The sequence below is a fragment of the Zophobas morio genome, unplaced genomic scaffold (assembly GCF_036711695.1).
Source record: "Zophobas morio isolate AGI-343-1 ecotype UQ-CSIRO unplaced genomic scaffold, CSIRO_AGI_Zmor_V1 ptg000026l, whole genome shotgun sequence".
Taxonomy (NCBI): domain Eukaryota; kingdom Metazoa; phylum Arthropoda; class Insecta; order Coleoptera; family Tenebrionidae; genus Zophobas; species Zophobas morio.
The window spans coordinates 11,333,094-11,403,201 of NW_026972131.1; the positions used below are offsets into that span (position 1 = coordinate 11,333,094).

Sequence of the window (70,108 nt, forward strand, 5' to 3'; positions counted from 1 at the left end):
CTTGATTTACATTTCTAGATTGTCAATTCCCTGATTTACGATTTGTCGATTTTCCAAATTTTCGATTTTTTGATTTTCAGATATTTCGGTTATATATTCAAAGTTTTTCTTAAATTTTTCGATTTTTCAACTTTTTGATTTCATGCTTTCCGGATTTTCGATTTTCCGATTGTTCCAATTTTAGATTTTTCAAATTTTTTCATCAATTGTGCGATTTTTTGGTTTTTCAAATTCTCAGTTTTCGATCTTTAAAATTTTTGATTTTTCGATTGTTCATATTTTTGAATTTTGGATTTTTAGAATTTTCGAGGTCTCGATTTCTCGATTTTCCTTTTCTCAATTCTCGATTTTCGATTTCTTGATTTTCGGGTTGTAGATTTTCGATGTCAATTTCCGAATGTTCGATCTTTCGAATTTTCGATTTCTCGACTTTAATTTTTCGATTTTCAGTTTCTCGATTTTTCATGTTTTTGAATTTTAGATTTTTCGCATTTTCGAATTCTCGATTTCTCGATTTCCGATTTCCCGGTTTCTCGATTTTCCATTTCTCGATTTCGATTTCTTTATTTCCGATTTCTCGATTTTCGATTTCTTGATTTTTGATTTTTCGATTTTTCAAGTTATCGAATTTTTGATTTTTCGATTTTCCTGCTTTCGATTTTTAAAATTTTTGGATTACATATTCAGATTTTTTCTTAATTTTTCGTTTTTTCGACTTCTCAATTGATGATTTTTCAATTTTTTTCTTTAATTTTTCGATTTTTAAACCTTTGGATTTCACACCCTCGATTTTCGATATTCCGATTTTTCGATTTTTTCGTCGATTGTGTGATTTTTCGATTTTTCAATTTTCGATTTTTCGAATTTTTGACTTTTCGATTTTTCGAATTTTTGACTTTTCGATTGTCCATATTTTTGAATATTTATTTTTCGAATTCTCGATTTTTCGATTTTCCATTTCCCGATTCTCGATTTCTCTGTTTCGATTTTTGATTTGTTGATTTTCAATTTGTCAGTTTCCGATATTTCGAATTTTCGATTTCTCGACTTTCAATTTCTCCATTTTAAATTTTTCGATTTTTCATGTTTTCGAATTTTAGACGTTTCCAATTGTTGAGTTCTCGATTTCCCGAATTTCGATTTCTCGATTTTCGTTTTCTCCATTTTCGATTTCTTGATTTTCGGGTTGTAGATTTTCGATGTGAATTTCCGATTGTTCGATCTTTCGAATTTTCGATTTCTCGACTTTAATTTTTCGATTTTCAGTTTCTCGATTTTTCATGTTTTTGAATTTTAGATTTTTCGCATTTTCGAATTCTCGATTTCTCGATTTCCGATTTTCCTGATTTTCGATTTTTAAAATTTTTGGATTACATATTCGGATTTTTTCTTAATTTTTCGTTTTTTCGACTTCTCAATTGATGATTTTTCGATTTTTTTCTTTAATTTTTCGATTTTTAAACCTTTTGATTTCACACTCTCGATTTTCGATATTCCGATTTTTCAAATTTTCGATTTTTCGATTTTTTTCGTCGATTGTGTGATTTTTCGATTTTTCAATTTTCGATTTTTCGAATTTTTGACTTTTCGATTGTCCATATTTTTGAATATTTATTTTTCGAATTTCCGATTTTTCGATTTTCCATTTCCCGATTCTCGATTTCTCTGTTTCGATTTTTGATTTGTTGATTTTCGATTTGTCAGTTTCCGATATTTCGAATTTTCGATTTCTCGACTTTCAATTTCTCCATTTTAAATTTTTCGATTTTTCATGTTTTCGAATTTTAGACGTTTCCAATTGTCGAGTTCTCGATTTTGCGAATTTCGGTTTCTCGATTTTCGTTTTGTCCATTTTCGATTTTTTTTTTCTTAAATTTTTTGGTTTTTCGAGATCTCAATTATCGATTTTTCGAATTTTTGACCTTCCAATTTTTCGAATTTTTGATTTTTCGATTTTCCGGTTTTTCGAATTTTTAATTTTTCGATTTCGCGAACATCAATTTTTCGGATTTTTTTCTAAAATTTTCGATTAAGCGATTTTTCGATTTTCCAATACATATTTCGAATTTTCGATTTTTCAGTTTTTCGATTTTTTGATTTTTAGATTTTTCGATTACATATTCGATTTTTTTCTTAAATGTTTTAATTTTTCGACTTCTCAATTGTTGATTTTTCGCTTTATCAAGTTTTTTCTTCAATTTTTCGCTTTTTTAACTTGTCGATTTCAGGCTCTCTCGATTTTCGATTTTACGATTTTTCCATTTTTTTTGTGGAACGTGTGATTTTTCGGTTTTTCGATTCCTCAATTCACGACTTTTCGAATTTTTCATTTTTCGATTATTCATGCTTTTGAGTTTTAGATTTTTCGAATTTTCAAGTTCTCGATTTTCCATTTCGAATTTTTGATTTCTCGGCTTTCAATTTCTCGATTTTCAATTTTTCGAATTTTGGAGTTCTTGATTTGATTTCGATTTCTCAATTTTCGATTTGCCGATTTTTGATTTCTTGATTTTCGATTTTTCGACTTTTCAAGTTATCGAATTTTTGATTTGTTATATTTATTTTGAATCACATATTCGATTTCTTTTTAAGTTTTTCATTTTTTTGACTTCTCAATTGTTGAAAAATCATTTTTCGAATTTTCAATTTTTGCTTCAGTTTTTCGACTTTTCAAATTTTCGATTTCACGTTGTCTCCATTTCGAATTTTCTATTTTTCCAGTTTTCAATTTTTCAATTTTTTTGTCGCTGATGCGATTTTTCGGTTTTTCGATTTCTTAATTTTCGAGTTCTTGATTTCCCTACTTTCCATTTCTCGATTTCTCAATTTCTCGACTTTCGATTTTCGATTTCTTAATTTTGCGAATTTTCGAGTTCTTGATTTCTTGATTTCGATTTCTCAATTTTCGATTTCCCGATTTTTGATTTCTTGATTTTCGATTTTTCGACTTTTCAAGTTATCGAATTTTTGATTTATTATATTTATTTTGATTTACATATTCCATTTCTTTTTAAGTTTTTCAATTTTTTGACTTCTCAATTGTTGAAAAATCATTTTTCGAATTTTCAATTTTTTGCTTTAATTTTTCGATTTTTCAAATTTTCGATTTCTTGACTTTGATTTCTCAATTTTCGACTTTTCTATTTTTCGGTTTTTCAGTTTCACATTTTTGTAATCTCCCCATTTTTCAATTATCTGTTTTTTCGATAATTCAATTTTTCGGTTTCCATTTTCTAAATTTCTCAATTTTTTGTTAACGATCCTTCGCTTTTTCGATTATTTCAGTTTTTCGATTTTTCGATTTGTCAATTTTTGATTTTCTGATTATACGAATTTAATTTCGATTTAAAACTTTTAAAAGTCAAACTTTTCCACGTTAAATTATCATCGTACTCGTGTGATCACACACCTCGATCAAGGTCTCGTTGTGATCAAACTTCACACCCCTTTTATCTCACTTCCAGTTCGTACACCGTTCACTTGAATGCCTCCGAACACAGGAATTTTTCGCAGGATATAGGAATTATTCCCTGTAAAAGAATTTTAGCCAACCACAAAAAATAAACCGAATTTTTTTTTAGGGAAAGTACCACCTCCAAGATTTCCCTCTCAACATCAACAAAATCCTCATAAAAGAAGTCGTTCCATACGGCACTCTCCGCTTCATCGCTCACAACATCAACACAAAAACAAAAAAAGTCGTCATGTGTTACGAAGCCGCCGTCGAAGTATCCTAACCAATTTTGTGACGAACATCCCATTACGACACAATAAAAATCGGAAACACTAGCATCCACCTGTTTTTTTTCATCTTCCACCCACCAAGTGTCCAATTTTGCAGCAAGTGCTAGTAAATTGTAAAAATGGCTCATAAAAAATTGTTATTATATCGACTAGTGTTCCTCCGGAGCGCTCCACTTGCGCGGTTTTATTGATTGCCTCCCATGCTCCAGGCAAATGCAGAATCCACAAGATCTCTCGCTCCCGTCCAGCTTCCCAAACTCACTATGGTGACGATAAACAAACCCGAACCCAGCGGAATCATACCAGAAATCATCCTCCAGTGATGTAGTGCTAAAAGCGAATAATGTGGTGCTTACCGGTAGCTTTTTTCTTATCGTTTTTGGTGAATTTTAGTCGCACGAACCCCGACGCGAAAAGACTCTACGACGACCTCCTGAGCAACTACAACCGACTTATTAGACCCGTCAGCAATAACACCGATACGGTTTTAGTAAAACTAGGGCTGCGACTGTCCCAGCTCATCGAACTGGTGAGACCCAACCTTTAACCTTTCCCTCACTAGGCGATTTTGATTGCAGAACTTGAAGGATCAGATTTTGACCACGAACGTGTGGTTGGAACATGTGAGTTATTCAGGGTGTCATTTTTGCGCTGTTTTATTATACGGTGTTGCAGGAATGGCAGGACCATAAATTCGTGTGGGATCCGGACGAGTACGGCGGGGTTACGGAATTGTACGTCCCTTCGGAGCATATATGGCTGCCGGATATCGTGCTGTATAACAAGTAACGGGTTTTTTGAGAGGTGTGCTTGTATTGATTGGGGTTTTTAAGTGCCGATGGGGAGTACGTGGTGACGACTATGACGAAGGCCGTGCTTCGGCACACCGGGAAGGTGCTGTGGACGCCGCCGGCGATTTTTAAGTCGTCGTGCGAAATCGACGTCCGCTACTTCCCCTTCGATCAACAAACGTGCTTTATGAAGTTCGGCTCCTGGACGTACGACGGAAATCAGGTTCGCCTCTAGTTTGCTTAAAATCGCTTAAAAAAACCTGCCGCATATTTACACTACATGCCACCACTCATTTATTTAGTTCAGATTCAGTAATTAAATAATCTGGTTTTGGCACCTCTAAAATCGCCAAAAATAACGTTTTTGTAGAGAAAAGGTCGCTTTATAAACTTGTCGCTGATAAATACGCAACGAAGGTATGCGTCGTTTATATCATCCGTTGACGTTGCCGCTGAAAGTTCGGTTTTCAACCAATCAAATTGCAGTAGTGTGCAGCGCTGCCAATAAAAATCCGGCGAATCACGACTGAGGTAGGTCGGTGGGTGAGGCTTACTTTGCCTTTTTTTCCTAATATGTTTAGTCATCTTTTTATAACAAGAAACTTAAAACATGTTAAAAATGATAAATTTGTATAGGAACATAAAAAAATTAAGTATTTAATTTAAATTTTCCATTTCAAACATGTTTTAAGTTTCATGTTGTGGAAAGAAGTCTACACATCCTAAAATAAAAGGGAAAAATATAAGCCCGCCCACCCACCCTATCTTAATTGTGATGATCCTTTTTAATTCGTCGTGAATCAAGGAGGCGAATATTAACTGCAAAATATTTATTTCTTCACAAGAATGTATATTTATGTATATTAAGCAAACAAGGCAAAATATAAACCCCGCCCACCCACCCCATCGCGATTGTAATGATTTTTTTTATTCTTAGACACTTAAATCACGTTCAAAATGGTAAATTTTTGTACGGAAATACGGATTTTGCATTTAGGCCTACGTTACTATTCTGACCAGGGCAGGTATGGGTGGGGCTTAATCTTTGGTTCTAATATTTTCTTAATATATGTCATAGTATTCTTTGAATAACGCGATAGTCAAAAACATGTCTTATATGGTAATCTCTTGTAGAGAAATACTAAGGATTTTGCAATGAAATTCCGCTCCTTTGGCTTTCGATGTTTAAAAAAGATCATCACAATTGGGGTAAGGTGGGTGGGCGGGGCTTATATTTTGCCTTTTTTCTTAATTCACGTAATCGTCTTTTCAGAACAAGAAACTTAAAACATATTTAAACTGGTAATTAGACAAATATGGATCTTGTAATTAAGCCCCGCCCCTCGATCTGACAACTAATGAAAAATTCATCACAATTGAGAATTGAGGTCGGGGCGGGTATGGGTAGGGTCTAATCTTTGCCTTGTTTTTTCTTAATATACGTACTATTCTTTGAACAACGCGATACTCAAAAACATGTTTTTCATTTCTCCTATTTTGGATTTTTTCTTAAAATGCAGAGCCATTTTTTCACAACAAGAAACTTAGAACATGGTTAAAATGGTACATTTTTGCAAGGAAATATGGATTTTGCAATTATGGGGCGAAGTCTAATTGGAACACCGATATTTCCTTATACAAATTTTCCATTTTAAACATCTTTAAGTTTCATGTTGTGAAAAAAAGTCTACACAAATTAAAATACAAAAGTAAAATGTATGCCCGCCCACCCGCCCTATCTCAATTGTAATGATTTTTTTATTCGCCGTGAACCAAGGGGGCGGAGCTTAACTGCCAAATACTTGTTTCTTTACAAAAATTCCATTTTTCAAATTTTCGATTTCAGGGTTTTTATATTTCTCAATTTTCGATTTTTGAGATTTCAATATTTCGGTTTCTCGATTGTTGGTTTTTGAGATTCATCGAATTTTTTCTTCAATTTTTCGAATTTTGAATTTTTGATTTCTCGGTTTTTTGAATTTTCGAATTTTCGATTTCTCGATTTCTCGATTTTTCGATTTTTCAAAGTTTTCTTTAATTGGTATAATATTTCAAATTTTCGATTTCTCGGTTTCTGGATTTCTCGATTTTCTGATTTTCCGATTTTTTGATTTTTTGAATCTCCGATTTTTTAAGTTTTTTCGTGAATTTTTTTCTCATATGATTTCTTGGCCTTTCGATTTCTCAGTTATTGAATTTTCGGATTTTTGACTTTTAGGTACTTCGATTTTCCGATTTTCCCGATTTCGATTTTTGGATCTTCGAGTTTTGAAATTTTTAGTTTCATTTTTCCATTTTTCGAATTTTGTATTTCTCGATTTCTGGATTCCCCAATTTTCGATTTTTGAATTTTCGAAATTTCAGTTTATCGATTTTTCCACGTTTCGATTTGTTGATTTTTCGTTTTTTCAAAGTTTTCTTTAATAATTGATCCATAATTTAAAATTTTCGGTTTTTCGGTTTCTAAATTACTCAATTTTTGGTTTTTGAATTCTCAATATTTCGGTTTTTCGATTGTTGATTTTTGAGATTTATAGAATTTTTTCTTCAATTTTTCGAATTTTGAATTTTTGATTTCAGGATTTCTCGTTTTCTCGACTTTGAATATTTTGATTTTTTTTCTTTTTTAATTTTTAGACTTATCGATTTCTCGATTTTACGATTTTCTGATTTTTTGATTTTTCGAATCTCTAAGTTTTTTCATGAATTTTTTGATGTTTAATTTGTAGGTTTTTCGATTTCTCAGTTATTATCCGAAAAATCATTTTTCCATTTTTCGAATTCTGGATTCTCCAATTTTCGATTGTTGAACTTTCGAAATTTCGGTTTTTCGATTTTTGTATTTCTCAGTTGTTGATCGTTCGAATTTTCGATTTCTCAATTTCTCGATCTCGAATTTTCAAAGTTTTCTTTAATTGGTCTAATATTTCAAATTTTCGATTTCTCGGTTTCTGGATTTCTCAATTTTCGATTTTTGGATTCACAATGTTTCGGTTTCTCGATTGTTGAGATTTTTCGAATTTTTTCTTCAATTTTCCGAATTTTGAACTTGCGATTTCTCGTTTTCCCAACTTTCAATGTTTCGAATTTTTTCATTTTTGATTTTTAGATTGATCGATTTCCGGATTTTATAATTTTCTGATTTTTCGGTTCTCCGATTTTTGAAATTTTTTAATTAATTTTTGATTTGCCGATTTTTCTCAATTATTATCGATTTTTCAATTTTCAATATTTTGGTTTTTGGATTGTTGATTTTTCAATTTTCGAATCTTTGCTTCAATTTTTAGAATTTGGAATTTTTGATTTCACGGTTTTTTGAATTTTGGATTTCTCGATTTCTCTATTTTTCGATTTTTCAAAGTTTTCTTTAATTGGTCTAATATTTCAAATATTCGATTTCTCGGTTTCTAGATTTCTCAATTTTCGACTTTTGGATTTACAATGTTTCGGTTTCTCGATTGTTGATTTTTGAGATTTTTCGAATTTTGAACTTGCGATTTCTCTTTTTCCCAACTTTCGAAGTTTCGAATTTTTTCATTTTTGATTTTTAGATTGATGGATTTCCGGATTTTATAATTTTCTGATTTTTCGGTTCTCCGATTTTTAAAGTTTTTTCATTAATTTTTTGATTTGTCGATTTCCCGGTTTTTCGATTTCTCAATTAATGTCGATTTTTGAATTCTTAATATTTTGGTTTTTGGATTGTAGATCTTTGAATTTTCGAATTTTTGCTTCAATTTATCGAATTTTGAATTTTCGATTTCTCGATTTTTCGATTTTTCAAAGTTTTCTTTAATTGGTCTAATATTTCAAATTTTGGATTTCTCGGTTTCTGGATTTCTCAATTTTCGATTTTGAATTCACACTGTTTCGGTTTCTCGATTCTTGATTTTGAGATATTTCAAATTTTTTCTTCAATTTTTCGAATTTTGAACTCACGATTTCTCGTTTTCTCAACTTTCAATGTGTCGAATTTTTTAATTTTTGATTTTTAGATTGATCGATTTCCGGATTTTATAATTTTCTGATTTTTCGGTCCTCCGATTTTTGAATTTTTTTCATTAATTTTTTGATTTGTCGATTTCCCGGTTTTTCGATTTCTCAATTATTGTCGATTTTCCAATTTTCAATATTTTAGTTTTTGGATTGTTGAGTTTTGAATTTTCGAATTTTTGCTTCAATTTTTCGAATTTTGAATTTTGATTTCTCGGTTTTTTGAATTTTCGAATTTTCGATTTTTCGATTTCTCGATTTTTCGATTTTTCAAAGTTTTCTTTAATTGGTCTAATATTTCAAATTTTCAATTTCTCGGTTTCTGGATTTCTCAATTTTTGATTTTTGAATTCTCAATATTTCGGTTTCCCGATTGTTGATTTTTGAGATTTTTCGAATTTTTTCTTCAATTTTTCGAATTTTGAACTTGCGATTTCTCGTTTTCCCAACTTTCAATGTTTCGAATTTTTTCATTTCTGATTTTAAGATTGATCGATTTCCCGATTTTATAATTGTCTGATTTTTAAAGTTTTTTCATTAAATTTTTGATTTGTCGATTTCCCGGTTTTTCGATTTCTCACGATTTTTGAATTCTCAATATTTTGGTTTTTGGATTGTTGATTTTTGAATTTTCGAATTTTTGGTTCAATTTTTCGAATTCTGAATTTTTGATTTCTCGGTTTTTTGAATTTTCGATTTTTCGACTCTTCAATTCTCAATATTTTGGTTTTTCGATTGTTGATTTTTGAATTTTTGAATTTTTTTCTTCAATTTTTTCGAATTTTGAATTTTTTGCTCCATGGTTTCTCGTTTTCTCGATTTTTTCTTTTTTGATTTTTAGGTTGATCGATGTCTCGATTTTACGATTTTACGATTTTTTAAGTTCTTTCATTAATAGCTTGATTTTTCGATTTCTCGGTTTTCCGATTTCTCAGTTATCGGTTTTTCGTATTTTTGACTATTCGGTTCTTCGAATTTTCGATGTTTCAATTTCCAATTTTTCGAATTTTCCATCTTTTGATTTCTCGAATGCCGATTTTTTCGATTTTTTTCTTTTAATTTTTAGATTCATCGATTTCTCGATTTTACGATTTTCTGATTTTTTGATTTTTCGAATCTCCGATTTTTTTGTTTTTTCATGAATTTTTTTATTTCTCGGTCTTTCGATTTTTCAGTTATTAATTTTCCGGGTTTTTTAATTTTAGGTATTTCGATTTTTCGATTTTCCAGATTTCGATTTTTCGAATTTTTGACTTTTCGGTTATTCGAATTTTTAATTTCTCGATTTTTTCAATTTTTCAGTCGTTCTAATATTTCAAATTTTCAATTTCTCGGTTTCTGAATTTCCCAATTTTCGATTTTTGAACCGAAATATTGTTTCTCAATTGTTGATTTTTGAGATTTTTAAAAATTTTTCAATTGTTCTAATGTTTCAAATTTTTTATTTCTCGATATCTCGATTTCTCAATCTTCGATTTTTGAAATCTTAATATTTCAGTTTCTCGATTTTTGATTTTTGAGATTTTTAAAAATGTTTCTTCAATTTTTCGAATTTCGAACTCACAATTTCTCGTTTTCCCAACTTTCAATGATTCGAATTTTTTCATTTTTGATTTTTAGATTGATCGATTTTATAATTTTCTGATTTTTTGGTTCTCTGAATTTTAAAGTTTTTTCATTAATTTTTTGATTTGTCGATTTTTCGGTTTTTCGATTCCTCAGTTATTTTTCGATTTTTTTCTTAAATTTTTCTGAATTTTGAATTTTTGATTTCAGTTTCTCGTTTTCTCGTATATTTTCTTTTTTGATATTTAGCTTGATGTGTCGATTTTACGATTTTCCGATTTTTCAGTTTTTTCATAAATTGTTTGCTTTTTCGATTTCTCTCTCAGTTATCGATTTTTCGTATTTTTGACTTCTAGGTTCTTCGAATTTTCGATATTTCAATTTCCCATTTTCCAAATTTTCCATTTTTTGATTTCTCAAATGTCTATTTTCTGTATTTTTGTCTTCAGTTTTTCGATTAATCGATATTTTGGTTTTTCCACATTTAGAATTTTTCGATTTTTTGATGTTGCGATTGTTCGATTTCCTATTTCTCGATTATTCGAATTTTCCTTAAATATTCGGATTTTTCAAATTTTCAAATTTTTTCTTTAGTTTTTGATTTTTCGACTTCTCGATTGTTGAACATATTTCACATGATAATTATTCGTAGAAAAATAAGGATTTTACAATTAAGCTCCGCCCCTCAACTTACGACGAATTAAAAAAAAAATCATCAGAATTGAGATAGGGTGGGTGGGCGGGGCTTATATGTTCCCTTTTTTTTCTTAATATACATGGCCATCTTTTCACAAGAAAGTTAGAACATTGTCAAAATGATATATTTTTGAACGGAAATGTGGTTTTTGCAACTATTTTCCATTTTAAACATGTTTTTAGTTTCAAGTTGTGAAAAGAAGGCCAAAAGCCGAGAAGTCGAAAATTCGAAAAATCCAAAATTTAGAAAATCGAAAAATTGAAAAATCGACAAGCCAAAAAACGGAAAAAAAATTGAAAAACGGAGAAATCAATATTAAAAAAATTAGAAAAGTGTAGAATCGAAATCTGAAAACTTGAGAAATTGTATGATTCCAAAACTGAAATGACGAAAAATCGGAAAATCGAAAAATTAGAAAATTAAAAAGTCGAAAAGCCGAAAATGCGAAAAAGCCAAAATTTAAAAAATTGGAAAATTGAAGAATTGAAAAACTGAAAACTCGAGAAATTGAAAAATTCCCAAACTGAAAAATCGAAAAATTAGAACATCCAAAAATTGAAAATTCCCAATAACGTACTGAAATGTTGAAAAATCGGAAAGTCGAAAATTTTTTAAAATCCAAACACCGAAATGCTAAGAAATGGAATAAAAAAAATCGTAAAATTGAAAAATTGAAAAATCAATAAACTGAAAGATAAAAAATTTGAAAATATCGAAAACTTGAAAAATTTAAATATCGAAGATCTGAAAAACTGAAAAATCGGAAAGTGCGAAAAATCGAAAAGTGTAAAATTTAAAAAATAGAAACATTAAAATATCGAAAAATCGAAAAATCTGGAAATCGAATCATCAAAAAATCTAAAAATTGAAAGATATAAGACTTAAAAATCGAAAAATTGCTATATCAAAAAGCCGAGCAGTTGAAAAATCGAAAAATCCAAAATTTAAATAATAATCGGAAAATTGAAGAATTGTGATAAATTTTTTTTATTCGCCGTGAACTAAGGGGGCGGAGCTTAACTGCAAAATACTTATTTCTTCACAAAACATGGTTTTAATTTCTTGTAAAGAAATAAGGAATTTTCAGTTAAGCTTCGCTTTCTTGGCTCACGACGAATAAAAAAAATCATCACAATTGAGATCGGGTGGGTGGGCGGGGTTTATATTTTGCTTTTTTTTTTCTTAATATGTGTAGACTTATTTCGACAACAAGAACACATATTTACACAACATTCCACCACTACTCAAATATATTTAGTAGAACTGATCGTAATTTAATAATCTGACGTTCGGCAGATCGATCTAAAACACATCAATCAGAAGGCTGGCGAAGACAAAGTAGAAGTAGGAATCGATTTACGTGAATATTATCCCAGCGTGGAATGGGACATTCTGGGTGTGCCAGCAGAACGTCACGAAAAGTACTACCCCTGCTGTGCAGAACCCTACCCCGGTAAGAATTTCAGCCCCAAAACCCACAACTAACATTAGCTTTTAGATATCTTCTTCAATATCACACTCCGCCGCAAAACCCTTTTCTACACCGTCAACCTAATCGTCCCTTGCGTCGGAATCTCCTATCTTTCAGTCCTCGTTTTCTACCTCCCGGCCGACTCCGGGGAGAAAATCGCCCTCTGTATTAATATCCTCCTCTCCCAAACCATGTTCTTCCTCCTCATTTCCGAAATCATCCCATCCACCTCCCTCGCCTTACCCCTCCTTGGCAAATACATCCTCTTCACCATGGTCCTCGTCGCCCTCTCCGTCGTCATCACCATCATCATCCTCAACGTGCACTACCGCAAACCCAGCACCCACAAAATGGCGCCTTGGGTTCGCAGCTTCTTCATCAAGAGCGTCCCGAAGCTGCTCTTGATGCGGGTCCCCAAAGACCTGTTGACCGAACTCGCCGCCAATAAAATCTCCTGTCGGATGGCTTTGAAAAAGCAGCGCGAACTCGAGTCGATGCCATCCACAGGATCGTCTTCCTCTAGCTCTTCGAGTTCGTCTAGGAACAGAGCTAGCGGCTGCAACGGGCTGCACTCCAGCTCCACGACGAATCGACTGCGCGGCTTCACGGGGACGCTGGGGAGCAGATTGGGGTACAACGGGCTGCCGTCGGTGTTTTCCGGGCTGGATGAGAGCGACTCCGGGACCCGGAAGAAGTATCCCTTCGAGCTGGAGAAGGCCATTCACAACGTGATGTTCATCCAGCACCATATACAAAGACAAGATCAGTTCAATGCGGTGAGTGCGAGATTGCGGTATCGATTTTAAATTGTTTGTGTGGTTGCAGGAGGATCAGGATTGGGGGTTTGTAGCAATGGTTCTAGACCGGCTGTTTCTTTGGATTTTTATTATAGCGTCGATTGCTGGGACGTTTGCGATTTTGTGCGAAGCTCCGGCTCTGTACGACGACACTAAACCGATCGATACGGAACTGTCTTCAGTAGCCCAACAGCAATTTCTACCTGAGTTAGATTTCTAACTAAGATTCAATCGTTTGGTCAATATCGCGTATCACGTTAGTATGTAATTATTAAATAATAAAATATTAACTAAAAGTGGTTGGGTTTGTTGGGGAAGGGCGAGGATGCACCTGAAGCGATGACTAAGCAGTTGTCTGCATCCACTGAATGTCATTCGTGCGAACGCGTTTAATAGACCGTTACGATCATGAATTTGCAACCTCTTTTTATCAATTATTGATGGATCGATTAATCATGGGACGTGAATGGGTCAACCCTTCTCTCGAAACTGGGTTATTCCCTGAAGACCGAAAGGGACAAAAACGCTTCTATATATATAACTAGAGAGCGGATTTATAAGCACAAAAAAATTAAGAATAAGCGCTTAAATAAGCACAACATTTTCAATAAAAAAGTTTTATTTTAAGCAAAAAAGCATTAAAAACATAATCATATTACAAATCAGAGAACATTTCTTAGAACTTTGGATAAAATATTATTACAATAATCTTAGACTTTATATTTTACACACGTATTTCAGTTTTCTTTAAAACAATTTATGATTGCAATATGTTCCAAGTTGTCCACTGTAAAATTTTTTCGCCGATCATTTAAAACGTGTTTAAAATTGGAGAATGTGCGTTCAACATCCACACTCGTTGTTGGCGCAAATTTGAATTTTGCAACTAATGTTGAATCTAACTCAAAATTTTCCACCTTCTGGCCTTGTAAAACACGAGCAACGTCGGAAAGAACACCGAAACCTGCATTCTTATTTAACACTTCGTCAAGTTTTTGGGATACTCTTGTACAATCGCACGCAAATGTTTTGAACCTATGGGCGGATCATTTTTGCCGGTCGTCACCGAAGGAGGCGGTCCAAATCGTCCAAGGGCAGAATTTGTAGGTAGGCTCAAACTACAACGAAATTTACGTGTTGACCAAATTCTTACCCTGAATTTGTTTTAATTTTATAAATACCCTATCTAAAATGTTCAGAATATGATGAGTCTATACTTGTGATTTACCATTCCATTAATATTTTTTGGATTTGTTTATACATACAGGGTGACTCAAAAAAAATGACTGAGTCAATTTATTTTATTGAAGAAATCAAGAATTGCAAAACTGAATACTTTGAAATCTTGTCAATTAGTTAGAAAAAAAAAAACCTGTCCTGCTCTAATAACATCGAGAATATGCTCAAAATCACACTAATATTAGGTCTAATTGTGCCGACCATAGTTATAAAATTCACATTAAAGTAAGTCACGGACATTTTTTGAAGTGTACTACATTTCAAAAAGCAAAAAAATGTTCAGTTTATAAACTTCTTAATTTTGTTTTAAAGTTTATCAATCATATTTGACGCTTTATTTTATCCGTTCCATTTGTTATCCTTTACTGCGGTCTCTCTTGGGTCGAGGTGTAACACCGGACCGAACGTTCTTCGACCGATAGGATAATTTATCACTTCCGACATCTTTTCGGTGACAAATTTAATCTTTGCATACTTCAGCGTAGGGAACTCGTTGTGACCACTGAAATATACAAAGAGTAAATTTTGAAATGGAACGAAAGTCGAAGAATACTTTCAAAACCACGATCAAAATGTATTTGTTTATCTTCGCCAAAAAATGCATGACGTCATCGTAAAATTTGATATGATGAGTCTATACCTGTGATTTATCATTGCAGTAATATTTTTTAGATTTACTTATACAGCCTATCTCAAAAAAAGGTCACTTCGATTTTCGATTTTTCGTTTTTTCGACCAACAGTTTCATAGAATTAGATTTTTCAGTTTCCATTTTTCTATCAACTTTTCGATTTTATTACTTTCTAATTTTCTGATTTTTCAAATTTACGGTATTTTGATTTTTCGAGTTTTCAGTTTTTTCGTTTTTCGATTTTTTAATTTTTCGTTTTTTTGATTTTTCGATGTTTCGATTTTTTAAGTTGCCATTCTTTCAATTTTCGATTTTTCGTCTTTCCATTTTTAGATTTTTTGATTTTTCTGTTCGTCAGTTTTTAGATTTTGCGATTTTTTTGCATTTTTCGATTATATTTTACTTTCCGATTTTTTTGATTTTTGAATTCTCGATTTTACGTTTTTAATTCTTCGATTTCCGATTTTTCAATTTTCCGGTTTTTTAATTCTTCTATTCTCGATTTTTCGATTTTCCATTAATCATAAAATTTTTCGATTTTTCGGTTGTTTTATTTTTCGACCTTCGATTTTTCAACTTTCGATTATTCGATTTTCCATTTTCTGATTTTACGATTTTTCGATTTTGGTTTTTCCGCTTTTGTGGTTTTTCGATTTTTCTGTTTGTTTCAGTTTTTACGGTTCTGCAATTTGCAGCTTTTAGATTTCAATTTTGTTACTTTCCGATTTTCCACTTTTCGATTTTTTGATTTTTTTTCGATCGTCGTTTTTTCGATTTTTTGATTTTTCAATTTTTAGGCCTTGCAATTTTTTTACTTTTCGCTTTTTCGAGTATTTGTTTCATCGAATTTTCGATTTTCGATTTTTCGGTTTTTCCATTTTCCGATTTTCGATTTTTCGACTTTCCATGTTTAGATATTTTTCGATCTTTTTTTATTTTTCGATTGTTCTGTTCGTCAGTTTTGAGACTGCAATTTTTACTTTTTCACTTTTCTATTATTTTAGTTTCGGATTATTCGATTTTTGAATTTACGTTTTTTTTTCATTTGTCGATTTCCGATTTCCGATTTTTTAATTTTTCGATTTTTCGGTTTTTTAATTTGTCGATTATCGATATTCCGATTTCCGATTTTTCGATTTTCCAATCTTCGATTTTTCAAATTCCAGTTTTCGATTTTCCACCTTTTGATTTTACGATTTTTCGATTTTTTTGTTTGTCAGTTTTTAGGCTTTGCAATTTGTTTACTTTTCGATTTTTCGATTATTTTACTTTCCAGTTTTTTGATTTTTGAATTGTCGACTTTTAGAGTTTTCAATATTATGAATTTTCGAATTTTCGGTTTTCCTATTTTTCGATTTTTGATTTTTCCTTCTTTCGGTTTTTTTTATTTTTCAATTCTCGGTTTTTCAATCTTGCAAATTTTCGATTTTTCAGATTTGTGAATTTCCAGTTTTTCGATCGACCTACGTATTAGATTCATTGAATTTTCGATTTTCGGTTTTTCCATTTTTAGATTTTTGATTTTCCAGTTTTGTATTTTCAGATTTTCTGTTTTTCGCATATCTGATTTATCAAATTTTCGATTTTTCGGCTTTTCGATTTTTCGATATTTGATTTTCGAATTTTCGATTGTTCAGTTTTCCATTTTTCAGCTTTTAGACTTCAATTTTTTTACTTTTCGATTTTCCAAATTTTCGAGTTTCAATTTTCAGATTTTTGATTTTTCGATTTTCTTTTTAAATCTTTGAATTTTTCGGTTCTGATTTTTCCAATTTTTGATTTTTAATTTTTCCATTCTTCGGTTTTTAGACTTCAATTTTCTTTCTTTTAAATTTTTCGATATTCTATTTTCCGCTTTTCAGAATTTTCGATTTTCAGTTTTCAAACTTTCGATGATTAGAATTTTGGATTTTTCAGTTTTATGATTTTTCGATTTTTAGAAAATTTGAGTAGTCGAATTTTCGATTTTTCAATTCACCGATTTTTCTATGTTCAATTTTTCAATTTAAATTTTGCGATTTTCAATTTGTCCATTGTCGATTTTTAGAATTTTCGGTTTTTCAATTTTTTCATTCTCAACTGTTAGATTTCAATTTTGTTATCCGATTTTTTGGTTTTCGATTTTCCAATTTTCAGAATTTCCAAGTTTCTTTATTCAGATTTTCGATTTTCCACTTTTTCGATTTTAGATTTTTCGAATTTTTGTTTTTCCAATTTTTTGCTTTTTCGATTTTTCTGTTCGTTTCAGTTTTTAGGCTTTGCAATTTTTTTAACTTTATATATTTTGATTATTTTAATTTCCGATTTTTTTATTTTTGTTTTTGATTTTTTAATTTTCAATATTACAAATTTTTGACTTTTCGATTTTCCCGTTTTTCAATTTTCGATTTTTCGATTTTTGAGGTTTGTGAATTTCCACTTTTCGATCGACCTAGGTATTTGATTCATTGAATTTTCGATTTTTTGATTAGCCATTTTTAGATTTTCGATTTTTACGATTTGTATTTTTCGATTTTCTGTTTTTTGCATTAGTGAATTTCAGTTTTTCCGATTTTTGATTTTGCGCATATTTGATTAATCAAATTTTCGAAAAAGTTATCATGCTTACAAAAACTTCAAAACATCTACAATATTTCAAAGTATTCAGTTTTGCTATTCTTGATTTCTTCAATAAAATAAATTGACTCAGTCATTAACTTTTTTGAGACACCCTGTATAACCAAATCTAAAAAATATTAATGCAGTGATAAATCACAAGTATAAAACTCATCATATTTTATACATTTAAGATAGGATTTATTCTGCAAAATTTTGAGGTGACGTCAAAAATTTTTTAGAGGGGATAAGCAAATATATTTTAATTAAAAATGTATCATGTTTATCATATTTTAAAACATCTGCAAGATTTCAAAGTATTCGATTTTGCAAATTCAAAATTAAATTGCAAAATATTGTTTTATAATTTTGATTTTTTTTCCAAAAATCTGGACGTTTCGGATAAAAACTCAACGCGGAGTCATAAACTACATGTGTAGGACTATGTTACTGTATACAATTTAAAACCCATTTACTATGCATAAATTTGAAGTGACGTCATCACATTATTGGTGGGGATGATTAGACAAATTTAATAATTTTGCGACATTTATGAAAAACATATCAGTTAACAAAAATGGCACGTCAAAATGCCGAAAAAGAACATCTGGTTAAAAGCTTTAATTCATTATCAACGGAAGTAAGGATTTAAAGTCATAAAATCTATGGAGTATTTTTCCAATCCTATAATAAAATTTTATTACCCAAACTACCGGAACCTATTCACAGAAAGGGTCTTGAGTAAGTGTACTTCAATGGTCAAGTCCAGGTAAAATGCATACGATACGATACGGCTAACTAACAAGTATTTGTCATCCCGACAAGCCCGGCATTTGAACAAAATATGCATTAAAACTCATATTCGTCGAAAAAACCATTAAATAAGCATATAAGTTTTAATATGCATAAAATTGAAAAAAAAGCAAATAAGCATAAAAAAATGTGTCAAATGACTCCAAATTGTATCATAGTTACAGATATAAAAAACTTTTGAAGTGCTTACATTTTTTACAAAAAGCATTAAACCTAGAAATCCGCTCTCTATATATAACGGTCGATAGTGACAGTAGTCGTTCGCAAACACCGAAAACAATGCAAGCCTCAAGATAAATCCCTGCACAACTCCACTTGAATTAAAATTCTGAACCCGTCCGAGACACTTATTATTTTTTTAGGCCCGTCATTACACTTTAGCGGTGCAACTAACGAGATTGCTTTTATCACGTTACTAAGTGCTACGTCATGGTTCATTATTATTCGGCACCTACTTTGTACCCATAAATGTAGTCATTCACGGGATAATGATGATATACCGGTCGTAAAATTCTTCAAGATTTTTTCGATTCTAATTAGGTGCGAGCTTGTCACTTTCAGACTTAAAGAAAGTGTTAGAGTGGCAATTTGTGAGTGCATGTGCATAATGTTGCAGTGTCATTTTCGCATAATTAAAATGCGAGTCGAGGGATGGGGATGCTTTCGATTCAAAATCGAAGGGTTAAAAGTTCGGTATGGCCAAAAATTAATATTAATTGTGTGCATTCAAATGCAGTGACAGGTTCGATATTGCATTGATGGCTAGGTTAACCCTTCGAAAATTTAGTTTATTCCAGTCAGCACTTCTTTTCAGTTCTTTATAAATTTAAAAAATGATAGTCACTGGGTGGCAATTACAGATGGAATAATGGGGGTAAGAAGATGTTACGGGATTTGGTGATTGTGAGAAGTTTTAAATAGTTACAATCAAAAACTCAACACGGATTCATAAATCACACATGCAGGAATATGTTATTTTATAAAATTTAAAGTACATTTGTTCGGCAGAATTCTAAGATTGCAATATTTCAGTAAATTCGCTTTTGCAATTTTCAAGTTAAATAGTAAAATTTGAATTTTTCCAAAAAATCTTGATGTCTAGGGTGAAAAGTCGACACGGATTCATGAATCACACATACATGAGTATGTAATTCTATAAAATTAAATATACCGGGTGTCTGGAAAATGGCGAATTAATTCTTCAGTACGTTATGTACGAGCGTTTCGGGACTAATAATAGTTTCTTGATAAGACTGATTTTGGCAAAATCTTTAGAAGTCCACAACTTTTTAATGTTAAAAAAAAATCATAAAAAAAACTTCACAATAAAAATTGATTTTTTTTTACTTTATAAAAAAGCAATACAAGGCTTCAACTTTAAAACTTATTTTTTGTTTTCTTCCACTCAACACATATAGTTATTCAAAAACATGTTCAATATAGTAGCTTCTTGTAGAGAAATAAGCATTTTGAAATAAACTCCGCCCTTCGGCTCACAACGAATAAAAACATTAGTACAATTTAAATGAGGGCGGGTGGGCGGAGTTTGTATTTTGTCCTTTTTTTCCTTAATGAATGTACGTACTTTTCTTATCACGACAAGAAATTGAAAACATGTTCAAAAGGGTAAATTTGTAGAGAAGTGTATGGGATACAATTTACTATTTTAGACATGTTTTAAGTTTCTTGTTTTGAAAAGACGACTACGTATATGAAGAAAAAAAACAAAACATAAGCCCCGCCCACCCACCCTGTCTCAATTGTGACGAATTTTTTTTTAATTGTCGAGAGCCAAAGGAGCGGAATTTAATTGCAAAATCTTTATTTCAAAACTTGGAAATTTGAGAAATTTAAAAGTCGAAAAATTTTCAAAATCGAAACACCGAGATGTCAAGAAATCGAAAAATTGAAAAATTCATAAATCGAAAGTCCAAAATTTAAAAAATCAGAAAATTGAAGAATCGAGAAACTGAAAAATCGAAATATCTATTGAGAAATCGAACAATTGAAAAATTGGAATAGCAAAAATTTTTAAAACTCGGAAAATCGAAATCTGAAAAGTCGAAAATTGAGAGATCGAGCATTTGAAACAGTAAAACAATATATATTAAGAAGAAGAAAAAAGGCAAAACATAAGCCCCACCCACCCGCCCTATCTCAGTTGTGACGCTTTTTCTTTGTTCGTCGTTAGTCAAGAGGGGGCGGAGCTTAATTGCAAAATCCGTACTTTTCTGCAAGAATTACCATGTGAAACGTGTTCTTCAGTGATGGGTTGCTCAGAGAAAGCTATGTATTAAGTAAAAAAAAAAAAAATAAGCCCCACCCATTCGTCTGGATTTCAATCGTGATAAATTTTCCATTCGTTGTCAGACTGAGGGGCGGAGCGTAATTACAAAATCCGTAGTTCCTGTTTCAAACACGTTTGAAGTTTCTTGTTGCGAAAAGAAGACTACGAAATATTAAGAAAAAAGGAAAAATATAAGTCGCGCCCACCCACCCTATCTCCATTGTGATGATTTTTTTATTCTTAATTTTTATTTGATTACAGGATACTCAAAAACATGTTTTTAATTTTTTGTAAAGAAATAAGTATTTTGCAGTTAGCTCCGCCGCTTTGGTTCACGGCCAATAAACAAAATTGAAAAATTAAAATATCTAAAAATTGAAAAAATGAAAAATTGAAAATTCAAGAAGTCGAAAAAATGAAAGATCGTTGGACTGAAACATCAACAAACTGCAAAATCCAAAATTTAAAAAATTCGAAAAATTGAGAAATGAAACATCAATAAATCGAAAAATTGAAAATAAAAATAATAAAAAATCGAGAGACTAAACAATCGAAACGTCAAAAAAATGGAAATATCAAATAATCGCAATATCGAACAATTGAAAAATTGGAAAATCGAGAAATTGTAAAAACTGAAAAATCGAAAAATCAAAAATTTTAAAAATAGTAAAAAGACAAAATATAAGCCCCGCCCACCCACCCTTTCTCAGTTGTGATGAATTTTTTTTTTAATCGTCGAGAGCCAGAGGAGCGGAATTTAATTGCAAAATCTTTATTTCTATACAAGAAATAAAAAATATGTTTTTGAGTATCGTGTTCAAAGAATATTATGTATGTAAGAAAAAACAAGCCAAAAATTAAAAATTAAAAATCATCACAATCGAGATAGGGTGGGTGGGTGGGGTTTATATTTGCCTTTTTTTTCTTAACGTATGTAGTATTGTTTGATTACAGGATACTCAAAAACATGTTTTTAATTTTTTGTAAAAAAATAAATATTTTGCAGTTAGCTCCGCCCCCTTGGTTCACGGCCAATAAACAAAATTGAAAAACTAAAATATCTAAAAATTGAAAAACTAAAGACTCGAAACATGAAAAACTCCATAAATTGAAAAAATGAAAAATCGAAAAATTGAAAATTTGAGAAGTCGAAAAAATGAAAGATCGTTGGACTGAAACATCAACAAACTGGAAAATCTAAAATTTAAAAAATTTGAGAAATTGAGAAATAGAAACATCAATAAATCAAAAAATTGGGTTATGTACTTGTAGAAAAATTGAAAATCGAAAAAATAAAGAATCGAGAGATTAAACAATTGAAACGTCAAAAAAATGGAAAGATCGAGTAATCGACATATCAAAAAATTTAGAAATTGAAAAATTTTCAAAACTGAGATGTCGAAAAAATGAGAAATCGAAAACTTGGAAATTTGAGAAATTAAAAAGTCGAAAAATTGAAAGATCGTTGAATTGAAACATCAACAAACTAGAAAATCTTTAATTTAAAAAATTCCAAAAATTGAGAAATAGAAAGATCAATAAATGGAAAAATTGAAAATCGAAAAAGTAAAGAATCGAGAGATTAAACAATCGAAACGTCAAAAAGATGAAAAGATCGAGTAATTGAAATAGCAAAAATTCAGAAATTGAAAAATTTTCAAAATTGAGATGTCGAAAAAATGAGAAATCCAAAACTTGGAAATATGAGCAATTTGAAAGTCGAAAAATTTTGAAAATCGAAAAACCGTGATGTCAAGAAATCGAAAAATTAAAAAATTTATAAATAGAAAGTCCAAAATTTAAGAAATCAGAAAATTGAAAAATCGAAATATATAGTGAGAAATCGAACAATTGAAAAATTGGAAAATCGAGAAATTGTAAAAACCGAAAAATCGAAAAATCAAAAATTTTAAAAATTGGAAAATCGAAACCTGAAAAGTCGAAAAATTGAAGAATTGAAATATTGAAAAATTCCAAAACTGAGATACTAAAAAATTGAAGAATGGAAAAATAAAAAAAAGTCAAAACTGAAATATTAAAAATTGATAAATCGAGAAGTCGAAAAATTGAAAGATCGTTGAATTGAAACATCAACAAACTGGAAAATCTTTAATTTAAAAAATTTGAGAAATTGAGAAATAGAAACATCAATAAATCGAAAAATTGAAAATCGATAAAATTGAGAATCGAGAGATTAAACAATCGAAACGTCAAAAAAATGAAAAAATTTCAAAATTGAGATGTCAAAAAAATGAGAAATCCAAAACTTGGAAATTTGAGAAATTTACATATCGAAAAATTTTGAAAATCGAAAAACCGAGATGTCAAGAAATCGAAAAATTAAAAAATTTATAAATCGAAAGTCCAATATTGAAAAAATCAGAAAATTGAAAAATCGAGAAACTGAAAAATGAAATAAATAGTGAGAAATCGAACAATTGAAAAATTGGAAAATCGAGAAATTGTAAAAACTGAAAAATCGAAAAATCAAAAATTTTAAAAATCGGAAAATCGAAATCTGAAAAGTCGAAAAATTGAAGAATTGAGATATTGAAAAATTCCAAAACTGAGATATCAAAAAATTGAAGAATGGAAAAATAAAAAAAGTCAAAACTGAAACATGAAAAATTGAGAATTCGAGAAGTCGAAAAATTGAAAGATCGTTGAATTGAAACATCAACAAACTGGAAAATCTTTAATTTAAAAAATTCGAAAAATTGAGAAATAGAAACATCAATAAATCGAAAAAATAAAAAATCGAGAGACTAAACAATCGAAACGTCAAAAAATGGAAATATCAAATAATCGAAATTTCAAAAAATTGTAAAATAGAAAAATTTTCAAAATTGAGATATCGAAAAAATGAGAAATACAAAACTTGGAAATTTGAGAAATTTACAAGTCGAAAAATTTTGAAAATCGAAAAACCGAGATGTCAAGAAATCGAAAAATTCAAAAATTCATAAATGGAAAGTCCAAAATGTAAAAAATCAGAAAATTGAAAAATCGAGAAACTGAAAAAACGAAATATATAGTGAGAAATCGAACAATTGAAAAATTGGAAAATCGAGAAATTGTAAAAACTGAAAAATCGAAAAATCAAAAATTTAAAAGATCCGAACATCGAAATCTGAAAAGTCGAAAAATTGAAGAATTGAAGTATTGAAAAATTCCAAAACTGAGATATCAAAAAATTGAAGAATGGAAAAATAAAAAAAGTCAAAACTGAAACATGAAAAATTGAGAAATCGAGAAGTCAAAAATTGAAAGATCTTTGAATTGAAACATCAACAAACTGGAAAATCTTTAATTTAAAAAATTCGAAAAATCGAGAAATAGAAACATCAATAAATCGAAAAATTGAAAATCGAAAAAGTAAAGAATCGAGAGATTAAATAACCGAAACGTCAAAAAAATGGAATGATCGACTAATCTATTCTATTGATGAATTTAGGCTTAAAATACGTAATGAAACTTTTAGTTAACATAAATATTTTATTTATTACTTTATAATGTTATTTTGTTTATTACACTAATTGTATGTAAAATTATTCTGGACGTTTGTAAACTTTTTTAAGTATTAACAATAAAGCTTCTATCTATCTATCTATCTATCTAATCGAAATATCAAAAAAATCGGAAATTGAAATATTTTCAAAACTGAAATGTCGAAAAAATGAGAAATCCAAAACTTGGAAATTAGAAAATCGAAAAATTTTGAAAATCGAAAAACCAAGATGTCAAGAAATCGAAAAATTAAAAAATTCATAAATCGAATGTCCAAAATTTAAAAAATCAGAAAATTGAAAAATCGAGAAACTGAAAAATCGAAATATATAGTTAGAAATCGAACAATTGAAAAATTGGAAATTCGAGAAATTGTAAAAACTGAAAAATCGAAAAATCAAAAATTTTAAAAATCGGAAAATCGAAATCTGAAAAGTCCAAAAATCGAAGAATTGAAGTATTGAAAAATTCCAAAACTGAGATCAAAAAATTGAAGAATGGAAAAATAAAAAAGTCAAAACTAAAACATGAAAAATTGAGAAATCGAAAAGTCGAAAAATTGAAAGATCGTTGAATTGAAACATCAACAAACTGGAAAATCTTTAATTTAAAAAATTCGAAAAACTGAGAAATAGAAACATCAATAAATCCAAAAAGTAAAGAATCGAGAGATTAAACAATCGAAACGTCAAAAAAATGGAAAGATCGACTAATCGAAATATCAAAAAATTCAGAAATTGAAAATTTGTCAAAATTGAAATGTCGAAAAAATGAGAAATCCAAAACTTGGAAAATTGAGAAATTTGAAAGTCGAAAAATTTTGAAAATCGAAAAACCGTGATGTCAAGAAATCGAAAAATTAAAAAATTTATAAATCGAAACTCCAAATTTAAAAATCGGAAAATCGAAATCTGAAAAGTCGAAAATTGAAAGATCGAGCAATTGAAACAGTAAAACAATATATATTAAAAATAAGAAAAAATGTAAAAAATAAACTCCACCCATCCGTCGTGATAAATTTTCCATTTGTTATCCTTTGCTATTGTACTACATTCCGTGTCGTTATTACCAATTAAATTTTATAGAGTAGAATGAAATTTCCAAAACTATACCATTTTACTTTCTACTGATTTCAGTATAGAAATTTCATCTAAAACGTCCGATAATCGAATTCTTAAACCCTAGTCATTCAGATGAGAATTGGATTTGAAATAATCAACAATGTTTTTGGAATCACCAAAAATTAAATTTGGTAAAGATGAATTAAATCGGCAAAATTGTAAAATCATGTCATTATACTTAAAACGTTTAAAATAGTAAATTTTTGTCGGGAAACATCGATTTTTCAGATAAGTTCTGCCCCTCGGTCGGATAGTGAATGAAAAATTCGTCACAATTGAGACAGGGGTGGGTGGGTGGGGCTTATTTTTTTTTTTTTGGCTCAACATATATAGTATTTAAAAACATGTTCAATATAGTAATTTCTTGTAGAGAAATAAGCATTTTACAATAAACTCCGCCCTTTGGCTCACAACGAATAAAAACATTAGCACAATTTAAATGAGGGCGGGTGGGCGGGGTTTGTATTTTGTCCTTTTTTTCCTTAATATATGTACGTACTTTTCTTTTCACGACAAGAACTGAAAACATGTTCAAAAGGATAAATTTGTAGAGAAGTGTATGGGATAAAATTTACCATTTTAGACATGTTTTCAGTTTCTTGTTTTGAAAAGACGACTACGTATATTAAGAAAAAAGGCAAAACATAAGCCCCGCCCACCTGTCTGAATTGTGATGAATTTTTTTTTTAATCGTCGATAGCCAAAGAAGCGGAATTTAATTGCAAAATCTTTATTTCTCTACAAAACATAAAAAATATGTTTTTGAGTATCGTGTTCAAAGAATACTATGAAAAAAACAAGTCAAGAATTAAGAATAAAAAAATCGTCACAATTGAGATGGGGTGGGTGGGCGGGGTTTATATTTGCCGTTTTGAAAGTATTTTGCATTTAGCTCCGCCCCCTTGGTTCACGGCGAATAAACAAACTTGAAAAATTAAAATATCGAAACATGAAAAAATCCATAAATTGAAAAAATGAAAAGTCGAAAAATTGAAGAATTGAAATATGGAAAAATTCCAAAACTGAGATATCAAAAAATTGAAGAATGGAAAAATAAAAAAAAAGTCAAAACCGAAACATGAAAAAATTGAGAAATCCAAAAATTGAAAATTCGATAAGTCGAAAAATTGAAAGATCAACAAACTGGAAAATCTATAATATAAAAAAATCGAAAAACTGAGAAATAGAAACATCAATAAATCGAAAAATTGAATATCGAAAAACCGAGATGTCAAGAAATCGAAAAATTCATAAATGGAAAGTCCAAAATTTAAAAAATCAGAAAATTGAAAAATCGAGAAACTGAAAAATCGAAATATATGGTGAGAAATCGAACAATTGAAAAATTGTAAAATCGAGAAATTGTAAAAACTGATAATCGAAAAATCAAAAATTTTAAAAATCGGAAAATCGAAATCTGAAAAGTCGAACAATTGAAGAATTGAGATATTGAAAAATTCCAAAACTGAGATATCAAAAAATTGAAGAATGGAAAAATAAAAAAAAGTCAAAACTGAAACATGAAAAATTGAGAAATCGAGAAGTCGAAAAATTGAAAGATCGTTGAATTGAAACATCAACAAACTGGAAAATCTTTAATTTAAAAAATTCGAAAAAGTGAGAAATAGAAACATCAATAAAACGAAAAATTGAAAATCGAAAAAGTGAAGAATCGAGAGATGAAACAATCGAGACGTCAAAAAAATATTCAAAATTGAGGTGCCGAAAAAATGAAAAATCCAAAACTTGGAAATTTGAGAAATTTGAAAGTCGAAAATTTTTGAAAATCGAAAAACCGTGATGTCAAGAAATCGAAAAATTAAAAAAATTATAAATCGAAAGTCCAAAATTTAAAAAATTGGAAAATCGAAATCTGAAAAGTCGAACAGTGAAACATCGAGCAATAGAAACAGTAAAACAATATATATTAAGACGAAGAAAAAATGCAAAATATAAGCCCCACCCATCCGTCGTGATAAATTTTCCATTCGTTGCCAGACTGAGGGGGGGAGCGTAATTACAAAATCCATATTTCCTGTTTCAAACGCGTTTTAAGTTAAGTTTATTGCTGCGAAAAGAAGACTACGAATATTAAGAAAAAAAGCAAATAAAACCCCCGTGATCATTTTCTTTATTCATCGTGGAGCTTAAAATCCTTATTTCTCTACAAGAAATTACCATGTAAAAAAACTAATAAATTTTAATAAATCCGTGGATAAAAGATTATCTTGAACTTATTTTAACCGACGAAAATTCGTTTTTGTGACAAGGAAAATTTGGAAAAACATCTGACTATTAATTACAATAGAAAAAACTGTATAAAACTGTGCATTAGCCAAATTTTGATCATCTACACGACATTCGTAAATAAAACACATTTTCGTTTGTCAATTTTAATAACTGTTTTCATGTTTTTCCCCAAGTGTATAATGTGTTGCATAAGCATGCTTAAAAAATAAATCAATAATTCTAATAACCATTAACTCTCTATTATCATTATCACAAAATCCCTACTTCCTAGTCTCTTTCGTCGCATCAACTAACTTCTATTTCTACCACAAACATTAGTACCTTCATTATTTTCTCTACTTTCACATTATTCTAGCCAAAATGAATAAAACGAACAAAATAAAGTCGCACGTATATTCACAATATTGCGTTAAATAACAAAATGCATCAAATAAAAAACCAATCTACCAATCCATTTAATAAATAATTTAACAATAAAAACACGCAACTCAGGCAATTTTTGACAACCACTTCTTCAGCTGATCCACATCCACAGACCCGTTCTTATTAAACGCGAAACTTTCGGCAAACTCGACCTTGCAATTGAGGCTAGAAAACGAGAAATCAGAGTCAGAGGTCCCCAAACTTGCGGATTTCCTAGCTTTGGGGTCAACTGAATCCAGCTGACTTGATTTGGTAATTCGAAGAGTATTCCTATAAAACATTTTTTAAAAGTGTGTACAAAGTACATCACTGAACTTACAATTCCTTCTCAAGGATTGACCTAACAGCGTTGCTACCTTTAGACAAAGTCTGGTCTTGCTTATTGCACAAAACTAGGATATTCGGGGAGTTTCTGGTGACTGTGGGGTCCACTAAAATGTTGTAGAGAAACTCAGCGGCGTCTCGGACGTCTTGTTGGATGGTGGCGGAGTCAATGACGAAAATAATCGCCCTTGATAAGTCTTTGTATTGTTCGACGAATTTGTCGCGGAGGCGCTCGTGGCCGGGGATATCCACCACTTTGAGGGACGACTACAAAATTCAACATTAAAAAAAATTGGAAAACACTGCAGAAAAACCCACCTTGTTGATAACATAAGTGCCTATGTTTTCCTTTATCGATGTTTGGGTTTGAATGAACTTATTGTGTAGCAGTTGGGCATAAATTAAAGTTTTACCGCTGTCACACAACCCCGTTAGGAGGATACAGTTCCTGGAGGCCTTTCTTCGTCGGTATAAAATAAATATCACTGGAAAAGCGACTTTTCAATTTCAAACATATGGAAAGTGCGACGGTTTTACCTATAGTTAACACTACCACGACTATTGCGACCAGAACACCCACGAAATTGTCGCTTTCCATTTTAAGGGGGCTTTTTTCGTCCATTATTCACGGTTTAATTTATCAATAAATTAATTTGTTACACATGTAGAACAAAATAGGTTAGAACAAAGTGACAGATCATAATTCAGACGTGTTTTTTGATTGTTGGTGAATAATAACCGAAAGTTACTAAAAATCTAGGGTTTTTCATTCCAAATGTTCTGGTGTCGAACAAAATTTAAATCAAACAAAAGTGTACAAAAATCGTTAAATATCGTCGTTGATCGATGAAAACATCACAAAAACATGTTCAAGTTCGGTTTTTCAAACGAAAATGTTGAAAATGAGACAAGTGGTGAGCACCCGCTTGGTGTAACATAACCTCACTTTCGTTTTCAGATGAATCGCAATCGGAGTGCGTAAACTGGCTTGAGAGCAGAGAAATTAAACCGGAAGACGTAATTTTGCGAAACCATGACCACCCGAACGTGATACATTGCGATAACTATGATATCAAGTATATTTCTGATAAGGATATTGTTGACACTTTGAGACATGATGGCCCCAAAAATGACAATTCTGTGTTAAACGCCGAACAAAACCATTCCGATTTAATCCCGGCGGTGTATGAGGGTAATTCTGTGTTTGTATGAAGGCGCGTTATCCACAGTTTTTTGCAGGAGGGCTGAAAATTTGGGAGTGCACTTTTGATCTGTTGGAATTTATTAAAAATTTAGACCTGAATGAAAAACGAGTGCTTGATTTGGGGTGTGGCGGTGGGGTTGTTGGAATATATGCAAGTTTGAAGGGGGCAACGACGGTTTTCCAAGACTATGTAAATAAATCATCATTTGGTTCCATAAAACAACTGAACTTTTTTAGAACAAAGAAGTGATTAAATCTGCCACTATTCCTAATGTTTTTTTGAACAATATAGCGTCAAACAAGTGCAGATTTTACTATGGCGACTGGAACTCATTTTTAGATTTACAAAAACAAACTGAAAACAAGTTTGATTTTATTTTCACCTCAGAGACTATATACAACGTAAATAATTATAAAAAAATATTGACTATATTTCGTGACTTACTACATAAAAATGGAGAAATGTATCCTTTTCCTATACTAATTGAGACCTAATTGATGAATTTTTCTTATGACATACAGTTTTCTAGCCGCTAAATCTCACTACTTTGGAGTAGGGGGAGGTATTGTCCAGTTTGAAGACGCGCTAAAAAAGGAAGACGTTTTTAATCACACAACCCATTGGGTATGTTCAGATGGACTTAAACGAGCTATAATTAAAATTAGTCTAAAGTAGCGCTCTAAGGAGCTAGTCTTTCATATATCCACCCATTTTCCCCTTGGTGGGTTAGAATTCCATCAGGTTCACTTGAATCGCGTGGTTTTCTGAATTTAATCCTGTCGTGAATTCTGTCAGTTTGGCCATGCCAGAATTCTATGCTGGTGGGTTTGACAATATAGCCACCCCTATAATTACACGTTATACAACATAGAAAAAAAAGAAAAAATTTTTGGTACCATTGTGGCGGTCTTGGAACACCGCCTTCGCTATAAACCCCTTTTAATTCCTCTTCTTTTCGCGCCAAAACCTCGCGGCTTGTGATTGGTTTACTTTGGTTGCTACACAAAGCCCCAATTTGACTTTGGTATGGTCGGGTTTGAAAATAGTCGTCGGCGTCGCAAAACGGGAGTTTTTCGGCAATTCCTTCAATACGGACCTGGAATTTGTGCTTTATGGAGATTATTAGTGGTTGTAGTACTCACAGATTTTTTATAGGGCGCCCAGTAAAATGTAAGTGCGCAGCGAGGATTTTCTTCCTGAAAGTTAAACAATGAAATTTTCTTAAAAAAAAAAAAATAATTAATTAATTTATTACCAGTTCTTGCCCTTTTCTGCTTGTGTAGTGCGTGAAAAATTTGAACCCTTCTTTGCTGTACCCTTTACACAGAACATATCTGGCAGATGGGAAACCATCTCTGGAATAATTTATTAATCTTGTAAGAATTACGTGTTTTAAAAAAATTATATATACTTTGTCGCTGTTGCTAAACACATGGCGTTTGGTTCCTCAATAGCGGGATGTCCCCTTACCCCATTGAACCATTTTTCAAATAAATGAAACGGTTCTTTAACCTCGATGTCCTCCTCCAAGAACAAATTCGTTCTATCGTTATATTTGGTTCTGATATCTGAAAAAATCAGCGTCACACTTTCACTTTTTTTTTAATAATTTCTACTCACCACTAACATTCATTGTGGAACGATTTTCGGAGTGTTTTGTGAAAATTTCCTCTGGAAAATAACGCTCGACTACATTATTTTTGTCTTACAAATAAGATAATTGATAAGATTTTTTGAGCACATGATTATGAATGCGCAAATAATGGAAATAACCTTGTTTCTATGATAGAGTGGAAATACATTGTATTGGAATGGTTTGAGTACAAAACTGAGCGTAAATTACGTAACGTCGACCTTGTAATCAATACAGCGATTCTCAAAATTTGAAGCGGCAGCGCAGCGGTATGACGTAGGGGTGGTAGGGGACGCTGGGGCAAAGCGAGCCAGCGGCTACGAGTTTATTTATAAAATAATCGAGCGTCTGCGTTTGTTAAATATTGTGTTTTATTAGCGTGTACGCACAAATATTATAAATGACTTAGTACTTAAGGCATTGTTCGGGGATTATAGAAGTATAAGTAGGGCTTATTGTAATGGTTGTTTAACGATTTACTTGAAGTATTTACCAATTTACTAAGAAATGATTTTTTAAGGTCTCCGTTTTAAATGTTAAATTGGGTTTTTAAAATTGATAAATGTCAACTTAACAAAATAAATTATGTATATTTACCTGGTGGGTTAATGTCACTTGTTGGTGGTTTTGGTTTGAGAAAATAAACAGCACTTCTGCGTTGGACACTATTTCAAAAGTGACTAAACTGACGCACTGTGGGTTTGTTCTATTTATAGACTTTTGTAATGGTAGAGGTAAGTGGGGTAAAGTACTTAAATACACAAGTCCTTTAGTTAATCCCACCAAATACAATGCCAGAAATTTAACATTTAAGACATGTTTTAAGTTTCTTGTTGCCCAAATAAGTCTACAGATATTAAGAAAAAAGGAAGCAAAATGTAGCCCCGCCCACCCGTCCTATCTCAATTCTGATGATATTTTTTTATAGAAATCGTGAAGCCAAGTATTCAAAATTCGAAAAAATTGAAGAATATTGAGAATGAAAAAGTCGACAATTATTGAGAAATCAAAAAATTAATAAAAAAACTTTAAAAATCGGACAACCAAAAAATCGAAAATCAGAAAATTATGAAATCGATCAATCTAAAAATTAAAAATGAAAAAATTCGAGATATTAAAAGTTGAGAAAACCAGAAATTGGTGTCAAACCAATTTTTACCACTTTTTTAGAAAATTTAAATCACCTTTTCGTCTTTATTGAAGCATATATCATGACGGCGACTTCAGATTCGTGACTAGCGGAAGATTATCTACAATTCGACACCAATTTTCGGTCGATTGAACCAATTTTAACCACTTTTTTGGAAAATTTTTGGAAATTTTGTATTCACTTTTCGGGTTTATTGGAGCAGATATCGTGACGGCGATTTCAGAATCATGACCAGCGGAAGATTATCTACAATTTGACACCAATTTTTAGTCGATTGAATCAATTTTAACCACTTTTTTGGAAAATTTTTGGAAATTTTGAATTCAGTTTTCGGCTTTATTAGACCAGATATCGAGACGGCGATTTCAGAATCGTAACCAGCGGAAGATTATCTACAATTTGACAATAATTTTCGGTCGATTGAACCGATTTTAACCACTTTTTTGGAAAATTTTTGAAAATTTTGAATTCACTTTTCGGCTTTAGTGGACCAGCTATCTTGACGGGGATGTCAGATTCGTAACTAGCGGAAAATTATCAACAATTTGACACCAATTTTCGGTCGATTGAACCAGTTTTAACAATTTTTTTGGAAAATTTTTGGAAATTTTGAATTCACTTTTCGACTTTACTGGACCAGATATCGTGACGGCGATTTCAGAATCGTAACCAGCGGAAGATTATCTTCAATTTGACACCAATTTTCGGTCGATTGAACTAATTTTAACCACTTTTTTGGAACATTTTTGGAAATTTTGAATTCACTTTTCGGCGTTATTGGACCAGATATCGTGGCGGCGATTTCACAGTCGTAATCAGCGGAAAACTATCAACAATTTGAGACCAATTTTCGGTCGATTGAACCAATTTTAACCACTTTTTTGGAAATTTTTTTGAAATTTTGAATTCACTTTTCGGCTTTATTCGACCAGATATCGTGACGGCGATGTCAGAACCGTAACCAGCGGAAGATTATCCACAATTTGACACCAATTTTCGGTCGATTTTCCAATTTTACCCACTTTTTTGGAAAATTTTTGGAAATTTTGAATTCACTTTTCGGCTTTATTGGACCAGATATCGTGATGGCGATTTCAGAATCGTAACCACCGGAAGATTATCTGTAATTTGACACTAATTTTGGGTCGATTGAACCAATTTTAACCACTTTTTTGGAAATTTTTTTGAAATTTTGAATTCACTTTTCGTGTTTATTGGACCAGATATCGTGACGGCGATTTCAGAACCGTAACCAGTGGAAGATTATCCACAATTTGACACCAATTTTCGGTCGATTGAACCAATTTTAACCACTTTTTTGGAAAATTTTTGGAAAATTTGAGTTCACTTTTCTTCTTTATTGGAGCAGATATCGTGACGGCGATTGCAGAATCGTAACCAGGGGAAGATTATCTACAATTTGACAATAATTTTCGGTCGATTGAACCGATTTTAACCACTTTTTTGGAAAATTTTTGGAAATTTTGAATTCACTTTTCGGCTTTATTGGACGAGATATGGTGACGGCGATTTCAGATTCGTAACCAGCGGAAGATTATCAACAACTTAACACCAATTTTTGGTCGATTGAACCAATTTTAACCAGTTTTTTGGAAAATTTTTGGAAATTTTGAATTCACTTTTCGGCTTTAGTGGACCAGATATTGTAACAGCGATTTCGGAATCGTAACCAGCGGAAGATTATCTACAATTTGAGACCAATTTTCGGTCGATTGAACCAATTTTAACCACTTTTTTGGAAAATTTTTGGAAATTTTGAATTCACTTTTCGGGTTTATTGGAACAGATATCGTGACGGCGATTTCAGAATCGTAACCAGCGGAAGATTATCTACAATTAGACACCAATTTTCGGTCGATTGAACTAATTTTAACCACTTTTTTGGAACATTTTTGGAAATTTGGAATTCACTTTTCGGGTTTATTGGAACAGATATCGTGACGGCGATTTCAGAATCGTAACCAGCGGAAGATTATCTACAATTTGACGCCAATTTTCGGTCGATTGAACCAATTTTAACCACTTTTTTGGAAAATTTTTGGAAACTTTGAATTCACTTTTCGGGTGTATTGGACCAGATACGCGACGGCGATTTCAGATTCGTAACCAGCGGAAGATTATCTACAATTTGACACCAATTTTCGGTCGATTGAACAAATTTTAACCACTTTTTTGGAAAATTTTTGGAAATTTTGAATTTACTGAGCGTTTTTATGGGACTTTATATCATGATGGCGATTTCAGAATCGTAACCTGCGGAAAATTATCTACAATTTAACACCAATTTTCGGTCGATTGAACCAATTTTAACCAGTTTTTTGGAAAATTTTTGGAAATTTTGAATTCACTTTTCGGCTTTACTGGACCAGAAATCGTGACGGCGATTTCAGAATCGTAACCAGCGGAAGATTATCTACAATTTGACACCAATTTTCGGTCGATTGAAACAATTTTAACCACTTTTTTGGAAATTTTGAATTCACTTTTCGGGTTTATTGGAGCAGATATCCTGACGGCGATTTCAGGATCGTAACCAGCGGAAGATTATCTACAACTTGACACCAATTTTCGGTCGATTGAACTAATTTTAACCACTTTTTTGGAAATTTTTTGGAAATTTTGAATTCACTTTTCGACTTTATTGGACCAGATATCATGACGGCGATTTCAGAATCGTAACTAGCGGAAGATTATCTACAATTAGACACCAATTTTCGGTCGATTGAACCAATTTTAACCACTTTTTTGGAACATTTTTGGAAATTTGGAATTCACTTTTCGACTTTATTGGACCAGATATCATGACGGCGATTTCAGGATCGTAACCAGCGGAAGATTATCTACAACTTGACACCAATTTTCGGTCGATTGAACCAATTTTAACCACTTTTTTGGAAATTTTTTGGAAATTTTGAATTCACTTTTCGACTTTATTGGACCAGATATCATGACGGCGATTTCAGAATCGTAACTAGCGGAAGATTATCTACTTTATTGAAAACTCAAAAATCGAAAATTGAGAACTACAGAAACCGAGAAATCGAAAATTTGAAAAATAGAATTTCTTGTAAACAAATGAGTATTTTGCAGTTAAGCTCTGCAGTGAACCATGTTTTCAGTTTCTTGTTGTGAAAAGATAGCTACGAATATTAAGAAAATTAAGGCAAAATGTAAGCCCCACCCACCCGCCCTGTTTCAATTCTGATAATTTTTTATTCATCGTAAGCCAAGGGGCATAGTTTAATTGTAAAATCCTTTTTTTTTTCTCTACGAGAAATGACCATGTGAAATATGTTCCTAAGTAATGGTGTTGGCAGCACTGTACACTACCGCAATTTGATTGGTTGAAAACCCAACGTCAACGGCAAGGTAACGCCAAAAGTTAATACAACGGCAACGTCAACGTCAGCGACAAGTTTATAAATCGCCCTTTATGTACCGTAATTTGCGACACGCCCCAATCCAGAAGGCGCCGTTTTCCACCCTCCGCCCCTCTTTTGACTGATGTTTTTGACATTTTAATGCCACCTTTAGACAGCATTTATTTTGCTGTGCGTCTAGTTATTTTATTTTTATCAAAGTATCTTCTAAATAATGATGTTAGCCATTGGTCTTAGTAGTAAAAGTACCGACAAAGTGAAAACCAAACCCCCTCTGACCGATTTTCCGGAACGAACTAACGGCCACAAGATAACGCGAAAATTCGTCAACTCAGCTATCTACATCGAAAAACCTTTATCCACCACCGTTTCAAGCGAAAGTTGCTCCATCCGCCCAAAACCCTCCAACGACCACGTCCTGGAAACCAAAATCAAACGATGCAGCTGTTCGGTGGAGCAGAGAAATTGCCCGTGTCACAGTAACACTAATATAGTTTCTGCGCCAAAAGAGGAACGAGGGATGTCTATGTCCAGTAGCGCTTTGAAGAGCGTGGAAAACAAACCCAAAATTGCGCAATATTCGAGCAGCGGGATTTTCGAAGACCCGAAGAAACAAGTGTTTAAAAAATGGATCGCGAAGAAAGAGGACGAGAAACGGAGAAAAGAAATCGAGGCGAAAATGCAAGTGGAGGCGAAAATGAAAGAGCGAGAGGCGATGCTAGAACTGGAAAGGAACAACTTCAAGAAGTGGCTGATGAACAAGAAGAAGATTGAGCTGGAAGCGAAGAAGAAGAAGGAGAAGGAGATGGAGAAGCGGCAACTCAAGGAGCTCGAGAAGGAGAAGAAGCAGCTCGAGAATCAGCTGAAGTTTCAGTTGTGGTTGAAGAAGAAGGAAGAAGCGCAGCTAGGTAATAGCATTGTTTAAGTATATTATAGTTGGACAACCTATATGGACAATCACTTTCCCATGTAGAAAAGAATGAATATATATTTTACATCTCACTCGCTTCACTATGAAGTGGCGGTACCTTACGAAAGGGGGTAAAAATAGTCCGTAAGCACGTGATGTCGATAAGGTAGTAAACGGACGTATTAATCACTACGTTGTACGGGGACATTGATTAAATACATATACATATGTATTTAATCAATGACGGGGAGCAGTCACAAAATAAGCAAACGTACGTGTTGAAGACTTTACATATATATAATATATCTATGGGTTATCATCAAACTATGAACACCAAATTCATTCAATATGAACATCTTCTTACGTATTTTTTTTATTAACAGTAGTCAAATCATTAAATACATATTATTTTTGAAACTAAAATGCATTTTATCCTAAGATTGTATCACAAAATATTCATCACCATTTAAATATATACGATTTAGACATCAAGAAATAAATTTAAAATTGCAAAAATTATACTAAAACAGCCTTAAATGTGTCTTGTATGTACGTGCTTATCAGTATGTAGGCATTTTAACGCACAGCAATAATCGTTCTTGATGAGTAATGACTGATGACTACTGTAACACAGTAAATCCCCGAAATCGAAAATTTAAAACACTGAAAAATTCAAATATGGGAAAATTGTAAAATCGAGAAATCGAAACACAAAAAAATAAAAAAAATCTAAAATTTAAAAATCGAGAAATTGAACAATCGGTTAATTCAAAAATCGAAACATCGAAAAATTGGAAAATCGAAAAATAAAAAAAAATTGGACAATCGAAAATTTAAAAATTCCGAAAATTGAAAAATTGAAATATAGAAGAACTGAAAACTCAAAAAATCGAAAAAAGTTAATAATTTAAAAATTGAAAAGTTAAAATTGAGAAATCGAAAAACTGAAAAATCACAAAATTGAACGAAATATCAAAAAATTAGGAAATTAAAAAATTGAGAAACAGAAAAGTCAAAAAAGCATAGTCTAAAAATCGCAAACTTAAAAAATCGAAAAATTGAAAAATCAAAAACCTGAATAATCGAAAAATTGAAGAACTGAAGAACTGAAAAATCGAAACTTGAGGAAGTGGAGAAATGGGAATATAAAAAAATAGATTAATTGAGAAATCCGAAAACTAAAAATTCAGAAACGTCAAAATTTGAAAAATAAAAAAATATTGAAGAACAGAAAAATCGAAAAATCTAAAATTTAAATCATTGAAAAGTTAAAATATAACTGAAAAATGGAGAAATCCAAACATCAAAAAATAAAAAAAAATCTAAAATTTAATAATCGAAAAACTGAAAAATCGACGAATCGAGAAGTCGAGAATTAAAAAAATTGGACAATTGAAAAATCGGATAAATCAAAAATCGAAACATCGAAAAATCGAGAAACCGAAAAGCAAAAAATCGAAAAACCAACAAATCGAAAAATCGAAACATTGTAAAATTCAAAAATTGAGACATCGAGAAATCGAAAAAATCAAAAGACAAAAAAATCGAGTAGTCGAAAAATCGAGAAGTCGAAAAATCCAAAAAATTGAGAAACCGAAATAGGCCAAAATCGAAAAATCGAAAACTTAAATACGGAAAAATTGATAAAGCGAGAGATTGAATAATCAAAACATCGAAATTTAAAAATTAAAATATGGAAAAGTTGAAAAATTGAGAAATTGAAATAAAAAACAAAAAACCGAAAATCCAAAAACAAAAAATAGAAAAATCTAGAAGTCGAAAAATGAAAGAATCGAAGTATTGAAAAATATCAAAACTGAAAGAAATATCCAAAAATTGAGAAATCGACAAACCAATAAAGCGAAGTCGAAAAATCGAAGAATTGAAGAACTGAAAAATCGAAACTTTGAGAAGTGGGAAAATCAAAAATAGATTAATTGAGAAATCAGAAAACTGAAAATTTAACGCAAAAATTTGAAAAATTCAAAAATTTAAATACTGAAGAACTGAAAAGTCAAAGAATCGAGAAATCGAAAAAACTAAAATTTAAAACAATGAATAATTAAAATATCGCAAAATTGAAGAATCGAGAGATCCAATTCAATTTGAAAAATTGAAAAATCGGGGCATTGAAAAATTGGAAAATCCAGAAATTGAAAAGCTCAAAAGAAAAAAATCGAAAAACCGAGAAATCCAAAAATCGAAACATCGAAAAATTCAAAAACTGAGACTTCGAGAAATCGAAAAATCGGAGGATCGAGAAATTGAGGAGTCGGAAGTCGAAAAGGAAAGTTAAAAATTGAAAAATTGAGAAATTGAACAATCAAAACAACGAAACATCTGAATTCGATAAATTGAGAAATTAAAAAATTGAATAATCGAAAAATTTTAAAAAAGAAAAACCGGAAAATCAAAAATAAAAATTCAAAAAATCGAAAAATTGAAAAATTGAAATATAGAAGAACTGAAAACTCGAGATATCGAAAAACCTAGAATTTAAAAAAATTAAATATTAAAACATCGAAAAGTTTAAAAATTGAGAAATCGAAGCATTAAACAGTCCCAGAATTGAAAAATCTAAAGTTTACAATAAATTGAAAATCCAAAAAGGAAAAAAGCGAGAAATCAAAAAAAATCCATCAATTCAAAAATCGAAAAGTCGAAAAATTGAAATATCGAAAAATCTCATAACTGAAAGAAATATTCAAAAAATTGAGAAATTAAAAAATTGGAAAATTGAGAAATCGAAAATCTAAAAAAGCAAAATTGAAAAATCGTAATCTTAAAAAATCGAAAAATTGAAGAATTGAAGATGTGAAAAATCGAAACTTTAGGAAATCCAGAAATGGACAAATAAAAAAAATACTTTAGAAATCGGCAAATTGAAAATTTAGAAACGTGAAAATTTGAAAAATTGAAAAATTGAAATATTTAAAAACTGAAAAATCGAAATATTTAAAAACCGTAAAATGAAGAGGACAAAAATTGAAAAATCGTATCATTGAAACATCGAAAGATTGAGAAATCGAAAAATAAAAAAATCGAGAAATAGAAAATTTAAAGAATGGAGGAATCGGAAAAGCCCAAAATTGAAATATTGAAAAATTTATGAGACACATAAAGTTGAAAAATCGAGAAATCGACAAGCCGAACAATCCCAATAGCGTATTTAGGTATAAATCGCAAGATCAGGACTATTCTACATTTTAAAATTTAAATAAGATTATAAATTGGAAAATGTTGTTTTTTTTTCCAAAGATCTTGACGTCCAAGGTGAAAACTCGACACGGATGCATAAACCGTAAACGGGGCGAAACTACAATTTTACTATTGTAAAATTTGGAGATTGCGTCATTTCATTGTTCGTGACAAATTTTGGAGAGTGTAATTTGATAATACAATTTGAAATGTAAATTTTGTCATTCGGGAACATTTTGTATTAAATCGTTAAGATGTTCAAGAACTTTGTTCACTTATTCGTTGTAAAGTCCAATGGTCGAAATGGGTTAGTTCTTCGTAGTGGATGTGTATCAGATCAACTCTAACGAATATCGGTTTATAGATAAATCGCTTAAAGCCGATATTGGCCTGAGTGTGCTTTGGTCTGTAGATCAAACAAGTTCTCAGGCGACGAAAAATTGCATGTGGAGGGAGACTTCGGATTACAAATCGTGCCAAGAAAGACATATTTGGGAGAGATGGATTTTCAGGTGCTTGACTGGCGGTAATTTTAAATTGTTTGCTGTCGTTCGCGAAGTGAAGAACACAATTTCATTAAAATGATAACTATAAAATTATCATAATCACTATTGGTGTTAATTAACACAAACTGGCGCGCAAGTTATCAGTTGATTTCGTTAATAAATTCATAGAAAACTATAAGGCATTTTTTCATGCTTTAGTAAATTAAAAAGTAAAAAATACAGTAACAAAAATTTTAAAATGCGGTTTACGAAAAATTAGTTGACCTGTGCAAAGAAGAAAATTTTGGAAACGCTGACAAATATGACATCTTAAAAAAAATAACACTTGAAGAAGTGCTTTCGGCGTAATATTTTTCATGCTCGCGTGAACAAAATACTCTATGTCAGTGTGCAGTGCGCAAAGAGTTAACTGTGCAGATATAGCCGAAAATCCGAAAACCAAATCGCTGTGAAATCGGCTGAAGAACGTTGGGTCAGTGCAATGATGTCGGTGTTATATCCCGAGAGGGGCCCAATACACCCAATAAAATGGAACAGACAAAATAAAGCTTCAAACATGATTATTTTTATACTAAAATTCTGAAGTTCATAAACTGCACATTTTATTTATTTATTTATTTATTTTATCTTGTTTTCGAACTATAATAAACATTTCAAACAATGTCTGTAACTTATTTTAATGTAAATTATATTCATGTGGTTAACAAAATCAGATGTAATATTAGTGTGATTTTGACCTTATTCTAGATTTTATTACAGCAGAACGGCGTATCCTTTTTAAATTTTAGAAGTTACGGAAACTAGTTCAAGAAACATTTAGTTATCTCGTATTTTTGGAACAAAATCTACCAAAATGTCCGATAACAGCAATTGTTTTTCATAGAAACAAACAGTCTTCAAAGCAGCCTTTAACAACTCGATATTACAAACATGCCTCTTAAGTTCTTAATGCGTTTTTTTCTCTCTTGTAATTATTTGCCGAAAGTTTATGTCATTCTGTTATTTACTTTGAACATATATTTTCATTTAGTGTTAATATTTTTGTAACACCACGAATCTGAATTTTACTTAAAATCTTGTTTTACTTTAATCTTGTAAAACTAAACAATTATACCAGTTTAAAAACCCTTGGAAAGTTTCTGTCAGTCTTCAGATATAGTCAAATAAAAATATGCGTCAAATTCATTTAAATTCAATTCTTTCTTATCACGTTACAACGCGTTGCTTCATATTTTTTATGTCAAGTATATTTTCATATTTTGTACATATATGTTTATACACATTACTCTTTACGGAACAATGTTAATTATGGATTTATGGATAACTCCTCGTATAAGAGCAGAGTGAAGGGTGTTTGCCTTTGCTAATGTTTGATGGCGCCATCTGATTTAGAGTATAATAAACCTAATACGTTGGCTTACTGTAGTGAAAATGCGCGTTGACGAAAAATTTTTCCCACGCCCCCTGGATTCCTTGTCCTGAAGCTCACTATTTAGGCGAAGTAAAATTTGTATTAGGTTGTCCAACTATAATATACTTAAACAATGGTAATAGTTAGTTGAAGGATAAGCACTGGGTGAGATTTGTCTTGTAGAGAGGAAAATTAAAGAGCAGATGGATTTGATTAACAAGATGGAACTGAAGGAGAGGCAGATGCGGGAAAACGAAAAGGCGTTTCAGGAGTGGTTGAAAAATTCGAAACATAGGCAGAAACCGGTGCCAATGAATAAAGGAATCGAAAGTAGTACTAGTAAGAAGGGACTTCTTGTCGATTAATTTTGCGATTTTAGCACTGTATTCGTCCAGCGTCACGTACGTGAATCCAAATCCTTGGAAATCTGTAGCTTGATGTTGGGGGTTTTAATGAACGTCAGTACTGTCACACTATTTTATTTTACTCCATAAATTCTCTCTAATGATAAATTTATTGCACACAATAAATATATCATTAGAAACGTCTAGTTGTACGTAAATCAGTAACACACAAATACATTACAAAATATGTGTCTATGATAAAATCTAGCTCTATTTGAAAAAGGTGTATAAAAATATAAAGGTGATTTTTGACTAGATGGACTAAAACCTGGGTACTTAAAACGTCTCTTCTTCCTCTTGCAATCTCAAAATATCCGACTTGTTCAAAAAATAGTAAGTAGGTTGTCTGCCTTTTAGGTCTTTGACTATACGCCTGCCCCCCGCTTTTATCAAAACCCGACTGATAGTTTCCATATTGTCGACCCCCATAGCGTAATGAAGCGCGGTCCTCTCCAACTAAAAACCACCAATTGTCATCTGAGTCAAAATTTTTGCTACCTACATTGTCTCCAAGCTTCAATGTATCCGGAAACGTGTTTGCCAAATAGTCCACGATTTCCTCTTGTTGACAGAGCACGGCGATGTGCAATGAACATCGCCCGTAGCTGTTTTTCCCAATCGCCAACAATTTCCCGCTTCCGGTGTCATTTTCGTCCGCCAGGAGCGACGTGACGTCGTTGATAGACCCCAAACGGATAGCGTGGTGGACGCGTTCGCGTTTCTCCTGCAACAACACTAAAGCTTGTGCTTTTTTTGACATGTAGAGTTACCTCGAATGCTAGAATTGACTGAAGGAACGATACTGTGTCGGGTTGGTTGTGTTGTGCCACCGCTTCTATAATTGGGACGTCGTTTTCGTCTACAATGTCAGTAATGTGGTCGTACCCATCTAACAGTAGTTCCACTAGCTTGTCAGTGTCCCCTTTGGTAGCGATGCTCATCACGTATCTGTCGATTTCTTGTGTGTTTTCTGGGATGTTTGCTTGGATGCTGATGTCTCGAGCCGTCCTGTAGAGTTCGTCTCGGTACGCTACATTGATTTCAGTTTCGACTAGCAGCTGGAAGAGCGCGTTTCTTCCGTGGGCTCTAGCGGCAGCGAAGTGGAGCATGCTTTGACCGTGTTCGTCCTAGATTATCAGTTGTGAGTGAGTTGTGAATTCGTGGTAGTACCTACCCTGCTCGTGCTATTAAAAGCTGACTCTTCTTCCGTCCCGCTGTCCTCGGGATCCACCGTAACCACTTCAATGGTCGCAGGAACCGCGTTGTTGTTATCCGCTTCCTGCGGCGGGCCTGTGATAGTCTGCTGATTTTCCTGTTTAAATGACACATTTAAAAAAATGCACACCAGGAAATCGTGTAAATTTACTTGTGTTTTACCCCGCGATTGCACGTTTTGTCTATTATTCGCAAAATTGTATAAGTAAGTGGCCAGAAAGGCGATGGGGTCGTCGGGGCGTTTGTTTGCTACTTCAGTCAAACCCTTGATTAAAGGGTCTCCGAGCGCTGTAAGCAATGCCGGTTATGGAGTGTTAGTATAGTCAGACGGACTCTTACATGAGGCCAAATACCGACCTTCTTCCGTTGCAAAGAACGGCATGTCTACTTGACTATTACTGCCATTGCTAGGAACGACGTTACCTGGAACCAAAGAACGAGTTTGAGGCGGAAGGCGAGGAAGGCGACAAGGGTGATGAAAACCTAGCGTGTCGTTCGTTAGAAGCACACACAACACTTGGTCCGAAGTACATTGTTCAACACTTCCACAAGGAAATACAGAGTGCACGTGGGATCACAGTACACGCTTGGGAAATCAAAGAGAACAAAGAACGTGTGACTGAATCAAGAGTGATTGTACTGACCTATGATAAAAGTCCATCCAAAGCCAAAGAGCTGACTTATATACAAAAAAATTACGTGAAACTTTGGCACTATTTACAGTTGGCTTACAACCTAAGAGTCCGTACACTGTCTCCGCGGCTGATAAGTTAAATTAAGGTGCAAGAGTAACTGAGAAAGTGTACGGCGCTCATTCCAAATTCGCTAAAGATTTCTTTTTTCGGAATATGTTAACAAAAGCGGCTGCTATGTGCAGCGAGTTCGACACGGCCATATCTTTCTCTAGTTGCAAGATATTGACGAAGGCGGTGGTGAAGTCCTCGAAGCACTGAATCTCGGTGATTCCTAGACACTGTTGGTTACCGATGCGCACCACGTCACTCGTGTTGGTTTTCCGGTAGAAACTCAACCCTCGAACGAAACACAAATGCCTCAGATTATCCGGTTCTTTAATCAAGTTGGGGAATCGGAGGGTGAAGTTGAACTGGAACGTATTACCGACGACGGTGGGTCTAGCCGAAAGATAACCCAAGCGATCATCCCGCTTAAACTCTAGGTGTTTATCCAGAACTGCGATCAGACGGGCTATTCGGGAGTAAATTAAACCCACATTTCCGGGTTTCGTGTGAGGCGTACAAGTCACTATGCGCACATGATCCAGGACGTTAATCCACACCGCTAGGTTGTTACCATTACTCAGGAACACACCACGACCATAGGGCCAATGTTTCCCATGCAACCGATCCGACTCCGGGATGTTCCACAACGGGATTAAAAGTCCATTGGATGCTAAGACAACGCGGGCCTCTGAAGGTTCCTCAAGTACTTCGTTCATGGTGTAGTAGACCCCACACCCTTCGACTAAATCGTCTTCAGACGCGTTAGGATACAGAGCTCGAGCGACATCATTGCCTAGTAGAACCGTCGTTACTAACCTCTCCACCGTCTCTAATTGACTAACGCTGAGTGACTTCGGCAGTTCGAAGTCGCTAAGGTTTCTACTGCAGTCGAGTGTACCTACAAACGTAGTAAAGTTCCAGTTCAAAATCAAACGATTTTGAACTAACTCTACCTGAAATAATCCACCGCGTCTGTGGATCTAAATCGTACTCCATTTCGATGATTTTCTCGTCGTCTTGGTGCGAAAATTTCGACTGTGGGTGTACCCCGAGCTCGTGGTGAACATCAATCGAGTTGTAGTCCTTAATAATCGGTTCCATGTAGTCCCCGAAGACTTTATACACGTAAACATCCGGCGCCACGAGCCCGGATGGAAAATCCTGCTCAAGAGCGACTCTGAAACTCATTTCCGCCGGCAGTTTTTTCACACTCGGCCAAATCACGTCGTACAAACTATGATCCAACTTCGTCAGTCGCATCTTGATCGAATCAAAAACGTACTTCTTCGTGTGTTTAGTGATAATAGAACTACTCAGACTCATTTGCGTCGAAGTCGAGGAGTTGGAGGCGGCGGAAACCGCTGTCGAATTCCGCCGACCATGCAACACGTTATAGCACCGCTCCAATACGCTTAGCATCTCCTCATCGTCTAGATCTTTACGAGCGGAACACGTGTCGTCGGGAACTGTGATAATTGCAATAACAGAAACGTGTGCGGAAAATCCGTGGGAATGTTTTTTGAAACGCAGAGCGACTCTCGAAAACAATTCGTGCGAGGTTAATTGCTGGCTTGTTTCCTAATCTTAGCAACGAATTGCTTGAACTTCTTGCTAAAGCGACTATAAACTACAAAAATGAGATTATTGGACGAATTATTTACGAGGATCGAGAATCAACATGTCAGGGGCAGCCAAACAGCTTTGTTGAAGAGTTGCACATAGAAGAAAAACAGTACCTGAGACTTTCTGTTTTTCGGGTGGCGCAATCGGGTGGCAACACGAACAAAGCCGCTAGTGAGAGTACGGGTTGGAGTTCCTACCTTTATCACTGAGGATTTCGTCCGCGACGGCTTCGTCGGCACCAAAGTCACGTAGGAGTGTCCTGTGCGAGAAGTCTTCTTGGTGCGTCCGGTAGTACTCCGGGGAGTGTCCAAACTAAAACACAAAACTAAGAACCAATTTTGTTGATCATTGATTGTTATTACGTTGTCTTCAGTCCTTGAATCTGCACCTAAATGTACCAATAAGTTGTAGTAGTGACCATTGTCAGGCAAAACGGCTGCGTAATGCAGCGGCGTCCTTCCATTATCATCAGTCACTTGCGCCGTTTCAGGAAACCTCCCCGCCAAGTACCGCACAATACTAGTATTACCAAAAATGACAGCGGTATGAAGAGGCGAAGCCCCATTTGGAGACACCTTGTCTTTAGCAATAGCAAATTTGCGCCTGTCTAAAGCAGCTTGAAGATCGCGTAAACTGCCATCCCGTGCCGCGACATGTATCCTATTGATTTTCGTCTGGAACAAAAATTAAGTACTGTGGTTATTCGTCGAGGTGGTCGTACCATGTACACTTGGACGTTGTCTAGAAACGATTGAAGCTCAGGGTTGTCGCTGCTTTGACCAATCAGTCTGTCTCCCTCTCCGTTTAGCACCAATGACGCGAGCTGCTCCATATTGCCAGCCTCTACCATAGCGGTGACATCATCGCCGCCGTCGTCGGCTTCGGCCGCCCCTTGCCCTTCTTCGTTCAACGTTTCGACTTCGTTTTCGCCGTTGACCACACCTTCAATGACCCCTTCTGGTTCCACTTCAGTCGCGGGTTCGGGGTCGTCGACTTTGGCGGTCACCGGGCGCGACTTGCTCTGACTAGTGGTGCTAGCAGGACGCTCATTGACTTGATCCTCAACGTTATCTTTGTCGTCTTCTGGTGGTTCTGGTGGTTGTTCGGGGATGTCTTCGGGTTCTTGGTGTGGTGGGGCTTCTGGTTCAGGCTCAGGTTTTGCTTCCGGTTCTGCTTCTGCTTCTGGTTCTGGTTCTGGTTCTGGTTCTGGTTCTGGTTGTGGTTGCTCCGGCTCTGGTTCCTTCTCCTCTTCGTCTACAACCTCCGCTTCAGCTTCTTTCGGTTCTTCCACCTCTTGCGCTTCGTTTGCACCTTTCTCCTCTTCAGGTTCGTCGCTTCCGTTTACCTCCTCGTTGTTATTCGAGTCCCCGTTCGTCTCCACCTTTTCCTCCACTTCCACCTCCTCTTCCTTGGGTTCTTCGGGTGCTTTTTCCTCAGACGGGGTTTCCTTCTCCTCGGGACTCGCCTTCTCGCTCCCGTTCTCTAACTTTTTGGCAACTTTGTGGATTTCCTCGGTAGGGGTAGACGCCGTGAGTAGGTTCCAGTCGAAGGTGGACAAAAACGACTCTTTCGCGGTTCGTGGACACTCGGGGATGACCGTCAAGATTTTGGAGTCGAGCTCTGAAGATCGATTCTTGTAGTAGGCAGCAGTCTTTTGTTTCTGTGGGTGAGTTAGTCAACGAGGATCTGGAGGTATGGTCGCACTTACATTATCTAAGACGGATTCGTCTGCACCGTTGTCCAGAAGGAACGTCGTCATTTTGCCGTCGTCTTTAAGCAAAGAGGCGTAGTGGAGAGGGGTTCGACCGTCAACATCGGTCATGTTGATGCAGCTGGGGTACTCCGAGACGATGTATTCGGCTATGTCGTGTCTGCCAAGACCGGCGGCCTGTAAAACTTGTGTAGGTGCTATTTTTGACAAAATGGGTGTAGTACCTTGTGGAGAGGGGTCAAACCATTGGCGTCTTTCCCGGTTAGTACCAAGGGAGGTATGGGTGGAGTGATGCGTTTCTTGAGACTTTCGAGCTCGTCGTTGATCACGTCGGAGTGAATGTCTTTGATCAGACCCTAGAACAAAGGTCACTTTTACGATGTCGTGATTTATCCAGACAATTAAAGATGTACACGTTTATCGACTGAAGAATCAATAGTTTGTTAAGTTGATGAACAACAAAAACTTTTTTTGCGTGTACTTATTTACATGTGTGTTGTTGGTATCGATTTGTCACTGGTCATTTTAAAGAGGGGCAAAATGAATAATAAAGGACGCTTGAACCGTGTGTACATAAAAGTTGGCATTGTGAGCAAAAACAATCAATTAATGGCCTTTTAGCCAAATCGATTAACCAAGTACTTCAATTATGACGACTAATTCAACAAAAGTGCTTTTATAAATTTAGCAATAAGAGTTCTCACCATTATGTGGGGTACCGCTTCCAGAAACTTCCTAATCCTGGAATTGTTGCTATGTTCCACCAAAAGCTTGGACCCATGTCCCTCCCACACCACCTGCTGCAAATTCGCCAAATTCCTCTGGTGGATCCAAATCCGGATGTTCGACTTCTTGAAACTGAGACCTGTTGCGAGATCCTTCATGTTGAAAAAATTTCGCACGCGACTAAACAGACATCTTCAGGTTACGGCGGGCTACGTGCGAGTGTTACCATGCCGTATTGTACAGCCCAACAATGCGTCATGTGATGGGTCATGTGACTATTAGTTTAATAATTTAGTTATTTTATTGATTGGGGGGTGTTTATTGTTCCAGTTTTTATTCAGGCGAACCGATCGAATTCAACTGCGTCGTTTCGGGGAATTCGACAGAGAATTTTGAAAATCGTACGAAGGACTGAGGATTTTTTTGAAAATGAAGCGAAACGTTGACATTTTAGCATTTTATCGGGGTAAACGACTTCCGGCGCACGTTACAAACATAATGTTGGTTGTACACGACCCGGAAGTGCTGATCGGTGATTATTAAATTGGAACTTCCGGAATGTATCGATCGCGACATTAAGTGTTGTCTAAGGGACAAGTAGAACAAATTTTTATCGAATGGTGGATTATTTAGTACGACTTAAGTTAATTATGTAGGACTTACATTGTTAACGACTGAAAGGTTATGCCGTGGGGGTAATACCAAAATAACAACTTTGGATAATTTGGGTAAACGTGGTATATTTAGAAACGTAGCTAAATATTACAAGTAAATACATAATAAATAATTAAGTGTTTCGGTTTATTGAAATTTAAATTTCGCGGCGCTAATTTCGACTTTGATTGGCCGAATTCAAAGTGACGTCAGCGCCATTTCGCCGCTACTAGTAACTTTGGTGAAACTTTCCACACTTATTATGTTTTTGGTTACTCGGAGCTTCTCATTACTTTAACGAGAAACAATACGTTCTTAGAATGACCTACATAATAAGAACACGTCGCGGTTCTCACGCTTCTGTTCTTGAATACGGATTCGATAATCGATCTTGATTGAAAGTAAAATTAAGCAGCGTTGAATTATTAATGACGACCTCTTGTGATGTGTTAACACGAATCATTTAGACAAAGGTTTCTAATAATTACCTATCAAATATTAACTTTAGGAAGCACTTACTCTCTGGGTGGGGGCCGAGCTTGCCGGAATTGACAGTCGATTTTTGCGAGTTTGGCAATTCTAGTTCTTGGACGTGGTTCGAGTAGTATTTGGCAGTGTGCTGCTTGGAGTCGTGAGCGGATGAGTCGGCTCCAGCACTGATGAGGAGCTTCTGCACGCTCGAAACGTCTTTGCACATGGGGGTGTAGTGGTAGGCGGTGCGCCCGTCCTAAATCAATGTTTTCAAAATAATATTGATTCAATATTACGTAGTTATTTAATGGAAAGAGATAAAAGCTGAAATGTTGACAGTGACGAGACGGGCGTTCCAATAAAAGGAAATACAAGCTGTTAGTGTCAATCAAAATTCAATTAGTTTTAAACGAATAATGGTTTTAAATGTTTACAAACAACCTGATTCAAGATAACTTACAGAATCCTTTAGAGATATAATGTGTGGGAACTTTTCAATCAAATATTTGTAGATGCTTCTGAGGTCGTAGTAGATCGCTTTGTGCAGAAGTCCAACCCCGGATTCGTCTTTCGCCATGACTAGTTTTTTCCGTTTTTCGATTGGTTCTTCGTCCAACAAAGACTTAAGTTCTTCCAGGCGACCACTATTTACGGAGTCGTGAAGTAACGATATCTTGGACTAAAATACTTGGTGATCTCGAATGTTCCGTTCCCGAACGCTATAATTACCATTAACGAGGGTACGTTCTTCAAGAAGGTCCTGGTTTTGTAGTCGGCTGAGTACTCCCCGATCAATTTTTTTCCGTGACCATCTACCACCAGCTGTTCCAGTTTATCGACATCTCCGCTCCTAATCAATTGTTTAACATGTGCCGAATTCACTTGTAGCACTGGAAGTGAAGAGAATACAATGACTTCTTTTCAGTTTTAAAAAAGCGCTTATTGACGTGTTGCGTGTCGGAACAACAACAAGGTGGAAAAGTATTGATAAAAGAAATCATTATTCTTGGGATAAAATTGGCAGGTAATTGATAGCGAGACATGCAAGATTTGTGGATGTTTGTTGTTACAAAAAAAAAAAAAACATGTGGTACCTCTCGGAGGGCTGGAGTGAATATACAACCCATTACTTTGTTTGTCAGCAGACGCTCTCTTTTTCACTCTGACAGGAATCGGCATTATCGCAAAGTGGCAGAAACCATACTAATTACATCATTCCGCCTAAAACAAAATTAAAATCATGGAGAGCAATAAAAACGTGCTCATTTGTGTAAGCGAGACACGTCAGATGTGGGGATTATCGACGTATTGGGTTAATAATATATTCAAATGCACTATTAAAATTATCGACACTCGTGAATATTTTAAAAATGAGTTTCTCTTCTCTAGCGCTTTTGGTTAATTAAACACCCGTTTCTTTTAAGAAATTGGCTAAGAAATTTCTGTGAGTGATCGGTCAATTATAGTTTGAAAGATTGGCGATTAAGGTCGACACAAAACGAAAGCAAATTATGATAATGATGCCAACGACGTTTTATGTTATGAAGTTATCACACTTATTACGTATGTTCTAGCTAAATAAAATTTTGCGCGATGTGTTTGTTTATTGTGTAATAAAACATTTCCAGATTAGCCATTTTCGCCGGTTAGCAATTACTTGGAAGAAAATGGGTTACGTATTTTAAGATTACTGTCATTTTTTATGTGTCTGTTAAACATTTTATTACTTGCGTGTTACATTTAGTGGTTTTAGTATATATTCGGTGCTGTGAGGGTGAAGCTTTTTAAAATAATTAAATTTTCGTATATATTACGGAAGTGCTGTTAGGCTAACGCTAATTAAACATAGGATGATTAAACATGGGAATCACGCCCTACAATAAATTTAAAATAATAATTATTCGTATTACATGCTAACGAGGAGGTTTGCATGTTGTATTTTAATAAACAGTAGTATTTTCGTCGTGGGAAGGGCACTCGACGGTGATAAAAGGGATAAAGTGTCATAGTAATGTGTCTTTATAACGCAAAATTAAATAATTTAATTAAATTGGAATTAAAAAAAATCGTGGATTTTTCGACAAATTTTGCCATTTTTCTGCTGGTTGGAAATATCGCAACATTGACTCTAGATTCGTAATCTACGGAAAATTCTCCATATGACAGGATTTTCCTTGAATAAAGCTATTTTCAACAATTTTTTGGAAATGACAGATTAGAGAATTAAAAGATCGTTCATTTATCGATTTTATATAGTTATTTTGTCTGTTAAGAATGGAAAATGTTGAAATTCATCAAATCAATGAGAAGATCGATCATTTATTTTGATTATTATTTTGGTCAAATATTGGTACATGTTTAGAAAAATATAGAGTTTCTTGTAAAATACACAACCTGAAGTTAGCATATTATAATAGTTTCAGAAACATTTATTTTTACATTTGTTTAATATCCCAGCGCCTCCACCATTTTTCTCAAAATATAAATCTTGTCAAAGTGACCACAACAGAGATAATTCTTGAGGAAATTTTCCTCAAGATTACGGATTTGTGTTTATTTTTGACGTATTATTTCATATGACAACGAAAATATGGTTTCTATTGAAAATGTTGTAATTGATCAAATCATTGAGAAGATTGATCATTTATTTTGAGTGGGATATGTATACAATTTATTATTTTGGTCAAATATTGGTACATGTTTCGAAAAGTATAGAGTTTCTTGCAAAATACACAACCTGAAGTTAGCATATTATAATAGTTTCCGAAAAATTTATTTTTAAGTTTATTTATTATCCCGGCACCTCCACCATTTTTCTCAAAATATAAATCTTGTCAAAGTGACCACAACAGAGATAATTCTTGAGGAAATTTTCCTCAAGATTACGGATTTGTGTTTATTTTTGACGTATTATTTCATATGACAACGAAAATATGGTTTCTATTGAAAATGTTGTAATTGATCAAATCAACGAGGAGATCGATCATTTATTTTGAGTGGGATATGTATACAATTTATTATTTTGGTCAAATATTGGTACATGTTTGGAAAATATAGAGTTTCTTGTAAAATACACAACCCGAAGTTAGCATATTATAATAGTTTCCGAAACATTCATTTTTATATTTATTTATTATCCCGGCGCCTCCACCATTTTTCTCAAAATATAAATCTTGTCAAAGCGACCATAACAGAGATAGTTTTTCAGGAAATTTTCCTCAAGATTATGAATTTGTATTTATTTTTTGCCGTATTATTTCATATGACAACGAAAATATGGTTTTTATTGAAAATGTTGTAATTGATCAAATCAGTGAGAAGATCGATCATTTATTTTGAGTGGGATATGTATACAATTTATTATTTTGGTCAAATATTGGCACATGTTTGGAAAAATATAGAGTTTCTTGTAAAATACACAACCTGAAGTTAGCATATTATAATAGTTTCCGAAACATTTATTTTTACATTTATTTATTATCCCGGCGCCTCCACCATTTTTCTCAAAATATAAATCTTGTCAAAGCGACCACAACAGAGGCCATTCTTCAGGAAATTATCCCCAAGATTACGAATTTGTACTTATTTTTGCCGTACGGAAGTCATATGAAAATGAAAATATGTTTTTTATGGAAAGTGTTGTAATTGATCAAATCGGTGAGAAGATTGATCATTTATTTTGAGTAAGATGTGTGTATATTTTGTTATTTTGGTCAAATATTGATATATATTTGGAGAAATATAGTTTCTTTTAAAAAATATAACCCGATCTTAACGTATTATAACAGTTTACGAAATAACAATTTTTAAAATGATTTATTATCCCGGCGCCTCCACCATTTTTACCAAAATTTAAATTTTGTCAAAGCGACTCAAACAGAGGTGCTTCTACAAGAAAATGTCCTCAAGATTACGATTTGAGCTTCTTTTTGTTGTATGACTTCATATGACAACGAAAAAATGATTTTTGTAAAAAATATTGAAATTGATCAGAGCGATGACCAGGTCGATTATTTATTTTGATGTTAATGTATTATAACAGTTTCCGAAATATCTATTTTTAAAATTAAATATTATTATCTCGGCGCCTCCACCATTTTTATTAAAATTTAAATCTTGTCAAAACGACCCAAACAGAGATTATTCTTCAGGAAAATTTTGCCAAGATTACGAATTTGTGCTTATTTTTGCTGTTTGACTTCATATGACAACGAAGATGTGATTTTTATGGAAATCGTTAAAATTGGTCACATCGATGACAAAATGGATCATTTATTTTGACTTGGATGTGTATATAATTTATTATTTTGGCCAAGAATTAATATAAATCTCTGAAGAAATATAGAATTTCTTGTAAAATATACAACCTGATGGTAACGTATTATAACAAATTTCGAAATATCTATTTTTAAAATGAATTATTATCCCGGCGCCTCCACCATTGTTAATGAAATTTAAATCTTGTCAAAACGACACAAACAGAGATTATTCTTCAAGAAAATTTTCCCAAGATTACGAATTTGTGCTTATTTTTACTGTATGACTTCATCTGACAACGTAAAGGTGATTTTTGTGGAAATTGTTAAAATTGGTCAGAAAATGTATCTATTTTTATTTTTTTTTTATATTTGTCCCGGCACCTCGACCTTTTTTATTAGACAATTAAAGTTTACCGAATCGGTCTTAAATCGTATGATTTTTATGCGAAATTTCCTCGGAATCAAGAAAATCGACAATTTTCCTCGATTTTATATACGAAATAAAGTAGATGAATGGGACACCAAACCAAGAATGTATCTTCGTTCAAATCTATAATGGTGTGGTAATTTTGCTCTAGTTTCAAGATTTTAAAAGAACATCACTTTTTCTATTAAAGATTACTATATCAGGTTGAAATTCCCTAATATTCTTTGAACAATTAATTTTTAATTAGTTATTAAACCGGCGCCTCCAGCATTTTTATAAATCGAATTTATTTTATAATTCGCCTTTAAATCGAATCATTATTGTGTGAAATTTTCTCACAATCACGAATCTCCTGGTTTTTCCTCGTATGCTTTACAATAACTGAAAAAAACGACCTTATATAGGAAAAACATAAACTTGATAAATCGGCCTCAAAAGTAAGAATTTAGCTTGGTTCAAATCTACAATTATTTGGAAATATAGAAAGGCTATAATATTTCTATTACAATTCGCGATATCAAGTTGAAATTCCTTAAACATTATTAAAACAATTTATTTTTTAAATTGTTATCCTGGCGCCTCCACCATTTTTTATGAAAAAGGTAAACTTTATCAAATCGACTTTAAATCGAATCATTCTTGTGCGAAATTTTCTCAGAATGACGAATCTCCACGTTTTTTAGTCGTATGTTTTACAATAACCAAAAAGGCGAGCTTATATACGGATAAAATAGGCTTGATAAATCGGCCCCAAAAGTAAGAATTTATTTTAGTTCAAATCCACAATTATTTGGAAATTTTGTTCTAATTTCAGGATTTTCAAAGAAGGTTATAATTTCTATTAAAATTCGCGATATCAAATTGAAATTCCTTAACATAATTGAACAATCTATTTTTTAAATTGTTATTCCGGCGCCTCCACCATTTTTATGAAAAAGGTAAATTTGATCAAATCGACTTTAAATCGAATCATTCTTGTGTGAAATTTTCTCAGAATGACAGATCTCCACGTTTTTTCCTCGTATGTTTTACAATAACCGAAAAAAGCGAGCTTATATACTTATAAAATAAACTGTATAAATCGGCCACAAAAGTAAGAATTTATTTTGGTTCAAATCCACAATTATTTGGAAATTTTGTTCTGATTTTAGAATTTCCAAACAAGGCTATAAATTCTATTAAAATTTGTTATGTCAAGTTGAAATTCCTCAACATTATTGAAACAATGTATTTTTTAAATAGTTATTATCCCGGCGCCTCCACCATTTTTATGAAAAAATTTAAACTTATCAAATCGACTTTAAATCGAATCATTCTTGTGTGAAATTTTCTCAGAATCACAAATCTCCACCTTTTTTCCCCGTAGGTTTTATAATAACTGAAAAAATCTAGTTTATATACGAAAAAAATAAACCAGATAAATCGGTCCCAAAAGTAAGGATTTTAGCTTAGTTCAAAACTACATTTTTTTGGTAATTTTGCCCAAATTTCAAGATTTTTTAAGAACGTCATCATTTCTATTAAAATTTGCAATATCAAGTTGAAATTCCATAATATTATTGAAACACACTAGCTTAGAGGATAGGTTATTTGGCAAGAGCTAGCCCCACCCACCCGCCCTTTGTTTTCTTAGAGAGTAGTGATCTTTTGCCAAAATCAGTCTTATCGTAGTGAGTACTACTAGATTTTTCAGTTTTTCGATTTATCAGCTTTCGAATTTTTCAATTTCTCGCTTTATAAGTTTCCAATGTTTTGATGTCTTTCGATTTTTGATTTCTCTGGGCAACTGAAAAAAACTTTCGATTTTTTAAAATTACAATTTTGACAGTTTTCCAATTCCTCAATTAAGAAAATAGATAGATGTTTATTTTTTAAATTTTCGATTTTTGATTTTTTGTCATCGAGTTTTTGGAGGGGAGGTAAAAAATAATTTTGATCGACGATTGCCATGTTTACCGTAACTTTAAAACACCTGAAAATTCTGTTTCTAATTTTAAGTTTTTGGATTTTTCGATTTTTCAAAATTTCGATTCAAATAAATTTGTTCTTTTAGTTAAGAAATCGAAAAGTGACAAAGTATGAGAAGGAAAAATTTTAACTTGAAAACTTGAAAAATTGAAAATCAAAAAATTCCAAGACTGTAAAGTTTAAACTTGAAAAATCAAAAAACTGGAATTAAAAACTGCAAAATTGTCAAACAAATTATCAAATGAAATATTCAAAAGTTGAAAAATCTAAAAACTAAAAACTAATAACTAAACAAAAATGAAAACTGGAATTTCGATTTCTCATTTATCCGATTTTTCAAATTGTCATATTTTGATTTTTAAGTTTAAGTACTAGCCCCACCCACCCAGCCCTTATTTTCTTAGAAGTATAAGTCATCTGCCAAAATCAGTCTCATCTTGACAAGTACTAATTTGCCTATTTTATGTTGTGAAAAGGGGTGTGCAGGTATCAAAACAAAAAGGCTAAATGTAAGCCCACCTGCCCACCCTGTCTCAGTTGTGATGATTTTTTTTATTGGCCGTGAATCAAAAGGGCGAAGCTCAACTGCAAAATACTTATTTCTCTACAAGAAATTAAAAACATGTTTTTTTGTATCGTGTTGTTCAAAGAAAACTAGGTATATTGAGTAAAAAGGCCAAATATAAACCCCGCCCACCCACCCTATCTCAATCGTAAAGATTTTTTTTTAGTCTTAGAAACTTAAAATACGTTTAAAATGGAAAATTTTGGAAAGGAAATATGGATTTTGCAATTAAGTTCCACCCCTCGATCTGACAACGAATGAAAACTTCATTACTATTTAGACCAGGGCAGGTATGGGTGGAGCTTAATCTGAGGCTTCAGTTTTTTCTTAATATATGTACATATTATTCTTTCAATAATACGATCCTCAAAAACATGTCTTACATGGATCATTTATTTTGACTTAGATATGTATATAATTTATTAATTTGGCCAAGAATTGATATAAATCTCTGAAGAAATATAGAATTTCTTGTAAAATACACAACCTGATGTTAAAGTATTATAACAAATTTCGAAATATCTATTTTTTAAATGATTTATTATCCCGGCGCATCCACCATTTTTATTAAAACTTAAATGTTGTCAAAACGACCCAAACAGAGATTATTCTTCAAGAAAATTTTGCCAAGATTACGAATTTGTGCTTATTTTTGCTGTATGACTTCATATGACAACGAAAAGGTGATTTTTATGGAAACTGTTAAAATTGAGCAGATCGACGACAATATGGATCATTTATTTTGACTTGGATATGTATATAATTTATTATTTTGGCGAATTAATATAAATGTCTGAAGAAATATAAAATTTCTTGAAAATTACACAACCTGATGTTAACGTATTATAACAAATTTCGAAATATCTATTTTTTAAATGATTTATTATCCCGGCGCCTCCACCATTTTTATTAAAATTTAAATCTTGTCAAAACGACCCAAACAGAGATTATTCTTCAAGAAAATTTTCTCAAGATTACGAATTTGTGCTTATTTTTGCTGTATGACTTCATATGACAACGAATAGGTGATTTTTATGGAAACTGTTCAAATTGATCAGACCGATGACAATATGGATCATTTATTTTGACTTGGATATATATATATAATTTATTATTTTGGCCAAGTATTAATATAAATGTCTGAAGAAATATAGAATTTCTTGTAAAATACACAACCTGATATTAACGTATTATAACAATTTTCGAAATATCTATTTTTAAAATGATTTATTATCCCGGCGCCTCCACCTTTTTTATTAAAATTTAAATCTTGTCAAAACGACCCAACCAGAGATTATTTTTCAAGAAAATTTTCTCAAGATTACGAATTAGTTCTTATTTTTGCTGTAGGACTTCATTTGACAACGAAAAGGTGATTTTTATGGAAACTGTTAAAATTGATCAGATCGATGACAATATGGATCATTTATTTTGACTTGAATATGTATATAATTTATTATTTTGGTCAAGTATTAATATAAATGTCTGAAGAAATATAGAATTTCTTGTAAAATACACAAGATGATGTTAACATACTTTAACAATTTTCGAAACATCTATTTTTAAAATGATTTATTATCCCGGCGCCTCCACCATTTTTATTAAAATTTAAATCTTGTCAAAACGACCCAACCAGAGATTATTCTTCAAAAAAATTTTCTCAAGATTACGAATTTGTGCTTATTTTTGCTGTATGAATTCATATGACAACGAAGAGGTGATTTTTATGGAAACTGTTAAAATTGATCGGATCGATGACAATATGGATCATTTATTTTGACTTGAATATGTATATAATTTATTATTTTGGCCAAGTATTAATATAAATGTTTGAAGAAATATAGAATTTCTTGTAAAATACACAACATGATGTTAACATATGTTAACAATTTTCGAAACATCTATTTTTAAAATCATTTATTATCCCGGCGCCTCCACCATTTTTATTAAAATTTAAATCTTGTCAAGACGACCCAACCAGAGATTATTCTTCAAAAAAATTTTCTCAAGATTACGAATTAGTTCTTATTTTTGCTGTATGACTTCATTTGACAACGAAAAGGTGATTTTTATGGAAACTGTTAAAATTGATCGGATCGATGACAATATGGATCATTTATTTTGACTTGGATATGTACAGAATTTATTATTTTGGCCAAGTATTAATATAAATGTCTGAAGAAATATAAAATTTCTTGTAAAATACACAACCTGATGTTCACGTATTATAACAATTTTCGAAATATCTATTATTAAAATGAATTATTATCCCGGTGCCTCCACCTTTTTTATTAAAATTTAAATCTTGTCAAAACGACCCAACCAGAGATTATTCTTCAAGAAAATTTTCTGAAGATTACGAATTTGTGCTTATTTTTATTGTATGATTTCATATGACAACGAAAAGGTGATTTTTATGGAAATTGTTAAAATTGATCAGATCGATGACAATATGGATCATTTATTTTGACTTGGATATGTATATAATTTATTATTTTGGCCAAGTATTAATATAAATGTGTGAAGAAATATAGAATTTCTTGTAAAATACACAATCTGTTGTTAACGTTTTATAACAAATTTCGAAATATCTATTTTTAAACTGATTTATTATCCTAACGCCTCCACCATTTTTGTCAAAATTTAGATCTTGTCAAAGCCACTAAACAGTGGTCATTCTTCAAGAAAATTTTTTAAAAATTACGAATTTGTTCTTATTTTCCCGTATGATTTCATTTGACAGCAAAAAGATGATTTTTATGGAAGCATCGAAGTTTATAAAATCGATTAAGAAGGTCAATCATTTATTTTAAGCCGAATTTGTTATTTTGGTCAAATATTCATTTATATTTGTAGAAATACATATTTTCTTGTAAAATGTTGATGTTTTTGAAAAATTTGTGGAATACATATTTTTCAAATGATTTACTATGCTGGCGCCTCTACCATATCTTTATTAGTAAACGAGCATTACTACCGACATAAACAAATTCGGTTGTAAAAGTCGTATAAACTCTGCGATAACATAAATTACAAAAGTAGCGCTGTACTACCTCCCAACCTTTCATTAATCTTACGCACTAGCAGTTTCAAAGTTCCCAGAAGTACTACCAACACAACGTCGTTCCCAAACACCAATTTCCTCGTAAAAATAGCCCCGTTCGAAACTCCGTTCACAGAACCGCACCATATAATAAAGAAAATAACTCAATGAATTAAAAATTACGCCGGTTGCGAGCGTTCGGCAGCGGAAACGGCACACAGAAACTAACCAGTTCAACGTGAAACTGTGTTTATGGAACCGATCAATTGCAATAAATATTTAAAAGTCTAAGTACGCTGATCGCGCATCGGACATCCTGAAGACACTGAAGGCCGCTCAACGTGTTTATGTTTAGCCGGTGCAAGCGCGATCAAAATACTAGCCCCAGAGGTGTTCCTCCCCTATCCACCTTACTAAATGTAATATTTTTCACAATAGACCACCGCATTAGTCGCGCTCTATCTATTCACGCTGTATTCGTACATTCCGACTCGATGTATGCAGATATCGACGAAATGTTTCGATCCACTTTATGTCACCAATTTGTCGCTCGAGCATCTGAAGAGTCGCTGTTTCGGTAATGATTATTTGAGGGATAATAGATTAAGGAAGGTCGGCGAATGTGAGGAATATTGTTGGCGTAAATTGCCTACCTCAAGGCATAGTGTCGGAACGAAGCGGCTTTTGTTAGGTAATTGTTATTCGGGTTTAATAATGTTTTTATGACGCCGTGCCGGGATAATTAATATCGGGGAAATTTAATTTTAATAGGGTTTAGTCTAGTCTGTGCAGGAATTCATATATTACCACGCGGGTGTGGGAAACCTGCTAAACGTAAATTTAATGATATGGTTAGCGTGGAGTATGCTAATAGCGGATGTTCTTTCTTGGTCATGAACAGAACCTTGAATTATTAAACAAACGCATGTAAATTTTTCTTCTTGGAAGTTAGAAAACACGCGGAAAGTGCAAACAGACTCCAGTTTCTTTCGTGTACTCGTTACTGTGGCGCTAATTATTCCTTGCACGCACTGAAATGTCCGCTAATTGTCTTTTTTCAACTTTGTGCTAAAGAGTCGAAGGACTTCGGTTCGCATGGAAACGGCTTGGGGTAAGCCAAGGCTCGATCCTGCTTCATCGTCGTTTTCTATTATCCGCGAACGACCTTCCAGCTACTTTTGTAACTATTTAAATAATAAATATATTTCGTCTAGCGTAATTTATAAATTATGGTGGTGAACTATCGGAATTGAGGGGTCGTGTGCATTATTAAAGCCTTCTGTTTTGCGTGATACTCAAGGAGTGTTGAACTTTTACCGGTCTCAACTATGCGTTAGCTAATTGTCGTGATAGAAAGCAACACAAGCATTCATGTGTTGTCAGGGGATGTTACTAACAACAAATCAAGATACGTCACGAACATTGGCTACTGCGTCGCTTTATTAACGTTGTAATAGTCCGGTTACTAAAATACCGGTTTGTTTTTGTTTTATGGATAATAATTTAAATTCAGTTCAGTATGAATATCGATTGGGCTAGAATTTTTCATTATTCCGGTGAAGGGGAGTTAATGCACTTAACTTATGAAACGAGTCGTAATTATTTTGATTGCGTTTTTTGTGGGCGGTCAATTTAAATCAAATTGGGTTTTTTTAAGGGTATTTCTCAGCGTACTTTATGCAAACGAAATAGTAGCTCAAAATGTAAATTTCTTAAAAATTATTGGGTAAATGAAAACATTTTAAAAACTTTTCTTGCCTCCACAAGAAGTAAAATTGGAAGGGAGGAAATTTTCTCGGGATCACGAATCTCAGCGCATTTTTTCCATATCTATTACAATAATCGAGGAAATTCGTTCTTCAGTATAAAATTAAGGTTATAATCGAGCCGACAATGGGTTACTTATTTTATCACAGTTCAAGATATTTTTGTGGAAACGCATCAGTTCTTCTAAACTATATAATTTTTTGTTGAAGTTACTCAGCATTTTTCAAATAAATGTACTTTATTTATGTTATTCAAAAAACTTCCAAGAATCGAATGGATACTTGTACTTACTAATTTCAACCTCATGAATATACAGCTGAGTTCAGAATTTCCCCACAGAGCTTCCTCAATTTTTTTTTATTTTTTTTTATTACTTATTTTGGAAAAATGACAACGTCCGTTTTATCAGTCTCTTAAGCCCGAACGACAAGGTTATCAGGACTAGAAAATCACTTGCAGAAATCAGAAAGCTCTCAGGAATTGCATGGTATGAACCGGAAGCCGGAAACTTGAACTGTTTCGGAATGATGAGCTCATAAACAGGAAGAATATTTTCTGTGAAATATATAGGCTAACACCTTTGTGGTACTAATTTTTTTATTCCATGACGGAGACTCCTGAAATTCGTTGCAATTACTAATTTCAACCTTCTGAATACGAATCCGAGTTTTGAATTTTCCTTCAGAGGATCCTGAATTTTTTTGATTTTTTTTATATTACTACTTTTGGAAAAATGGCATCGTCTGTTTTATCGGTTTTCCAAGGCAGGACGGCTAACTTATCAGGGCTAGAAAACCACTTATATTAATCAGGAAGCCCCCAGGAATCGAATGATATAAACCGGAAACCGGATACTTTGATTGTCTAGAAATGAGGAGTTCAAAAACAGGAACAATATTTTTTGTGAGATATCTTTACAAGTGACCTTCGTAGTACTTACTAATTTTCTTATGCCATAACGGAGACTCCTGAAATTTGTTGTACTTACGAATTTCAACTTTCTGAATACTAATCCGACTTCAGAATTTTCCTACAAAGCTTCTTGAATGTTTTTGATTTTTTTTTATAATTAATTTTAGAAAAATGACATCGTCTGTTTTATCGGTCTGTCAAGCTAAGGCGGCTAACTTATCAAGGCTAGAAAATCACTTGTATTAATCAGGAAGCTCCCAGGAATCGGATGATATAAACCGGAATCCGGATACTTTGATTGTCTAGAAATGAGGAGCTCAAAAACAGGAAAAATACTTTTTGTGAGATATCTTTACAAATGACCTTCGTAGTACTTACTAATTTTCTTATTCCATAACGGAGAGTTCTGAAATTTGTTGTACTTACGAATTTCAACTTTCTGAATTCGAATCCGAGTTCAGAATTTTCTTACGAAGCTTCTTGAATTTTTTTGAATTTTTTTTCATAATTAATTTTAGAAAAATGACATCGTCTGCTTTATCGGTCTGTCAAGCCAGGACGGCTAAATTATCAGGGCTAGAAAACCACTTGTATTAATCAGAAAGCCCCGAGGAATCGGATGGTATAAACCGGAAACCGGATACTTTGATTGTCGAGAAATGAGGAGCTCAAAAACAGGAAAAATATTTTTTGTGAGATATCTTTACAAATGACCTTCGTAGTACTTACTAATTTTCTTATTCCATAACGGAGACTTCTGAAATTTGTTGTACTTACGAATTTCAACTTTCTGATTACGAATCCGAGTTCAGAATTTTCTTACGAAGCTTCTTGAATTTTTCTGATTTTTTTTTATAATTAATTTTAGAAAAATGACATCGTCTGTTTTATCGGTCTGTCAAGCCAGGACGGCTAAATTATCAGGGCTAGAAAACCACTTGTATTAATCAGAAAGCCCCGAGGAATCGGATAATATAAACTGGAAACCCAATACTTTGATTGTCTAGAAATGAGGAGCCTAAAAATAGGAAAAATAGTTTTTGTGAGATATCTTTACAAATGACCTTTGTAGTACTTACTAATTTTCTTATGCCATAACGGAGACTCCTGAAATTTGTTGTAATTTCAACTTTCTGCATACGAATCCGAGTTCTGAATTTTCCACGAAGCTTCTTGAATTTTTTTGTTTTTTTTTTTATAATTAATTTTAGAAAAATGACATTGTCTGTTTTATCGGTCTGTCAAGCCAGGACGGCTAACTTACCAGGGCTAGAAAACCACTTGTATTAATCAGAAAGCTCCTAGGAATCGGGTGATATAAACCGGAAACCGGATACTTTGATTGTCTAGAAATGAGGAGCTCAAAAACAGGAAAAATATTTTTTGTGAGATATCTTTACAAATGACCTCCGTAGTACTTATTAATTTTCTTATTCCATAACGGAGACACCTGAAATTTGTTGTACTTACGAATTTCAACTTTCTGAATACGAATCCGAGTTCAGAATTTTCCCACGAAGCTTCTTGAATTTTTTAAATTTTTTTTCATAATTAATTTTAGAAAAATGACATCGTCTGTTTTATCGGTCTGTCAAGCCAGGGCGGCTAACGTATCAGGGCTAGAAAACAACTTGTATTATAATTAGGACGCCCCCAGGAATCGGATGATATAAACCGGAAACCGGATACTTTGATTGTCTAGAAATGAGGCGCTCAAAGACAGGAAAAATATTTTTTGTGAGATATCTTTACAAATGACCTTCGTAGTACTTAATAATTTTCTTATTCCTTAACGGAGATTCCTGAAATTTGTTGTACTTACGAATTTCAACTTTCTGAATACGAATCCGAGTTCAGAATTTTCCTACGAAGCTTCTTGAATTTTTTTGATTTTTTTTTTATAATTAATTTTAGAAAAATGACATCGTCTGTTTTATCGGTCTGTCAAGCCAGGACGGCTATCTTATCAGGACTAGAAAACCACTTATATTAATCAGAAAGCGCCCGGGAATCGGATGATATAAAACGGAAACCGGATATTTTGATTGTCTAGAAATGAGGTGCTCAAAAACAGGAAAAATATTTTTGGTGCGATATCTTTACAAATGACCTTCGTAGTACTTACTAATTTTCTTATTCCATAACGGAGACTCCTGAAATTTGTTGTACTTACGAATTTCAACTTTCTGAATACTAATCCGACTTCAGAATTTTCCTACAAAGCTTCTTGAATTTTTTTGATTTTTTTTTATAATTAATTTTAGAAAAATGACATCGTCTGTTTTATCGGTCTGTCAAGCTAAGGCGGCTAACTTATCAAGGCTAGAAAATCACTTGTATTAATCAGGAAGCTCCCAGGAATCGGATGATATAAACCGGAATCCGGATACTTTGATTGTCTAGAAATGAGGAGCTCAAAAACAGGAAAAATACTTTTTGTGAGATATCTTTACAAATGACCTTCGTAGTACTTACTAATTTTCTTATTCCATAACGGAGAGTTCTGAAATTTGTTGTACTTACGAATTTCAACTTTCTGAATACGAATCCGAGTTCAGAATTTTCCTACGAAGCTTCTTGAATTTTTTTGAATTTTTTTTCATAATTAATTTTGGAAAAATGACATCGTCTGTTTTATCGGTCTGTCAAGCCAGGACGGCTAAATTATCAGGGCTAGAAAACCACTTGTATTAATCAGAAAGCCCCGAGGAATCGGATAATATAAACTGGAAACCGAATACTTTGATTGTCTAGAAATGAGGAGTCCAAAAATAGGAAAAATAGTTTTTGTGAGATACGAGTATCTTCACAAATGACCTTTGTAGTACTTACTAATTTTCTTATGCCATAACGGAGACTCCTGAAATTAGTTGTACTTACGAATTTCAACTTTCTGCATACGAATCCGAGTTCTGAATTTTCCACGAAGCTTCTTGATTTTTTTTGTTTTTTTTTATAATTAATTTTAGAAAAATGACATCGTCTATTTTATCGGTCTGTCAAGCCAGGACGGCTAACTTACCAGGGCTAGAAAACCACTTGTATTAATCAGAAAGCTCCCAGGAATCGGATGATATAAACCGGAAACCGGATACTTTGATTGTCTAGAAATGAGGAGCTCAAAAACAGGAAAAATATTTTTTGTGAGATATCTTTACAAATGACCTTCGTAGTACTTACTAATGTTCTTATTCCATAACGGAGAGTTCTGAAATTTGTTGTACTTACGAATTTCAACTTTCTGAATACGAATCCGAATTCAGAATTTTCCTACGAAGCTTCTTGAATTTTTTTGAATTTTTTTTCATAATTAATTTTAGAAAAATGACATCGTCTGTTTTATCGGTCTGTCGAGCCAGGACGGCTAAATTATCAGGGCTAGAAAACCACTTGTATTAATCAGAAAGCCCCGAGGAATCGGATAATATAAACTGGAAACCGAATACTTTGATTGTCTAGAAATGAGGAGCCCAAAAATAGGAAAAATAGTTTTTGTGAGATACGAGTATCTTCACAAATGACCTTTGTAGTACTTACTAATTTTCTTATGCCATAACGGAGACTCCTGAAATTTGTTGTACTTACGAATTTCAACTTTCTGCATACGAATCCGAGTTCTGAATTTTCCACGAAGCTTCTTGATTTTTTTTGTTTTTTTTTATAATTAATTTTAGAAAAATGACATCGTCTATTTTATCGGTCTGTCAAGCCAGGACTAGAAAACCACTTGTATTAATCAGAAAGCTCCCAGGAATCGGATGATATAAACCGGAAACCGGATATTTTGATTGTCTAGAAATGAGGAGCTCAAAAACAGGAAAAATACTTTTTGTGAGATATCTTTACAAATGACCTTCGTAGTACTTACTAATTTTCTTATTCCATAACGGAGAGTTCTGAAATTTGTTATACTTACGAATTTCAACTTTCTGAATACGAATCCGAGTTCAGAATTTTCCTACGAAGCTTCTTGAATTTTTTTGAATTTTTTTTCATAATTAATTTTAGAAAAGTGACATCGTCTGCTTTATCGGTCTGTCAAGCCAGGACGGCTAAATTATCAGGGCTAGAAAACCACTTGTATTAATCAGAAAGCCCCGAGGAATCGGATAATATAAACTGGAAACCCAATACTTTGATTGTCTAGAAATGAGGAGCCTAAAAATAGGAAAAATAGTTTTTGTGAGATATCTTTACAAATGACCTTTGTAGTACTTACTAATTTTCTTATGCCATAACGGAGACTCCTGAAATTTGTTGTACTTACGAATTTCAACTTTCTGCATACGAATCCGAGTTCTGAATTTTCCACGAAGCTTCTTGATTTTTTTTGTTTTTTTTTTATAATTAATTTTAGAAAAATGACATCGTCTATTTTATCGGTCTGTCAAGCCAGGACTAGAAAACCACTTGTATTAATCAGAAAGCTCCCAGGAATCGGATGATATAAACCGGAAACCGGATATTTTGATTGTCTAGAAATGAGGAGCTCAAAAACAGGAAAAATACTTTTTGTGAGATATCTTTACAAATGACCTTCGTAGTACTTACTAATTTTCTTATTCCATAACGGAGAGTTCTGAAATTTGTTATACTTACGAATTTCAACTTTCTGAATACGAATCCGAGTTCAGAATTTTCCTACGAAGCTTCTTGAATTTTTTTGAATTTTTTTTCATAATTAATTTTAGAAAAGTGACATCGTCTGCTTTATCGGTCTGTCAAGCCAGGACGGCTAAATTATCAGGGCTAGAAAACCACTTGTATTAATCAGAAAGCCCCGAGGAATCGGATAATATAAACTGGAAACCCAATACTTTGATTGTCTAGAAATGAGGAGCCTAAAAATAGGAAAAATAGTTTTTGTGAGATATCTTTACAAATGACCTTTGTAGTACTTACTAATTTTCTTATGCCATAACGGAGACTCCTGAAATTTGTTGTACTTACGAATTTCAACTTTCTGCATACGAATCCGAGTTCTGAATTTTCCACGAAGCTTCTTGAATTTTTTTGTTTTTTTTTATAATTAATTTTAGAAAAATGACATTGTCTGTTTTATCGGTCTGTCAAGCCAGGACGGCTAACTTACCCGGGGCTAGAAAACCACTTGTATTAATCAGAAAGCTCCCAGGAATCGGATGATATAAACCGGAAACCGGATACTTTGATTGTCTAGAAATGAGGAGCTCAAAAACAGGAAAAATATTTTTTGTGAGATATCTTTACAAATGACCTTCGTAGTACTTACTAATTTTCTTATTCCATAACGGAGAGTTCTGAAATTTGTTGTACTTACGAATTTCAACTTTCTGAATACGAATCCGAGTTCAGAATTTTCCTACGAAGCTTCTTGAATTTTTTTGAATTTTTTTTCATAATTAATTTTAGAAAAATGACATCGTCTGTTTTATCGGTCTGTCAAGCAAGGACGGCTAACTCATCAGGGCTAAAAAACCATTTGCAGTAATCAGAAAACCCCCAGGAATCGGATGATATAAACCGGAAACCGGATACTTTGATTGTTTGGAAATGAGGAGTTCAAAAACAAGAAAAATATTTTTTGTGAGATATCTTTACAAATGACCTTCGTAGTACTTACTAATTTTTTTATTCCATAACGAAGACTTCTGAAATTTGTTGTACATACTAAATTCAACCTTCTGAATACGAATCCAAGTTAAGAATTTCTCTTCACGGCTTCCTGATTTTTTTTATTTTACTAATTTTGGAAAAATAACATCGTCTGTTTTATCGATCTCTCAAGCCCGAACGGCTGAATTATCAGGACTAGAAAGTCATTGGCAGTAATAAGAAAGCTTCCAGAAATCGAATGGTATAAACCGGAAATTGAATACTTGAACCGTTTTGAAATGATGAACCCATAAACAGAAAAAAAAATGTATGTAAAATATGCCGCCTAAAACATAATCTTTATGGTACTAATTTTCTTATTCGACAACGGAAACTACTGAAATTTGGTGTAGTTACTAATTTCAACCTTCTGAATACGAATCCGAGTTCAGAATTTCTCTTCAGAGCTTCCTGATTTTTTTTTTATTTTTATATTACTAATTTTGGAAAAATGACATCGTCTGGTTTATCGATCGCTCAAGCCCGAACGGCTAACTTATTAGGGCTATAAAATCAGGGCCATAATGAGAAAGCTACCAGCAATCGAATGGTATGAACTAGACATCGTTTGTTTTATCGATCTCTCATGTCGGAACGGCTGAGTTATCAGAACTAGAAAGTCATTGACAGTGATAAGAAAGCTCCCAGAAATCGAATGGTATAAACCGGAAATTGGATACTTAAACCGTTTTGAAATGATGAACCCATAAACAGAAAAATTTTTTTTGTGAAATATCCCGCCTAAGAAATAACCTCTATGATACTAATTTTCTTATTCGACAACGGAAACTCCTTAAATTTGGTGTCGTTACTAATTTCAACCTTCTGAATACGAATCCGAGTTCAGAATTTCTCTTCAGAGCTTCCTGATTTTTTTTTTTATTTTTTTATATTACTAATTTTGGAAAAATGACATCGTCTGGTTTATCGATCTCTCAAGCCCGAATGGCTAAATTATTAGGGCTAGAGAATCACGGCAACAATGAGAAAGCTCCCAGGAATCGAATGGTATGAACCAGAAACCGGATACTTTTTTTGTCTTGAAAAGATGAGCTCAAAAATAGGAAAATTTTTTTCAATGAAATATCTCGCCTAACAAATGACCTTTATGGTATTAATTTTCTTATTCCATAACGGAGACTCCTGAAATTTGTTGTACTTACTAATTTTAACCTTCCGAATACGAATCCGAGTTCGGAATTTTGTTAGGAAGCTTCCTGAATTTTTTTCATTTTTTTATAATTAATTTTGGAAAAATGACATCGTTTGTTTTATCGATCTCTCATGGCTGAACGGCTGAGTTATCAGGGCTAGAAAGTCATTAGCAGTAATAAGAAAGCTTCCAGAAATCGAATGGTATAAACTGGAAATCGGATACTTGAACCGTTTCAAAATGATGAACCCATAAATAGAAAAAAAAATGTATGTCTAATATCCCGGCTAAGAAATAACCTTTATGATGCTAATTTTCTTATTCGACAACGGAAACTCCTGAAATTTGGTGTAGTTACTAATTTCAATCTTCTGAATACGAATCCGGGTTCAGAATTTCTCTTCAGAGCTTTCTGATTTTTTTGACTTTTTTATATTACTAATTTTGGAAAAATGACATCGTTCGGTTTATCGCTCTCTCAAGCCCGAACGGCTAACTTATTAGGGCTAGAAAATCAGGACCGCAATGAGAAAGCTCCCAGGAATCGAATGGTATGAATCAGAAACCGGATACCTTTTTTGTCTTGAAAAGATGAGCTCAAAAATAGGAAAAATTTTTTCAGTGAAATATCTCGCCTAACAAATGACCTTTATGGTACTAATTTTCTTATTCCATAATGGAGACTCCTGAATTTTCTTGTACTTAGTGATTTTCACAATCTGAATACGAATCCGAGTTCGGAATTTTGTTAGGAAGCTTCCAGTTTTTTTTTTCATTTTTTTTTTATAATTAATTTTGGAAAAATGTCATCGTTTGTTTTATCGATCTCTCAAGTCGGAACGCCTGAGTTATCAGGACTAGAAAGTCATTGGCAGTAATAAGAAAGCTCCCAGAAATCGAATGGTATAAACCGGAAATCGGATACTTGAACCGTTTTGAAATGATGAACCCATAAACAGAAAAAAAAATTTGTGAATTATCCCGCCTAAGAGACAACCTTTATGTTACTAATTTTCTTATTCGACAACGGAAACTCCTGAAATTTGGTGTAGTTACTAATTTCAACCTTCTGAATACGAATCCGGGTTCATCATTTCTCTTCAGAGCTTCCTGATTTTTTTTAATTTTTTTATATTACTAATTTTGGAAAAAATGACATCGTCTGGTTTATCG

At 33.0% G+C, this 70,108-nt stretch overlaps 7 protein-coding genes across 9 annotated transcripts; 3 read left to right on the forward strand and 4 right to left on the reverse strand.

Annotated features, from left to right (window-relative positions):
• Window positions 1-3,930: 3,930 nt before the first annotated feature.
• On the forward strand, window positions 3,931-13,314 carry LOC135136195 (acetylcholine receptor subunit alpha-like 2). Its single transcript, XM_064065366.1, has 7 exons — window positions 3,931-4,273; window positions 4,323-4,367; window positions 4,420-4,529; window positions 4,578-4,758; window positions 12,088-12,244; window positions 12,290-13,038; window positions 13,088-13,314. The coding sequence occupies exons 1-7, from the start codon at window positions 4,088-4,090 to the stop codon at window positions 13,277-13,279; spliced, it is 1,620 nt and encodes a 539-aa protein (XP_063921436.1). The 5' UTR covers window positions 3,931-4,087; the 3' UTR covers window positions 13,280-13,314.
• A 14,567-nt stretch (window positions 13,315-27,881) lies between these two features.
• LOC135136127 (signal recognition particle receptor subunit beta-like) lies at window positions 27,882-28,972 on the reverse strand. The gene is made up of 4 exons (XM_064065259.1): window positions 28,787-28,972; window positions 28,568-28,734; window positions 28,245-28,516; window positions 27,882-28,195 (listed from the first exon to the last, which is right to left on the reverse strand). The coding sequence occupies exons 1-4, from the start codon at window positions 28,869-28,871 to the stop codon at window positions 27,991-27,993; spliced, it is 729 nt and encodes a 242-aa protein (XP_063921329.1). The 5' UTR covers window positions 28,872-28,972; the 3' UTR covers window positions 27,882-27,990.
• A 27-nt stretch (window positions 28,973-28,999) lies between these two features.
• LOC135136125 (histidine protein methyltransferase 1 homolog) lies at window positions 29,000-30,129 on the forward strand. 2 transcript variants are annotated; one of them, XM_064065257.1, is made up of 5 exons: window positions 29,000-29,163; window positions 29,208-29,441; window positions 29,489-29,643; window positions 29,691-29,917; window positions 29,976-30,129. In XM_064065257.1, the coding sequence occupies exons 1-5, from the start codon at window positions 29,115-29,117 to the stop codon at window positions 30,127-30,129; spliced, it is 819 nt and encodes a 272-aa protein (XP_063921327.1). In that variant the 5' UTR covers window positions 29,000-29,114. The 2 variants fall into 2 exon arrangements, with proteins under 2 accessions (XP_063921327.1, XP_063921328.1); XM_064065258.1 differs by having other exon boundaries at window positions 29,000-29,160.
• LOC135136128 (pyridoxine/pyridoxamine 5'-phosphate oxidase-like) lies at window positions 29,810-31,783 on the reverse strand. Its single transcript, XM_064065260.1, has 7 exons — window positions 31,685-31,783; window positions 31,075-31,125; window positions 30,866-31,022; window positions 30,710-30,809; window positions 30,597-30,650; window positions 30,351-30,550; window positions 29,810-30,299 (listed from the first exon to the last, which is right to left on the reverse strand). The coding sequence occupies exons 2-7, from the start codon at window positions 31,085-31,087 to the stop codon at window positions 30,134-30,136; spliced, it is 690 nt and encodes a 229-aa protein (XP_063921330.1). The 5' UTR covers window positions 31,088-31,125; window positions 31,685-31,783; the 3' UTR covers window positions 29,810-30,133.
• A 4,008-nt stretch (window positions 31,784-35,791) lies between these two features.
• On the forward strand, window positions 35,792-42,209 carry LOC135136122 (coiled-coil domain-containing protein 34-like). The gene is made up of 3 exons (XM_064065254.1): window positions 35,792-36,546; window positions 41,847-41,993; window positions 42,043-42,209. The coding sequence occupies exons 1-3, from the start codon at window positions 35,853-35,855 to the stop codon at window positions 42,099-42,101; spliced, it is 900 nt and encodes a 299-aa protein (XP_063921324.1). The 5' UTR covers window positions 35,792-35,852; the 3' UTR covers window positions 42,102-42,209.
• Window positions 42,198-49,443, reverse strand: LOC135136115 (uncharacterized). Of its 2 annotated transcripts, none has more exons than XM_064065246.1 (13): window positions 49,256-49,443; window positions 48,061-48,221; window positions 47,581-47,712; window positions 47,354-47,533; window positions 46,367-47,305; window positions 46,008-46,319; window positions 45,843-45,957; window positions 43,640-43,705; window positions 43,434-43,570; window positions 43,242-43,379; window positions 42,838-43,194; window positions 42,570-42,791; window positions 42,198-42,523 (listed from the first exon to the last, which is right to left on the reverse strand). In XM_064065246.1, exons 1-13 carry the CDS (start codon window positions 49,431-49,433, stop codon window positions 42,344-42,346), a joined length of 3,117 nt encoding a protein of 1,038 aa, XP_063921316.1. In that variant the 5' UTR covers window positions 49,434-49,443; the 3' UTR covers window positions 42,198-42,343. The 2 variants fall into 2 exon arrangements, with proteins under 2 accessions (XP_063921316.1, XP_063921315.1); XM_064065245.1 differs by having other exon boundaries at window positions 42,199-42,523; window positions 43,622-43,705.
• Window positions 44,094-45,702, reverse strand: LOC135136601 (arginine kinase). Its single transcript, XM_064065959.1, has 4 exons — window positions 45,684-45,702; window positions 45,559-45,642; window positions 44,976-45,488; window positions 44,094-44,920 (listed from the first exon to the last, which is right to left on the reverse strand). Exons 1-4 carry the CDS (start codon window positions 45,700-45,702, stop codon window positions 44,094-44,096), a joined length of 1,443 nt encoding a protein of 480 aa, XP_063922029.1.
• Window positions 49,444-70,108: the final 20,665 nt, after the last annotated feature.

What these genes read in the sequence shown, in the direction of transcription:
- LOC135136195 (XM_064065366.1), top strand. Translation starts at nt 4,088, where the DNA reads ATGTGGTGCTTACCGGTAGCTTTTTTCTTATCGTTTTTGGTGAATTTT. An exon ending in GATATCGTGCTGTATAACAA is followed by an intron (nt 4,530 to 4,577) that starts GTAACGGGTTTT and finishes GGGGTTTTTAAG; the next exon opens with TGCCGATGGGGAGTACGTGG. An exon ending in CTGTGCAGAACCCTACCCCG is followed by an intron (nt 12,245 to 12,289) that starts GTAAGAATTTCA and finishes ATTAGCTTTTAG; the next exon opens with ATATCTTCTTCAATATCACA.
- LOC135136125 (XM_064065257.1), top strand. Translation starts at nt 29,115, where the DNA reads ATGTTCAAGTTCGGTTTTTCAAACGAAAATGTTGAAAATGAGACAAGT. An exon ending in AATCCCGGCGGTGTATGAGG is followed by an intron (nt 29,442 to 29,488) that starts GTAATTCTGTGT and finishes AGTTTTTTGCAG; the next exon opens with GAGGGCTGAAAATTTGGGAG. An exon ending in CTACATAAAAATGGAGAAAT is followed by an intron (nt 29,918 to 29,975) that starts GTATCCTTTTCC and finishes TATGACATACAG; the next exon opens with TTTTCTAGCCGCTAAATCTC.
- LOC135136115 (XM_064065245.1), bottom strand. Translation starts at nt 49,433, where the DNA reads ATGTGCAAAGACGTTTCGAGCGTGCAGAAGCTCCTCATCAGTGCTGGA. An exon ending in AAGCGGTACCCCACATAATG is followed by an intron (nt 47,713 to 48,060) that starts GTGAGAACTCTT and finishes CCTTTGTTCTAG; the next exon opens with GGTCTGATCAAAGACATTCA. An exon ending in ACGAATCCGTCTTAGATAAT is followed by an intron (nt 47,306 to 47,353) that starts GTAAGTGCGACC and finishes ACTCACCCACAG; the next exon opens with AAACAAAAGACTGCTGCCTA.
- LOC135136128 (XM_064065260.1), bottom strand. An exon ending in TGTTTAGCAACAGCGACAAA is followed by an intron (nt 30,810 to 30,865) that starts GTATATATAATT and finishes AAATTATTCCAG; the next exon opens with AGATGGTTTCCCATCTGCCA. An exon ending in GGGCGCCCTATAAAAAATCT is followed by an intron (nt 30,551 to 30,596) that starts GTGAGTACTACA and finishes CACAAATTCCAG; the next exon opens with GTCCGTATTGAAGGAATTGC.
- LOC135136127 (XM_064065259.1), bottom strand. Translation starts at nt 28,871, where the DNA reads ATGGACGAAAAAAGCCCCCTTAAAATGGAAAGCGACAATTTCGTGGGT. An exon ending in CGTGGTAGTGTTAACTATAG is followed by an intron (nt 28,735 to 28,786) that starts GTAAAACCGTCG and finishes TCGCTTTTCCAG; the next exon opens with TGATATTTATTTTATACCGA. An exon ending in GCACTTATGTTATCAACAAG is followed by an intron (nt 28,517 to 28,567) that starts GTGGGTTTTTCT and finishes TGAATTTTGTAG; the next exon opens with TCGTCCCTCAAAGTGGTGGA.
- LOC135136122 (XM_064065254.1), top strand. Translation starts at nt 35,853, where the DNA reads ATGATGTTAGCCATTGGTCTTAGTAGTAAAAGTACCGACAAAGTGAAA. An exon ending in GAAGGAAGAAGCGCAGCTAG is followed by an intron (nt 36,547 to 41,846) that starts GTAATAGCATTG and finishes TTTGTCTTGTAG; the next exon opens with AGAGGAAAATTAAAGAGCAG. An exon ending in AATGAATAAAGGAATCGAAA is followed by an intron (nt 41,994 to 42,042) that starts GTAGTACTAGTA and finishes TTGCGATTTTAG; the next exon opens with CACTGTATTCGTCCAGCGTC.
- LOC135136601 (XM_064065959.1), bottom strand. An exon ending in CGCACGAATTGTTTTCGAGA is followed by an intron (nt 45,489 to 45,558) that starts GTCGCTCTGCGT and finishes CAATTATCACAG; the next exon opens with TTCCCGACGACACGTGTTCC. An exon ending in GACGCGGTGGATTATTTCAG is followed by an intron (nt 44,921 to 44,975) that starts GTAGAGTTAGTT and finishes CTACGTTTGTAG; the next exon opens with GTACACTCGACTGCAGTAGA.